At 45.6% G+C, this 70,813-nt stretch overlaps 5 protein-coding genes across 8 annotated transcripts; 2 read left to right on the forward strand and 3 right to left on the reverse strand.

Annotated features, from left to right (window-relative positions):
• Nucleotides 1-21,016: 21,016 nt before the first annotated feature.
• On the reverse strand, nucleotides 21,017-23,648 carry LOC133921788 (protein TAB2 homolog, chloroplastic). The gene is made up of 3 exons (XM_062366815.1): nucleotides 22,718-23,648; nucleotides 22,474-22,617; nucleotides 21,017-21,549 (listed from the first exon to the last, which is right to left on the reverse strand). The coding sequence occupies exons 1-3, from the start codon at nucleotides 23,631-23,633 to the stop codon at nucleotides 21,290-21,292; spliced, it is 1,320 nt and encodes a 439-aa protein (XP_062222799.1). The 5' UTR covers nucleotides 23,634-23,648; the 3' UTR covers nucleotides 21,017-21,289.
• Nucleotides 23,649-23,669: 21 nt separating this feature from the next.
• On the forward strand, nucleotides 23,670-26,185 carry LOC133921793 (uncharacterized). Its single transcript, XM_062366821.1, has 5 exons — nucleotides 23,670-23,856; nucleotides 24,426-24,510; nucleotides 24,846-24,959; nucleotides 25,568-25,669; nucleotides 25,895-26,185. Exons 1-5 carry the CDS (start codon nucleotides 23,738-23,740, stop codon nucleotides 25,937-25,939), a joined length of 465 nt encoding a protein of 154 aa, XP_062222805.1. The 5' UTR covers nucleotides 23,670-23,737; the 3' UTR covers nucleotides 25,940-26,185.
• A 4,099-nt stretch (nucleotides 26,186-30,284) lies between these two features.
• LOC133921792 (serine/arginine-rich splicing factor RSZ23-like) lies at nucleotides 30,285-34,883 on the forward strand. 4 transcript variants are annotated; one of them, XM_062366819.1, is made up of 6 exons: nucleotides 30,285-30,445; nucleotides 30,619-30,717; nucleotides 32,266-32,354; nucleotides 33,378-33,630; nucleotides 34,355-34,470; nucleotides 34,513-34,883. In XM_062366819.1, exons 2-6 carry the CDS (start codon nucleotides 30,629-30,631, stop codon nucleotides 34,659-34,661), a joined length of 696 nt encoding a protein of 231 aa, XP_062222803.1. In that variant the 5' UTR covers nucleotides 30,285-30,445; nucleotides 30,619-30,628; the 3' UTR covers nucleotides 34,662-34,883. The 4 variants fall into 4 exon arrangements, with proteins under 4 accessions (XP_062222803.1, XP_062222802.1, XP_062222800.1 ...); XM_062366818.1 differs by having other exon boundaries at nucleotides 34,355-34,432; nucleotides 34,469-34,883; XM_062366816.1 differs by having other exon boundaries at nucleotides 34,355-34,883.
• Nucleotides 34,884-36,145: 1,262 nt separating this feature from the next.
• LOC133921794 (zinc finger protein CONSTANS-LIKE 4-like) lies at nucleotides 36,146-37,588 on the reverse strand. Its single transcript, XM_062366822.1, has 2 exons — nucleotides 36,811-37,588; nucleotides 36,146-36,671 (listed from the first exon to the last, which is right to left on the reverse strand). Exons 1-2 carry the CDS (start codon nucleotides 37,459-37,461, stop codon nucleotides 36,345-36,347), a joined length of 978 nt encoding a protein of 325 aa, XP_062222806.1. The 5' UTR covers nucleotides 37,462-37,588; the 3' UTR covers nucleotides 36,146-36,344.
• A 7,002-nt stretch (nucleotides 37,589-44,590) lies between these two features.
• LOC133921795 (la protein 1-like) lies at nucleotides 44,591-50,211 on the reverse strand. The gene is made up of 10 exons (XM_062366823.1): nucleotides 50,141-50,211; nucleotides 49,981-50,054; nucleotides 49,724-49,876; nucleotides 49,057-49,199; nucleotides 48,506-48,654; nucleotides 47,482-47,562; nucleotides 46,990-47,392; nucleotides 46,179-46,326; nucleotides 45,600-45,678; nucleotides 44,591-44,917 (listed from the first exon to the last, which is right to left on the reverse strand). Exons 1-10 carry the CDS (start codon nucleotides 50,209-50,211, stop codon nucleotides 44,809-44,811), a joined length of 1,410 nt encoding a protein of 469 aa, XP_062222807.1. The 3' UTR covers nucleotides 44,591-44,808.
• Nucleotides 50,212-70,813: the final 20,602 nt, after the last annotated feature.

Genomic DNA, 70,813 nt, shown 5'->3' on the forward strand with positions numbered 1-70,813 from the left:
TGATATGCCACACTGTGATGAATAATACTAGTAACAATCACCGATTGGAGAAAAACTCAGGATAATCAGCATGAAGCTGATCTTCACACTCCCACGTCAATTCATTCTCGGAGTGATTACTCCATTGAACCTTGAGGAACTTAATCGACCTGCGCTGCGTCTTTCATTCGGCTTCATCAAGAATGTGAATTGGATGTTCGCAATTGAAAAGCTTTGGCTATAATTCCTGATTTACCACTTCAATGGCTTCGATGGGACTCGAAGGCATTTCTTTAAATGTGGGATATGGAAGATGTTATGCACGACAGAAAGAGATAGAAGTAGCTCCAGCTGATAAGCCACCTCGCCACACTAGCCAATAAACATGAAAGGTCCAACATAATAGGGTGCTAACTTTCCCTTTATCTGGAAACACTACATTCCTCTGAGATGAGAGACCTTAAGATAGACAAAATCTCCAATTTTGAACTCCAGCTCACGCCGATGATGATTGGCATAGCTCTTTTGATGAAACTGAGCTTTGAATAGATGCTAGCAAACGGTTAGGACGTGCTCTTCTACCTCTTTGACCAAATCCGGGCTTAGAAAACCTCTTTCACTGGATTCGGACCAATTTAACGGTGCTCGGCATCTTCGACCGTAAAGAGCTTTGAATGGTGACATTTTAATGCTCGACTGATAACTACTATTGTAGGAGAATTCTGCAAATGGAAAGCAAGTCTCCCACTTCTTCCCATACATGAGAACACAAGCCCGCAACATGCCCTCCAGGACTTGATTCACCCTCTCTGTTTGACCGTCGGTTTGAGGATGATATGCGGTGCTATTAAAGATCTAGGTTCCCATGACTTCATGAAGGCTCTTCCAGAAATGAGAAGTGAATTGGGTGCCTCAATCGAAAACAATCTTCCTCAGGATTCCATGAAGGCAACTAATTCTGGTGAGATATAGCTTTGCATACTGCTTGACCTAGTATGTGGACCTGACGGAAAGGAAATGAGCTGACTTAGTTAGCTGGTCCACGATGACCCAAATTGAGCCATACCTGTGAAATGTCTTAGGCAATCCAGTAATGAAGTCTATATCAATCTCCTTCCACTTCGAGGAGGGAATATGTAATGGTTAGAGTGTACTTAGCAAAAAATCAAGTGATTTCACGCTTCATGCAAGTCCACCAAAATATGAACTTGAGGTCTTGGTATATTTTAGTACTCCCCGAGTGAATGGATAACAATGAATCACGAGCTTCATCCAGAATCTTCTTCCTCAGATCTAGAACTTTAGGGACCACTAGCCTCTTCTCGAACCACAAGACACACTCATCATCCAGGGTGAAGCATTTGGCTTGTCCCTCCTTGATCTTGTCATGGATCTTTTCCATGCCTTTGTATGTCTTCTGAGATTCCTTGATTTCATCCAAGAGGGTGGATTTGATCTCCAAACTTACAAGAAATCCCTCAAAACTAATCTCAAGGTTAAGCCTTCAGAAATCCTTACAAAGTGTGGCATTTCTAAGAGAAATTATAAGGCAATTGCACTAAACCTTCCGGCTCAAGGCATCTGCGACAACATTTGCCTTGCCCGGGTGATAGTGAACTTCCATGTCATAGTCCTTGATCAGCTCGAGTCATCTTCTTTGCCTCATGTTTAGATCATCCTGAGTGAAAATGTATTTGAGGCTCTTATGATCTGTATAAATACGGCAATGATTTCCCAGCAGATAATATCGCCAAATCTTCAAGACATGTATAAATGCCACAAGCTCTAAATCATGAATTGGATAATTTTTTGTGACATTTCAATTAGCGTGAGGCATAAGAAACCACACGTCCTTCTTGCATGATAACACAACTGAGTCCAAAGCGAGAGGCATGCAATAGACATCAAAGCTCTTGTGAACATCCGGTTGTGATAGAACTAGCGCCATGGTGAGACGAGACTTCAAAGTCTGGAAAGCCGCTTCACACTCCTCGGGCCATTGAAACTTGACATTCTTCTTCAACAATTCGGTCATGGGCTTGGCAATCTTGGAGAAGTTCTTGATGAACCGGAGGTAATAACCCACAAGTCCGAGAAAACTTTGGATATCGGTGACATTTATGGGCTACACCCAATTGAGCATATCTTGCACCTTGTTCGGGTCAATCGTAACTCCGTTCTTTGACAAGACATAACCTAGAAAGGCAACCTCTAAATCAGAACTCACACTTACTGAACTTGGCGTAAAGTTGATGATCTCGAAGGCATCCAAGAACAACTCAGAGGTGCTCAGAATGTTCTTCTTTGGTCTTGAAGTAGATGAGGATATCATCAATAAAAACCACAATGAACTTGTCGAGTTACTCTATGAAGACTATATTCATCAAATACATAAACGGGTGGAGAATGCCGTCTTTGGAATACCCTTCGATCAGAACTTTATCTGGTGATAGCCCAGCCTCAAGTTAATCTAAGAGAAAACCTAGGCACCAGTCAATTGATCGAACAAAATATCAATCTAATGGAGTGGATACTTGTTCTTGATCGTGACAGTATTGAGCAGATGATAATCAACACATATCCGCAAGGTATCATCCTTCTTCTTTACAAAGAGTGTCGGGCATCCCCAAGGTGAGGAGTTCGGAAGAATGAAGCCCTCTGAGAGTAACTCCTGAATCTGCTTTTTCAATTCTGCCAACTCATTTGAAGGCATACGATACGACCTCTTCGAGATCAAAGTCGTGCCAAGAAATGGCTCAATAGAGAACTCCACTTCTCAATCGGCAGCATTCCTAACAACTTGTTTGGGAAGACATCAGGGAACTCGCACAAGATGGGAATACTTAGGAGGCCTGTAGCGGCGACAACCTTCAGGGCATATAAGTGGGAACCACCCACTCCAAGATGGAGGAAAATCCAGACACTGCTTGGAATTTTGAGAGAAACAATTCTAATTGCACAATCAATACGAGCACCATATTAAGTCAACCAATTCATTCCTAGGATGAATTCAACCCCTCTAATATCAAGCAAGATCAAATTCACCGAGAATGAGACTCCTTCAACGACAACCTTAGCCTTAGGAACAACTCGGTTGGCCCTCAACTTAAAACCGGATGCATCAATGTGATAAGCAGAAGGTAGAGTCTCGGTGACCATATTGTGACTTAAGACATAACTCTCCTTGACAAATGAGTGAGATAAACTAGAATAAAAAGAACAATTGCGGGGTTCGAATTCACGAATAGCGTACCAGTGAGCATGTTGCTGCCCTCTCGAGCTTCCTCGACGGTGACGTAGTTCACTAGGCCATGCTTAGGAAGTTGCACAGCCTTCGATGCTTGATGAGAGGATTGTGCGGGTAGTCATGGCCTTGGAACAGTCACCGTAGCTCCGAGCTTCGGGAAGGAGCATTCTCGTGCGAAATGCCTAACGTGTTCACAATTATAGCAAGGGCCGGCGAGGCCACCTGTTACACTTCCTCGTGATCCAACAGATCGTGGAGGTTGTCCTTGCGATGAGGAGAAAAATGAACGTCACCATGTGAGACGAAGGAGGTTGGATCCCCGTACGCAGACGTTGAGAGCTCCCGCCCATGAAAGTTTATGGAGCCCTCTTGCGCTTCTTCTCTTCTTTGTGGTTCATCTTAAACTCCACCGTGAGGGAGGTGCTCACCAACTTGTTAAAGTTAGTGAACTCATGCGCTGAGATGTGGTCTTGCATCTTGAAAGTGAGGCCGTTCATGAAGCGATACTGTTTCTTCTCATCGGTGCTGACCTCTTCCGGAGCATATTGTACCAAGTGGTTGAACACTTGCACGTACTCCATAACGAATTTGCCCCTTTGCTGGAGGTCCAGGAACTCCCGCCTCTTGATCTCCATTTGCCCCTTGGGAATATGGAAATCACAGAAGGCTTGGTGGAACTCTGCCCATGAGACACGGTGATCGATGGCGTGCATGGCAAAGTAGTTGGTCCACTATGCACCGATCGCGCCTTGGAGTTGATAGGTAGCGGAGAGGGTCTTCTCGTGGTCCTCGCACTGATTGAGAGCGAGCTTTTGCTCGATGGTGCGAAACCAATGATCCACATCGAGCGGGTCCTCAACACGCATGAATATGGGCGACTGAATCTAAAGAAAATTAGCAAAGTCGTCTCGGTGCCTGGCCTCACCTCCTCCGTGAGGAGTCATGTTGCATACGAGGGCCTCGAGGAGAGTTATCTGCGCTTAATAGTTTTGCTCAATCCGCACTAGTACATCCACCATGCTCGACGGTGGAGGTGGCATAGGGTATTTCTCATTCGAACCCTTAGGAAGATCACTAACGTGAGTCCCCACCCTATTGTGATGATAAGATGAAAAGAGGTAAAAGTCAAACTCCAACATCGCAAGACAACATTAGTCATATATCATTCGCAAGTGATGCACACTAAAACATCATATATCAAGGGAAATGCATGTTCAAAGGCATGGTGCAACATAAATGATAGAACACTAAAGTATACTCGATCCTTATCTACACGTTTATTTCTCGAGTGCATCACTCTCCACAAACATCACAATCACATACATCACCTTTTACATAAAAAAACTATCCGTGCAAACGGTGCTTGTGCAACTCACCGCATAAGCGAGGTTTCATATGTGGTTGCCCATGTATTCATTTCTCGTACCATTGTCTTATAAGACACTCTATGTAACTGCCACATAAGTAGACGACCATAAATATTATCATATGATGGATGTTCATACGTTATACCTAACGTATTTACTTTTCGTACCATCACCATAGAGAACATATCATGCCCCTACCTCTCACTGGTTGAGCCCTCAATATTTGCCACTATGGAATACGTCAATGCAACATGATGAACTACTGACATTGAAATAAAATTAACACAATGCAAACACAAATAATTTATTTCTAGCACTCAATGGTGCATTACACTTAAGGGCATAGTATAGCAAGTTTACACATATTAGCAAGACGGAGTTTTAGTGGGTTGCTTAGTAGATTTAACACACTTGCTAACCTAAATCTGAAGCATTTTTAGGTTACTTCATTAAACCAAGCTCTGATACCACACTGTGAGGAACCGTCTAAACAGTATTTTAATAAATTATTAGGATGATCATTTACTTAGTCACATCCACAATGATTATTTGTAAAACCATCCCGGTAGTCCCGACACATGTTTTGTGCTCAAGATCAGAACGTATGCATTTTGAACATATCACAACAAAGCTTAATAAAGGATGAGTAATTAAATTATATTTTAAGTTCTTAAGCGTCTATAATTTCTTACAATTTACAGCAAAAGAGAGCTAGGAAGGAACTAAAACTAACCCAACTCCTAAACAACAAAAAAAACTACAGAGCGGAAGATTAAAGACTATGCAACAAAAGCAGGAATGAGCCATATTCCCTTAAACTCCATCCCAAAAGCATGATATCCGAATAGTTGCCTACTCATGCCTGTCACCACCCTCGACGGGCGTGAAATAGCCACAAACCAACTCCTCCTTGCTATTAGCACCTGAAAGAGCAGCGTAAGTATGAATGTACTCACAAGACTTAATACATAAAGGGTACTTATAGATAACCCAACTCCAAGGATTATGTATTTGAGTATTAGCAAGAATACGACCACATGTTTAAAAAAAATCATATACGAAAGCAAATTTGACATGAACATGTGTGAGCATCTATGCTAGACCAAAGTAACATTCTAGCCCATAAACCACAAGTGAACATATATGTAAAAGGAATCATAGTAATAATATACGTAAAGAACCATCTCAACTTATTAACCATCTTAATCCATATTTGTAACTCTACAACTGCTACAAAAGGACAAAAATATGCTCATGACCAAGAGTACATCATTTCGATGTTTTTACAGCCCGCAAGGGTACAACTTTACCCACACGACTCGAGGATCATATGGCTCGTGCGAACATACAGGTCCACACAAGGGGTACTCATATCAAACTTTCTCATATCCAGAACCACCCACTTGCACATGCCCCTTTGGCACCGGAGTTCCCGTGAGTATGTCCCGAACACCTCCGGCTCCCCGTCAACTTGCTTCTCCTATTCTTTGTCTCTTACGCGTCATAGGGCTGCAGGGCAAGTGTCGGTGTGGTGTAAGATAATCGGCTTGTCTTACCATTAGATCGACATGTGGTTAGTACAAAAAGTGCTAGAAACAACTACAACAACGATCAGTGCTTAAATGACATAAGCGGTCTATGGTATCCGGGTTCCTCTACCGACCTACCTCGGGGAACTCCATATCAAGGTAGGAGAAAACACCCCTAATGCCGCCCATATCTCACCTCATCCTCACTACTCATCCAACCCATATCACAAACACAACATTGTTATCATTGCGAAAGTAATTAAGCCTATAGCTCATGAACAGGGGTTGAACAACCGCTCGACTTCTATCGAAGAACGACATATGTATGGCTAAGAATTTCGATTGACCTTTAATTTAGACAACCACAACTTAAACCCCGGCTACAAGGACATGGATGATCAAAAACTCAAGATTGGGGTGTAATGCATCAACATAGGTTCTATCCATACAAGACCTGACATCGACTCAATAGCATGCATAACATACATAAAGCATATTTTATCACATTAGACACATATGATCTAAATTAATTGGAGAAACATGCTTACATACTTTCCTTGCTTCTCAGGTGGCTGCTGATGCTACCCACATAGAATTCACAGAACCTGTGTGGCTCAGTGTCACCTTCAACCACACCTGCATCACGCTCCGGATCTTCATTCACTAAACAAGAACACGTGCAATGAGGAGTATGAATGAAGTGCAGCAATGTATACTATAATATGCACAACAACAAGCTAAAAGTACAAAACATGCGAAATAATAGTAAATTTTGCGCTTCGGAAAGCTAAGAGGAGTGCGGAGATTCCAGGTTCAACTTGGAACATCCGGGTTCCGGAACCTCCGAGTTGTAGTCCAGACGGGGGTTCTCAGCTAAATCTAAATCGAGTTAACCCAGAACCTTCGAACTATACCCGGTATCTTCGGGTTGGGTGGATTATCCATGTGAGGCTCTGAGTGTGGGTGCTCGCTTAAATCTCTTGATTTAACCCAGAACCTCCATGTGGCACCTGGAACCTCCGGGTTCTTACCTAGTTGAGCTCTAATGTGTTTTCCTTGGCTGATTCAACTTGCATACAAAATCTATCCCACCTAAACATGGATAAGCAATATACAAAGGGTTCTAGACTCAAATTGCACCCTAAACCATTAGTTTTTAAACACAATTCATTGGGGGGTTTCCCTCATGCTACCCGGAACCTCTGGCTGAAATTCGGATTATCCGGGTTGCTACAAAGAGCAATTTTCACGTGAAGAACTTGACCGAATTGCTTTGTGAGCCTTACCAAACAAAAGGGAAACATGTTTGAGATAGTTCATAGAGTCTAAAACTCACTCACCACCCTAGCAACACGATTCCTAAATCAAATCTCACCCAAATCCCTCTAAAACGCTCCCAAGCTCAAGAACTTGAGACATTTTCAACAGTAGCTTCAAATCCAAAATCGACTAACCAATTCACGCATTCTTTCTAAGGGAAGCCTAAGGGACTTACCCACGGTGATTGTGGAAGTTGGTGACCGTTGGGTGACGAAGGAAATGGATGAATCACTCAGGAAGAGGAAGAAATCAGTGGCTTCTTGCGCTTCAACCAAGAACACCAAGAAATGTCAAGAATGACTCGAATCTTCCGGGAAAACGCAAATGAATTGGATTGATGGGAAGCTTACGAGCCTGTGACCCCCGCACCAGCGGTAACCCCCTCACACCTTTCATCACCCAGTTGTAAACCGCTGCTAAATTTGTAGTTATAATGTCGTCCTAGTCCCATTTGTGTTGTAGAGAAGAGCTCACTTCTCCTTCGGCTCATTCTCAATCTACTCGCTATATGACCTGGTAGATGACTCGATCCTCCGCATGATGTTAGCTTCATTATCCTTTGGCAAGGAATTAAGAGGTATTGGTTCGTCCTCTGGTCCTCTCATGGGCCTGCCTGCATTCTCTTGTGTTTGCTTCTTCGTCAGCTCATCCAGTGTCTTCCAAAGAGCATCAAATTTTCGTTGCTGGTTCTGACCGCACAACCACTTGAACATGTTCATGAGATTCTTGTTCTTGAATTGGCGAAAGAAGTTTGCACCCAACTACCTCATGCATCACCTACTCTGCAAATCTGGCCACACAGGTCCAATCAAGCTATCGTCCGTTCCATTTTGCAAATCCAAAATTACCTTGAGAATCCCAGCATGTCGGTCATATATAATGCACATGTTCGACTGAGCACAAAAAATTATCATCCTCACACAGTACAGGAACCAATATCAACTGTTGTTGTTCTCACCCTTCACAAATGCGTAGGCCAACGATAGAACTTGATTGTTGCCATCAACCCCAATAGCATATAGGATCTGTCTCGTGAACTTACCGGTAAAGAAAGTGTCATCGATGCACAAGATAGACCGACAATGCTTGAAAGCTTTGATACATGCCCCTATTGCGAAGAAACAAGGCTTCATAATATACTTGCCAGGTTTGGATAGCAATGAGTACTTATCAATGTCGTAATATGTCCCTGGGTTCCTTTAAGCAATTATCTGCAGCAAATGTGGAAGATTCTCATACGACGCTTCGTAGTTCCCAAACCTCATCTCGATTACCTTCCTCTTCACCCTCCATGCCTTGTTGTAGCTGATAGTGTATTTGTACTTCTCCTCAATTTGCCTAATTATGGACCCTGATTCTTAGTTCAGGTTGTTTAAAATCTGGGCATACATCACATTGGTGACAAAGGATAAGCTTATGTTCATATGGCTAGGCTCAAGTCCGTCCATCATGCAAGTGTGCTCGACCACAATCGACACCTCCTAATAGTCAACTCACTTCCCCTTGAAACCATGCACCCACCACAGACAACCCTCATTCACGCACTTGACATCATATTCCTTCTTGCTTGACTTGACAACATAAAACTGTCATTAAAGCAATGTCGCCCATTGAGTCACAACAACCTTCATAGCACGATTGGAGGATACCTAGCACCTCGAGTCACATCATTCTGCGTATACTCCTAGACCACTTGATTTCCCTCATTCACCATAAAGTTGTTGAAGTTGGGATTGTCCCAGTCCACAGGAACCAGAGCATCGTCCTCATCATCTAAGATATCATACTCAAGGGATTCATTAGACTCACAATCATCCTGTTCCATCTGTTCAATTAGAAAAAGTATTTGTTCCCCCTCGTCTACCTCATCGGTAGGTTCATTCGAATAATCCAGTGAATATACACCATCCAGATTGACATCCTCCTCATATTCTTCCTTAGCACCCTCCTCCTCCATGTGCCCTCCACCTTGCATCTCCCAAACTGTCTTCTTATTCTTCCAATGTACAAGCAGCATAGAAGGCCAACTTCTATGCACAACATCCTGCAGGAAACTCTTCCACACTTCATCTTCCAAGAGCGAAAACACCTCTCAATACACACTTTCTCTATAACGGTTGCCCACAATGCTAATGGTCATCTCTTGAATCTCTGGTCTATTTTGAAACTCCGCATCAACCAGGCATACAATTGTTCGACACTTTTTGTACATAGGTCTGGAGATACCCTTATCCATTGATTGAAATATGGATAAAACTATCCCTTCCATATCATATAATATTTCACTGTCCCCATAAAAAATCCTAAAGATTCACATATCCGATGTATCTGGCAACCATCAATAAAAGCACTAACATTATTGCAACAGAACATGAATAACTATGTAAAACAACATCTATAATAAAAAATTTATTACAAATATAACCCAACATGTAATCTATACTGTAACAGAATATTCTCGAGTCCTACATCAAACACCTCTAAATCTTACATCTACCACACTATTTATGACTACACTATGTCTAAAATCTACATCTAAGTACCTAACATATGTCTAAATATTATATCTAATTGCTAAAATATACGTATAAACAGAATTTAATTGCTAAACTATATCAAACTCTAATTCTAAAACTAGATCTACATTCTAACCTACATCTAGTAACTATCTTACCGAATTTGTAAAAAATAAATTCTAAATCCAACATCTAACCTATATCAAAATCTAACACTATTGATTATCCTACCGGGTTTATATAAAAAACAAAGAAAAATTGTACCTCTTTTCTCCAAGAGCTTTGCCGTGTAATTTTTCCTCCCCTCCCCTCTCCTCTCCTCTTCTCTCATCTCCTCTTGGCATAGTGGGAAACAAATGAGGGCGTGACGTTGGTAGGACCAGTCGCGTCGGTTTAAATACCCAAAAGATCTCACCCCCCTCACGGGCAAACCTTTTGGCCGGGCCCACGCGACGAAGACGCCACGAAGATCTCGTCCGTTCAGCGAACTTGATCGCTGACCGTCGAGACCCACAAGATTTCGCACGTTCAACGGACGAGACCTTGTTCACGCCCGTTGAACGAGTAATGGTAGGTTAAACCTGCGATTTTTTAAAACGACTGTGTTTTCTTGAAAATATTATATATATATATATATATATAGGACACCTATTCTATACTCCTAGGAGTATGTACTCCCACATGCAATATACCACCTAAACAAACACTTTATACTCTTTTATCATTTTTAGTATACTCTAATACTAATTCTAAGATACTCCAATATGAGTTGTATGAAAAAAATTCAATGTTAGCCTTTCATTTTTGCTATATACTCTTTTTTATACATAAAAGAAGTATATACGCAAATTATGATAAAAATCATGGAATTTCATAAAAAATTTCGTGGGATTTGTATTGTAGTATCTTGTAATTACTAATGAAGTATATTTAAAGTGATAAAGAAGTATAACTCATTGAGTTATACTTCTTTATCACTTTAAATATACTTCATTAGTAATTACAAGATACTACAATACAAATCCCACGAAATTTTTTATGAAATTCCATGATTTTTATCATAATTTGCGTATATACTTCTTTTATGTATAAAAAAGAGTATATAGCAAAAATGAAAGGCTAACATTGAATTTTTTTCATACAACTCATATTGGAGTATCTTAGAATTAGTATTAGAGTATACTAAAAATGATAAAAGAGTATAAAGTGTTTGTTTAGGTGGTATATTGCATGTGGGAGTACATACTCCTAAGAGTATAGAATAGGTTTCCTATATATATATATATATATATATATATATATATATATATATATAGAACAGACGTCAATTGCATCAATCCTTGCAAGCCCTTGCTTGCATTGGCAAGACACAGCCCTTAATTTCTCACGCGTATAGCATAAAAGTGGAACAGAAAGGCATGGTAGAATGAAGCAGTAGTGTCTCATTATAAACACGGCAACAAAAGCCTTTGAACCGGCGTCCGGGCCGGACGAACGGCATACATGCATGCCGATGGCAGCCAGAGGAATAACGTGAGCGACCGTGTGACTGTACCGGCACTGCGCGTTCGATTTATGGTGAGTCAAGACTCAAGAGGGGCGCATGCATGCATGCATGCATGCATCAGAGTGAGTCCGGAGACCAGCAGCAAACGGTTCGATTCATGGAGTACTTAAATAAATGTCGTTTGACACTGTCTTGGTGTTCTCAAATTATATCTTTAACTACTATTTTTTTTAATAATAGTTTTATAGAATATAGCAATGATATATCATTATCAAACTATTTTCCAAGATAAATATATATGCACATATATATCATTTTTAAATATTCGAAATAATTATATAAAAAGTAATTTATAGCTAGAATTTGAAAATATTAACTACGCGTAATACAAAACTATCCTTATTTATAACTAGAGGGGGTAATCTTTTTCGAATTCAGAGGAAAATTTAAAGAGTTTCAAAATATACCGGTTTAGAAATTCTCCAAAAGAATACTGGCTTGGTCAAATGGTTTTTTGCGCATTCAGAAAACGGAGCAGATAATGGTGCCTATACATCGATCCCCGAGCGTTATCAGATTTTGGAAGGTTTCTGCATGCGCAACGGTATGCGCAACCACATTTTTCCTTTGGTTGCCACAATGAGATCTTATCAGTTGGGCATCGTGATCTGCGTGCCATTTTCGGTAGGAGAAAAGTCTCGAGCCACTTGCACGCGTGCCATGCCGACCAAAAAGTGTGTCGCTATATAATCCATCGAAACCGCACACGAACGGGGGTTGACGAGTCGGCCATGCCCAACACGGAACTGATCAGGGGACCGCTCGTTATCCGCCAGTACAGCCGTATGTATCTACGTATGGAGTTGATAGTACGTATGGAGTGTGACAGTACGAGTAACAGCACAGGAAGAAAGTGAGCTGATGCAGTATTGTGCGTGATGACGGCTGGCCGGCCGGAGACCTAGTTGTCGGAAGACAGAAGACGGTGTCTAGGTTTCATGCGTGATCTTGTACGTCCAGCTCACGGTGTAGCACGAAATACGCTTCTACTTGCACGTACTAACATATATATGTCAATACGTGTACCTACACGATACGAACTTTGTGTGAAAGAAAAGTATAGTACTACAGAAAGGGTCATTCATATCCTATTTTACTGTCGGTTCGGTAATAAACAGCAGTGATAATATAATATATTTACTACTGGTTCGTAAGTTCAAGACGTACATAAAAAACCGAGCCAACAAGATCTGGTAGTAATAGTGATTATCACTCTTAGTTCTATCGTAGAGTAATACCAGTTCATAAAAAAATGTGTCTTTAATAACTGGTTGTGATATCTCAAAAATCATATGAATTTCTATGCTTACTTGTTCGGCTTCTCTCGGGTATCTTTCAATATTCCACACTCCGAACCTCTCGCTCTCGCTCTCACCCTCTCCCCTTCACCGCCGCGATGGATCCGTGCGCTTTTTCTCCTACTCCGGCCACTCCAATGTCTCCATCTTTTTCCGCCACGGCACCCACACATGCGTTGTCGTTTAACGACGAGATAGGGGCCCTGTTGGAGAGCTCAGACGAGGCATAGACCTTAGACTCCAACGAGTCGGCATGGTCCCCCTCCGAGGATGACAGTGTGTGGGGCTACTTCCTCGACGAGCAAAAGACGAAGAGGCATCGGTCGAGCTCAAGTGAGAAGGAGGAAGAGGAGGAGGAGGAGGCCGGGGAGGACTAGGAGGCCGGCGATGACAACGAGGATGAGAACGACGACGACGATAACAGTGACAACGACAGCGACTAAAAGAGAAGGGGGAAGAGGAGGAGGACTAGGAGGCATGTGATGATAGTGAGGACGAGGGCAAGGACGGCGGCAATGGTGATGATGAGGAGGACGACGACTACGACAATTACTTCTTTGTTGTCGTGGACAACCAGTAGACGCGCATGTTTAGGGTTTTTACGAGCGCAAGTTTAGGGGCTTTTTTTTTTGCACGCGGTTGTGCATGTCTTTTGTTCTTGGTGTACAGTGATGGATTTAATGATTTAATTATATATTAGTGTGATATAAAGATCTAATTCTAAAGATTAGTAATATAAAACTCAGTTAAATTATTGCACACCAGTTTAAATTTTAGGAATAAGTTCAAATTACTCCCGTGAACTGTAACTGGTGTCCGGATAACCCCTAAACTATTAAACTATTTATTTTACTCTCCCAAACTTCAAATACCATATCACATTACCCTCTGGAGTGGTTTGTAATAGTGGTTTTGATGACGTGACGGCCAAATCACTCGTTTTTTGCCACATGCCTACCACGTCATCTCTCTCTCTCTCTCTCTCTCTCTCTCTCTCTCTCTCTCTCTCTCTCTCTCACCGCCTGCCGGCCTCCACCTCGACGCTCCTCGGTGCGAAGGGACAGTGCCCAGCTTGACGGTGGGGTTACATGCACGATGCGGGACGGTGGCACGGTGTAGGTCTCTACCAGCACAGGAGTCCACAATGGCAGAAGGGAGAGCAAAGAGGGGAAGCGGCACTGGAGAGGAAGGAGGCCAGCCAGGTCGGCTCGGTGGCAGTGCAAGTCTTGCCAGCGTGCGAGCATCACTTGCTAGCTGGGCGGCGTGGTGCGTGGGTGACTCGAGGACCACGAGCCTGGTCAAAATCTTTGATTGTGGCAGGCCTCCTGTCGGCGTGCGCATTGCCACAGTGGTGCTCTTCGCCACCGACGAATGACGATGCCAACCAGTTGTGGGAGGGTGGCACCAGCATCAACACCTCATGGGAAACTCATCTGAGCAGGAAATGGCTATCCGACTTGGCCAGAAGATGGTCGACGATGGTGTTCACATTGAGACAGCGCTTGGCACCTGCGGAGATGCAGGCTGGCGTCAGGCTGGAGCAAAACCATTGTGAGAGGAAGGAGTAGCAAGGACTCTCGGTGCTCACTGTATTCATGGACATGAGAGAGGAGCAGCAGATAGACGACGCGATGGTGAGTGGGTGGAGAGATTGGTCGGTGCCGGGGAAGAAGATGTTGCAGGCTCGAATCTGATGCGGAATCAGCGGGGTTCGCGTGGGGAAACATTGGCAAGTCTCTCTGCGCTCTCTCTCTCTCTCTCTCTCTCTCTCTCTCCTCGTGGCTCATGGCTCGTGGATTCGGCAGCGGCACTTCAAATTTGGCGGTGACACGTCGGGATTCGGGGGTCGTAACTTGGCTTACTGCTCTCGGTGTCGGCTGTGAGGGAGAGATGAGAGGGATGGAGGGAGAGACGTTGGGAAATGGCGCTCGCCAAAGAGGCACGCGTGACGGGGAGTGCAGTGCGTGGCGGCGGTGGGGAGGATAGCCCGAGAGAGAAGGGGGATGGCACACACGGTGGACTGTCACGTCAATAAAATCGTCATCATATCATCAAAACTGTTGTTGCAAACAACTCAAGGGGTTAATATTATCAATGTTATTTAATCACCACCGATTCAAAATCTTACACTAATGCAATTTTTGTATCGGTATTGATAACATTTTCGATGGTAATGGGAGGAACGATGGAAGAGCCGGCCATAGAGATCGGTGATGGAAAAGAAAAGAATTGTTGCTGCTGTCGTGACTTATGACTCTTCAGGGTTCAAAACAGTGTTACAGCACCCTGTAAGGCCGGTACTGCCTGCAGCCGTATATGCATGGTCACACATCAGGCCACCACGGAGGAGGATATGTGAGAAAGGTAGCACTCAGCTACTGGCTACTGGCTAGTACTAGCTGGTGCATCACATCGATCTCTTTGCTACAAACTCACGCAACAACAGCGCGCGCGCACACACATACAGAGAGAGGTGTTTGTGATCTCGTGCATTGCATGCATGCATGTCAGTGATACTGCAGTAGTGGCGATGGATGGGAGAGCATCGATCGAACTAATGAAGAGGCCCCCAAGTTTGGGGAGAGGGGTAGATGTGAGTGTGGGTCGCCTGCATTTTGACTTGCACCTTTTTGGCATCATAGGGTTTGCGAAAGTTACACAAAACTGCATACACGCACAGCAAACCAAACCGCAAGTAAATGAGAGCAGTTGCTGCGATCGATGGCCGGCCTGGACGACGTTGGGTAGCTATGATGAGAGCACTGAGCCGGCTTCAATGCCTGCCCCTCTCTGTATGTAACTGCATGCCTCTGTCTCTCTCCCCTCTTTGCCCTGTTGCGTTGCATTTACACACCCACTGGTCTCTCTCATGCACACACAGGGCGGGCGCCATTGCCCGTCTCAACTCTCTATCTTTCTGCTCACACAGACACCCACAGTCACACACTCATACACATGCACCGAGCCATCCAAGTTGCAGCTTAACTCTCGTTGCTGCAGTGCTGCGTTTTCCTGGACTCTGAGAGCTGAGGCTCCATGGGGACTTAGTGATCTCTAGCGGACATGTCGCAGTATTGCAAAGAGCAGACTAGCAAGGTAGCTGCTGTGTATTGAATGCCCAACGCTGAAGAGCAGGCTGCGTGCAGCACATTCATTTGCTCATCTCAGTCTGAGCGGCCACTTACCCGGCAACTCCCTTCGAGACCGTACGGGTACGTGGGCCCGTGGCGTTCAGAGTTTATGACCACGTACGTACGTATCAACCGTGCTGCTGCTGGTCATGCTGCTATGCTAGCTACTATGGTAGTATGGTCGCGAGCCGGGACGTGCTCGATCGCCATGCACGTACATGACAGGCTCCTCTGGACAGAGCTAGCTCAGTTAAGGCCGTCGTTCGAACAAGAGCTTTGAGTTGATTTTGCTCATGCATTATGGACAAATCATGCATGTTTAGGTGAATGCATGCAGAGAAACATTATGTACGAAGCAAAAAAAAATTAGCAAAAGGGGAGGCCACGTGCTTGAGAGAATTCACCGGGCAACACGTACAGACCTTTCTTTCTAATGTTCTAGATCGATCCAGTAGCTTCTGCGCAGGACAACTGAGAACATTAATTGTTCGTACTAGTCAGAACTCAGAAGCTTGATTATGGAGTAGTTTGTGGATTTAAGCTGTTGTAGATTAAGATCAGAATGCAATTGCAGTAGCCAGCAGACGTACTAATAACGACCGGGCCGGGTCCAAATTCTCCTAACGTAGCAGGTGTAAGGCCGCGGTACTCACGTGCAGGTCGGTCCTGATATTTTGATGGTCAGGATGAAACTAAAAAAAACTTATTAAATTAAAATATAAAAAAATAATTATTATATAAATTATAAAGATAATATTCTATATATTAAAAAATATTTTCGATGAACACTTAGAGTATATCCTAAAACAAATGCTCAGATCAGCCACAAATCTGGAGATGATATATAAGAGTCGCTAAAAACAGCTTCAGGAGTCCAGTGATCGCATTGTTACTCATCGCTTGTCTCTGGCCTGCTTGCGGTAGTCTGGACTCGGCGGCGACGTCGTGTTACAGTGGAACGCGCCGGTGAGGATGAGCCTGCTGCAGGAGACGTCCACCAAGACGCCGCCTCCAAAGAGCACGCGCGGCTCGCGGGGGTCGAACGGCCCGCACCGACCGGCGAGAACCGACGACGCGGTCCGCCATGCGACGCATGACTGCCCGAGACCCAAAGGAGGCAAGTGCCACGATCGAGGGTGCGCCGAGGAATGGCGAATGGAGGAAGTCGAGGCAGTGTATGGGGTAGATCAGAACTGCAGAGAGGAAGCTACCCATCGACTTCTATATACACAAATAATACATATGTATATGGTATAACTACGTCATCACTATATGGGAGGGGCCCTGGGATTTAGAGGCCCGGGGCGGCTACCCGCTTGCCCCTCTCCAGGACCGACCCTGCTCACGTACGTAGTAGTTCCATGCAAATATCAAAGTACTAGCATGGTCTGAGAGCTCGATGTGGAGACAGACCGACTTTTGCCGTGCTCCGATCATCCTATGCATGCCACTATCATAAAGCAATAAAAACAGATGGTAGATAGTTTTTTAAACTCGTCACCAAAAAAGTAGTTAGAGATGATTGCTAAAACAGATATGCATATAATATGACCGTTTATCTTGGTGTGTCAGAAGTTACAGACGAACATTAAAAAAATCATATGTGATGTGTTATAAGATATAGATATATATTAAGAAAAATTACATGTGATATGTTATAAGATACAGACGGATATTAAGAAAAATTGTCTATATCTATAGGGTAAATATTTTATGAATTTTCAAATATCATCAAATGAAGAAAAAAAATTATATGAAAATTATAACTCTCTACGCAATCTAAAACTTTACAGTTTATAATATTTTTATTTGAAGTCATTTAGATGCCCAAATAAATATCTAAAGTTTCGAATAACAAGGGTTAAAAGGATAAAATATACCATTGCTATCAGCAATGATGTATATGTGAGATGGTAAGAAAACTACACACGAGACTATAGGTAACATGTTTGATGCTCACAAACTATAATTGCGTGTATTTTAAGTGAAAAAATCAGGTGACTTGCGTGACGACATGGCATGGGTCACGTTACTAGTGACGACGTGGGTTGAGTGCAAAAATATATTTTATATTTTTTCTACATCTAAAATCCTATTTTTTAATATAGTGTCATGCATAGACAGACATTAAAAAAAACTCATATATGATATATCATAAGATACAGACAAACATTAATAAAAACTGCCTATGAAATATAAGACATATATAGACATTAATAAAAATCATATGTGATATGTCATAAGACACAAACTGATATTAAAAAACATCTATATACAGTTATGTTACTCGTCTAAAATAAATTCGATATCACGTACACCTTTACACGAACTAAAATCAAATCCGCATGTGATAAGATTTCACAACCGATACTAAGTTCTCATTTAGTGTACTGCTAGCTACATGCTATCAGAAAGGGCCTATATATAGGCTATATGTAGCCATATATAGGCTCTGTTCTACACAAGCCATGGCTCGCTAAGCGCCGGGCGTAATCATGACGATCGAACAAAATCTGTCCGTGGGGCAAGGGTCATCTGCAGTACTATATGATGTAGTAGCATTCACTTACATGTAAATCCTACATGTTAATGATAGCGTAGTACTGCATAGGATCTCACTCCCTGCCTGTCTGCATGAGAGAATCGATCGACCCTTTCCAGAGACAGCAGAGAAGTATCAACACTAGCTAGTACCACCGTGTGTCTTACGTTTCCTTCTTCTCGGCCTGCTCTCGCTGCCAAGGACAAAACGATCAATCGATCGGCGCGTCTGCATGAGATGCTCCAGATAAGCCCTCCTTGGTTTCCTCTCCTCTCACATCGCCGCTGCATGCACTCTTGACGTATGCGTGCGCTGGTACGCTCGCAGCCCGCCTTTCGGCTCCCATGCAGGCGGAAAAGCTTCCCCCGCGCGCCCGGCCGAGAGGTGACAACACGAGCCATGCATGCATTCACACCAGCGCATGCACGGGTGAATGGAATCGATGCTTCATGCATGGATGGCTGATGGATCGGCGTCGGCCCGCTGGTGGATTCGGCGCATATGGAACGATCGCCCACGCGGCAACCGAGGAGGATTTTTACACCCCAGAGCGCAAAGGTTAGCTAGCTAGCTAGAAAAGTCGTCTGGGCACGTAGCTGTGTGCTATTGGTAGCTCCGACTGGCGAGCCGTGCCATGCATGTTACGATACGCTACTACAGAAGGAGGGCTCCAAGTGTGAGTGGCAGCAGATGCAAATCCAACGCTGCCACGGCTTTTCTAGAGCGGGGGAAAGATCGTGCGTGCGCGCCAAATTTTATTCCGAAGAATTAACGATTCTACGAACTGAGAACACAAAATTATTCATCCTGGAGGCTGCCGTCGGGGGAGTGATCCGGTTCGAGTCCCGACGCTGCCTCCCGGGGCGCTCGTATTGCGACTGTATGAGTGTGAGTCTGAATTCTGAAAATATATATATATATATATATATATATAGAGAGAGAGAGAGTTTATTTTTGACTTCCAATCCATTGAAAAACCTTAGGGATGGACGAGTGGAGCACCGATACATATCTGTAGATTCATATTAGTATAATTTAATTAACTAATTAATTATTTTGATTTAATTAAAATGATTAATTAATTGATTAAGTGGAACTAAAATAGATTTATGATCTATCATCATCCCTAGAAACCCTAGTCAATAGCTAGGAGTTTTTGCTAGGAGTTGCTCCCATTAATATTACGCGTAGCATGCATGTGTGTCGGCCGGTTTGTCTGTTGGACGACTAATTGTCCGTTGGGACAGAGTAATGTTCAGTTATGAGCTACGTACCGCTGTAGCTATTGTGTTTTTATGGCCTGGTCGGGACATATGCTACACCCCGAGCTATAAGTTGGCCTCTTTCGTACCAAAAACATTCGCATTGACGCCGGAAATTCGAGGCACGAACATGCTTCAAGCGTGCCAATTAATACGGCGATCGGTCGAGCTTGCTTCGAGCTCCCAAGCCTCCAATAACCAGCAAACTCGTCAGAACGCACCACCAATTTGCCACAAAGAAAGTACCGTGGCACTGCAGCAGTAGCACTAATAGAGACAGAGCCAATGCATGCGCGTACGCCCCCCCCCCCCCCTGGTTCAGTCTGTGCGGGGTGCGGGAAGGAAGCGAATTGAGTCCGTGAGGAGGAGGCCGCCCCGGGCTGGCTACGACGCTCGGCTCGGTTCGGTCGACGACCCCTCGGCCCTCACACTTATTAGGGCCCATCGACATGGGACTACGGGATCAAGAACACGCTGGGCCAGCGAGCCAATTGTTTTTTCTTCCCACAGCCAAGAAGTGGTTTCTTCCCTTATTTGCCACTCTAGTCTCACAATTATCAACTCAGATGATATCTTATTATATCTCACATTTCATTAACATAAGCGATATCATAATCAAACGATCAATCATCAATTTATTCCTGGGCCATCACGGCGCTGCGTAGGACACGTTGGGCCTGGGATGGTCCCCGACCGGATGGTGTCGTTGGGCCATCAACGGTTCGCCTGGCACTGAGTCACCAAAACAAGCACGAAAGGGCAACCTACGTTGATCCAGAGAAGAAACCCTGATTAGGGATGACAACGGAAACAAAACCTTTGAGTAGGAGCTACACAAATTTATGCCCGCAAGTTAATTCCTAAACCGCATCCGCATTTATTATCGGCCATAGGTAAAATATAACACCTACGCTCATCACTTACAGGCACCATGTACCCACAGGCACACCTGTATACCTGCAAGCAACATAAGAGACACCTCGTAGTGAAAAAAGGGTCATTATGAGCTCGTACATCTCTGGTAGTCGCCTCCTTCATATTGTGCTCGTAAAAACTAGAGCAGTAAAAAATCGAAGGCCAGCTATAAGATAAAAACAAAACAGTGTAGAAGTATTTAGGCACATAAGTATCTGAGCACACATGTCTGGCGCTGAGAATGGGTACATGGGTAAAGCAGGTGCAGGTAAGTTTTTTTTATGCCTACTTTTGTATATCCGTTGAATTTAGATACAAACAAGTAACCTGAACCATAGGCAAATAATACAACTTAAATCTGACTCTTAGGCAAATAATGCAACTTAAATCCGACCCATAGACAAATAATGCAACCTAAATCTGCACGTATTAAGGTTTTTACCCGCAGTTACGTGAGTAATTTGTGCCCATTGCCATCATCACTACCTCTGATTGCGTAAAGGGAAAACACAATCCTGTATACCGAATTACCGATTCCCAAAAAACTTACACTTGCACTACACAAGCTACAGTGATTTCTTGCAAAATTCACAAGACAAACTAGGTTCCGGATCGATCATACAGGCGGCGGGGGCAGGTCCAGCAGGAGCCAGAGCCCGACGCAGCCGTCGGAGTCCAGGTTCTCCTGGATGGCCAGGAAGTGCAGGCCGCCGCAGGCCTTCTTCGCCGCCTCCCAGGCCTCCGCCTCCTGCGTCGCCGCGGGGCTTTTCTGGTAGCCGGAGTAGATGTACCTCGTCGAGATCCCCGCCGAGAGGATCAGGCTCGCCCTGCCGGTGTCCACCTCCATCGCGCATATCTCCAGACCGTTCATCCAGGCTGTAAGGACCAGAAAACCACAATGATGTCTGAGCCATCGGTCATAGTTCTTCAAAAGTTAGTGCATGTGTAATTCGTCGACATTGTTCTAGTAAGTTTACAACAGCCATCTCGAATGTACTTGTCCAAATACAGATACATGGTTTACCACATACCAGTGATACCACTCATTGGTTCATTGTGAGGTGTAATTACTTGTCCAAAAGCAAGTAACATGGCTTTATCTGATTGTCATTTCTTTGCCATAAAAGCTACTCCTGGTACTACAAATATTCTACAAAGATACACATGTGAGATCATGAAATATGTCATACCGAGAGTTACCTAGGACTACTACGATTAGTTCTCATATTGATTCCTGATATCAAGTTACCCCATAGCATAATTCCTCTAGATAGGGCCAAATAACCGACTGATGTATAACTACTTCAGGAGACCGAGCTTTTTTTTAAACAGTGGGACCCATTTCTACGGTCTTCATTGGAGGTAGGGTCGTGCGAGGCCGGGGGCCTCGAACCCCCAACCGGCTTGGTCCCTCCCTGGGACTTTGCCACCGTGAGCCCGTTCGCAGGAGACTGAGCTTCTCATTGAACACAGAGAACATTTTCACTACATAATCTGAAGCCATACCCCTTATGTTTTTGAAATAGTATGGCTCCTATGTATCAGCAATTCAGCATCGATCATGAAGATATTCCATTACCAGAACATAGGCATTTCGAGCGCGTTGCCAGGTTCAGAGTTCAGACAGATCATTAAGTTCAGTACGCCAACCCAACAAATTTGTTTGTCGTCCTCCTAACCAGAATCTAGTATTTGCTTTGCCCAAATATTGTAATGATCAATAAACCTACACAACAATTTTCCATCCTCCTGACCAGAATCAAGCATTGGCACTGGCAAAAAGATTCAGTGGAAACTTACCAGCAAGAGGCTTGGCACGCGAAGATTCCACGGCGACTCCAGGGATTAGCGTGCTGTCGTCAAGCTCAAACCCCAGCAGATCCAAATCGAGCCCCGCGCCGAACGCATACCTCCTCTCCAATGACTCCACCTCCCCCCTCACAGCTGCAGAAGAACAAGAAGCACGCAACGATCAAACCCAATCAGCTTGCTCGATGTTCTCAAGAGCTTAATCTTACTACAGATGCAGAAGCAGGCACTTGACCAGAGAAGGGGAGCTGGACGAACGCCCACTTGTCGCCGAAGAGGTTCTCGGGGAGCGTGGTGGGGAATGGGTTGTCGAGCGCGAGCAGCGGCCTGGTGCCGGGCTGGAACCCCGGGTGGCGGCTGTACACGGCCTCGTACCGCTCTTCCAGCCACAGCAGCAGCGACACGCACCGCCGGCTCGGCACGGCCTTCACGCCCAGCTCGCCGCAGGCGCGGGTGATGATGGTCTGCATCTGGGACCGGAAGAAGCGGACGCGGTCCGGGAGCGGCACGCCGAGCGCGTCGGAGACGGAGGCGAGTGCGTCGCGGAGCGTGACGCTGTTGATGGAGGTGTTGGGGAAGTAGCGCGTGAACTGGAGTGAGAGCGTGGCGTCGCAGACCACGAGCTCCCACACCTTCTTGCCGCGCGCGTCCAGGATGGGCCGCGAGCAGAAGTCCAGCTCCCACTCCCGGATCGCCTCCGGGTCCGCGTCGGGGTCCAGGTAGCACACCTCCGCCTGCGGGTCCACCTCCTCCTCGTCGTCTTCATTACCGGGGTCCACATCTTCGTCGGCGGTTTCCGCGGCGGAGGCGGCGGTGGAGCTCTCGGAGGAGATCGACCGGCACCGGCACGGCCGCGACGATGGGCTGGCCGGAACAATCATGCGGCGTGCGTGTGGGAGTGGTCGCGCGGAGAGATAGACCGAGCTGGGTCTCCCTGGAGGGTTAGGGAGGGGGAGACTCCGGCGCAGGGCCAGGCCGTGGCCGGCGACGATGGCAGTGGCGGTTGTCATGTCGCGCGCGCGCCCACGGCCACACGCAGAAGCTAACGTTGCTGGTGGCGTCGCGGCGTGAGCCAGTTCACCCACCAAGCAGTGTGATCTTTCAGTTCCATCTTCGGCCGTGGGCCGGTCCAAGCCCACGAAGAAGCCCATCAAATTGGGAGAACAGGATAGGAACAAAAACTAGAGGGTGGAAGACGACGGCTTCTGGAGTCCATAGAAAGAGAGGAGAGGGGAGGTGGTGGGCAGCAGCAAGAATGGCGTGCTCCACCAGTCTCTGCTTCTCGGCGTCGTTTGCTCCTCCTGCCGCTTGTTCTTCCTCCTCCTCCCCCTTCCTCGCCATCGGGCTTGTGTCCTCGGCTCCGCCCGTGTCCAGGTGCGCACTGGTTTGTTGGTACCCCCATTGATTCGGTATCGCTCTTCTTGGGTTCTTACCCAATTCATTTCTCCAAAGCCCAAAGTAAGGTGCTCCATGATGTCGCAGGTTCTTTTTTCTTCTAGTAACTTGCGGATGCTGTCTTAGAAAACAGGAGTAACTTGTGGATGCTGTTCCTGTCGCTAGCCACAAAAGAAAATCATTTGGTGTTAGTTTTTTATTCTCTGCAGTTTGATGAATTTACTTTGAACTGTTATACATATTGAAGAATATTTAGTTGGAACTCTACATTTTGATGTATCTGGTTGCCATCTCTACCCTATGTGCTAGAGTAGCTACAAGCTCAAAACCAATTCTTCAGTTATAAATTTTCAATTTTGTACAATGGTTAAACAATTCAAACTCTCCATTTGGGTTAGCAAGCGATCAGGAAACCAGTACCTCTAAATTATACCAGTTGGTTTGGCTTAAAGTACTAACGGCTATATTCTTGATGTGGTTTAGTGTAATATCAATAGTACTTGCATTTACTTATCTGATCTCTCAGTTATATGTCTTTCCTTTCGTAGATGGACAATCCAATACAAGCAATCGGGACATACATCATATCGGAGAAGCCACGTGCAAAGTTTCCTGGCTTTTGCCAGTGCAGATGTATGCATCAGGCTTTTGAGTAGTCCATTTATTTTTGGGGGTTGGAGTGTGCTCAGGGTTGGTAGGTCTATGCGTTACTAGTACAGATAACGTTTACTGAACTTCACTTTATGTAATTTTGATCTTTTTAATTAAGCTCAAGGTTTAGTTTGGCTTAGGCCTACAACCCAAGCAGGATACCATATTGCCTTTGAACTCTAGACTCTATGCATTACTCTAACCTAGATCCTGGAGAAGAGAAAGTTATTCGGCTTTCTTTAGTACATTTTGCTGCGTCCTTATTCTGTGTATATTTTTGCTTGCTCCCTAAAATGTTTTTTATCCAATTGAATCAGGCACCACAAAGCAAAAGAAGTTCAGGTTATAACGTGGTAATGGTTGATCCGCTGGAAGCTAAGCGCCTAGCTGCTAAACAAATGCAAGAAATTCGGGCCACAGAAAAGCTGAAGGTGCATTATTGTTGTATCGGAGTGTATCATTATGTATACTTTCATTAAATAAATCAATCATATCTGCTAAAGGAAGGAATCTTCATGATAATGAAAATATCTCTCTTTTCTTTACACCAATAGTTGGCCATGAAATGTGGAGTAACGTTCTTTCTTATAACTGGAAACACAACTAGGCTCTCCCTGTTGATATTGTCCTGCAATTCCCCAATTCCTGATATACTTCTTTGTGTGGGCCAAAACATGATGGCATGTTGTGCAGTTGAGGCATCTAACCTAATTGCAAAATGATACACAACATGATATACCTAGTGGACTGTCCACTGCAGTACTGTTCACATGGACATGAGTTATAAGAGAGGTGATGAAAATCCTTATGCGATACGAGATATATATGTGTTTATTATTTTCCAAAGATAGTAGTTCCACTTTTTGTAAACAAATAGTCATTTCATCGTATGATACTGTTAATTAGTCTCTGTTTGTCCTGGAAAGCCGGTCTGCTGGGTCACCCTCTTAATCTCACAATCAATTTATATTCCTTTACTAATGTTTTATTGTGTTTTGTTACTCTTCAAATTTTAATCTAATCATTGTGGTTTTTGCAGAGACGCCGTCAAGCAGAAGCCATTAACGGCGCATTGGCAATGATAGGACTGACTGTTGGATTGATAGTGGAAGGTCAGACAGGAAAGGGTATCTTGGGGCAGGTACTTAAGTTGAATGTAGGAGGAATTCAGTTCATAGACAAAAATTCATTATAACCAGCAACTTGATTACTGCTTGAATTATGTTATAATGGATAACTGTGATATCTGATGTTAAACACCTTAATTACTTAGAAACTAGGATGTTAAACAGTTCTACACCACTAATATGTTTTTTTAACGAAATACACTAATAATATCTGATCTTGTGCTTATCCATTCCTGCAGCTAGCTGGATATCTGGTGGCTATTTCTAGTTTATTTGGCCAATAGAGGACCATGATTGGAGATTTCTTTTTCACGTTCCTTGGCCAGGAGAGTTCTTGCCTGAATCTTATTTGCTGCATCCACCCAATTTCTTGGGTTAATCCTAGCTGGCTGTGCAATAACACTCACGATTTGTATGCAATCGTTAGCATGGGCTGAACATTGATACACAGGGTAACAGATTCATTCTATGTACCCACAACAATTTCTGATGATGCTATTTAGCAGCTGCTAAAAAAGCAGTTCTATCCATACTTCATGTAACGCGAAAGATTTAAGTCATCGAGAATTCTTTTTCTTCACCCCCCCCCCCCCCCCGCCCAAACCATGGAGCTTGTAGTGGAGAGATAGCTTGGAATTGAAACGTTCTGTCCATTGTGAAACATCGCTTGTTCAGCACCAAACAAATCTTGCTATTGGACACTGAAGTATTGTTGGATTCATTGTTGCAAGGCATTTGCTAACGTGTTCAATTGATATCTTTAGAAAAAAATCTAAATTACTTCTCTAAACTATTCCTAGTATACGGATAACCTTTCAAACTTTAAAATCATTTATTTAACCTACTCGAATTTTAAATACCAGATCGTATAACTTCTAGAGTGGTTTTTTTTTATGGTCTTGATGATGTGACGGTGGTTTCACTTTGGTGACAACCCACAATATTATTTTCGCTGATATGGTAGTGCACACATAGCAAGCAGTTCCACATGTTAATAATTTTCTTGTTCACCTCTCCATTGTCGGTCTCTCTGCCTTCCCTCGCGCTAGCCTGTCACGCCCCAAAAATGCTAATTTTGTAATTAAACATGTATAATTATTATCGCATGTGCTTACATGTGTCACGGTCTGACCGTCAGCACACAGAGACTTGGGTTGAATAGATCGATCACTTTCTTTTGCTCCCTCTCCCTCATGTGCACACTCTCTCACACCCTCTCCCTCATTCCCCCCACTCCCAACCGGCCAAGAGAGTTGGTGGAGAGGAGGAGCAAGGAGGGGAGTCCAAGGAGGAGGTCTCCGGCAAGCTCCTCCACCGAAGGTGGTTTTCCCTGCCGAGCTCAAGCTCCTTGGCAACGTCTTCTTCCTCCTCAAGCCGTCCACCACCTCCCCGACGGTGATTTCGAGCTCTGACCATTCCCCAACCTCCATGACCAGACCATGGGCTTACTAGGACGTGGTGAGCACCCTAGACCCCCTCCCATTCCTTCCCTATGGCTAAATTGATCGGATTTGAGCTCATCAAACTCAACAATGGCCTCCATCGCCATTAGAGGCAATAGCTGAGTTTCGGTCGTTTTTGGCGTGTGCTTGTTATCCTACGCGGTAGGTCCAAAATCCTCACCCAAAAGCTACCGGAATCATCGCCAGTGATCTCACCAAGTGCTCCAGGCCGAGCAAAGCAGTCTGACTGCATTTTCTAGCAATCTAACCGTCATTCCAAGGGTCGGACCGCCCCCAAGGGCCGGTCTGCATTCCGGTGGTCTGATCCCATTTTCCCACAGTCTGACCACCACTCCTTGCAGTCTGACCGCCCCTATTGGCGGTTTGACCGCAGTCAACTCAGATAGTACCGTTTCAGCGTAGTTCACTGTTTACTAAAACTTGTAAAATTCATAATAAATTATCCGTAGCTCCAAAACTTATGAAACCAATTTTTTGGTTTCATAATACCCTAATATACCTATTAAAAATATCCCCAACCATGAAATAATTAATTAAATTTCTGAGATAAATTAATTAGGTTGAGGCTTTATTAATTTGCCATTAATTCTTTACAAGTCCAAAAATTGTGAAACCAATTTTGCTAGTCTTATTATGACTTGTTCTAGTTTGGAAAAATATTTTCATGCATTATAAATCATATTTTATGGTATGTTGTCACATACATATTGTAGCATGCATTAGTGCACTTCATTCATGCTCATCATTGTATGTGTTCTTCTTTAGTGAACGAAGAACCGGAGCGTGGCACGATCATGATTAAAGGCGACGCCAACCTTTCGGAGTTCTGTGAGTGTTGTGCGGGAGCATCGGGCAACACCAGAGCAGTAAGGCAAGCATCTAAGCATATTGCACCATTTGAATTGAAGTATGGAGTCTAAATTTAATAAGATATGTTCTATGTATGTTTGCATGTGTAGCGAGTCAATGTAGGGTTTATGTATGTAGAATCTATGTTGATTGCATTACCTCTACCTTGAGTTGTTGAATATCCACATCATTGTAGCCTTTGCGATATTGTTGATGTCTAATTTACAAGGTTATTCAAAATACTTAGCGATGCATAAGTCACTGGTAGAAGTCGAATGGTGGAGTGTTTCATCGCTCGCGAGCTATAGATTTCATTATATTTCACTATGATAATATTGATGATGTTGGTTGGGTGAGTTGTGAGGATGAGACGAGATATGGACGGTGTTAGAGGTATCTTCTACCCTGGAGGAGTTCCTCAGGTTAGTTCGAGAGAGGAGCCTAGGCACCATAAACCGCTTTGCGTCATTTAAACACTGTATGTCGGTGCCATTGGCTTTAGCACTTTCTACTTACTACATATCGTATTATAGGAACGACAAGCCGAAGACCTTTGTAGCTATGACCTTTTAGCGTGCGAGTTGATGGTGTGAGCGGGTGGGCCTGTAGGGGTATCCAGTTTGCTCGGGAGTAATTCTGGATGACCCCCGCACTATCAGTGTATGAGTAAATGGTTGGGGTTTATTGGGAAAGGTTGACTACCCATTGCATAGGCCTGTGTGGGCATGTGAGCCGTATGGCCCTCAAGTTGTGTAGGTAAAGGAGTACTCCCTGCAGGGTGTAAAAATAATTCGAATTGTCGCGTTCTCGGTCATGAGCATGCTTCTATCCATCCGCATCGGTCATAGAGTTATGTGTAGGATGATGGTATTGATGGTCTGTTGGGAAATGTTGATGTTGGTTATTGACGTATTCATATGTTTCTATTTACATTTATGTGCAAGTTGTTGGTTACAGGGTATGTTGGTTAAGCGTAGGTGCTCACATATACATGTCTAGGTTGTTTAAGCATATTAATGTACTTAAGCTTGTGGTATTTTTCTTGCTAATGACTCAATACATGATTATTGGAGTCGGGTTATTTATATGTACCCTATATAGATTAAGTATTGCGAGTACCTTCGTACTCATCTGCTCTATATGTTTTGCAAGTGAGCAAGAGGCGGTGTTTGACTACTTCACGTCTGTTGAGGGTGGCGGGTATGAGTAGACAACTGCTCGGTGGTCGCGTTTTTGGGGTGAAGGCTAAGGGCATATGGCTTCACCCACCTTTTGTGGTCTATAACTTTTGCTTCCGTTGCGTAGTTCTCTTTTAGCTAGGAGTTGATCAGTTTTAATTTCCTTCTAAATCTCTTTTGCTGTAAATTGTTGAACTTATTAATGTTTAAGAACTTGTAATATAATTTAATTACTCGATCTTTATTAAGTTTGGTTGTGATTGTTTATGTTGAAAAGGCATGTGCTCTGATCTTAGGTATAAAACACGTACCAAGACTATTGAGATGATATTCTGTTTAATCGTTGAAGTCATAATTATATAAATGATCGACTTAGTGATTAACTAGAATATTATTTGAACGGTTCCTCACGTAGCCTCTCTCTCTCCTACCAGGCAGAATGACTCAGGCCATATGAGATGAGCTCCGTCAGTGTCCAAGCTAACTGGGTTCCAAAACGCGTGCGAGAGAGATAACGTGATAGCCACGTGACAAAAAAAAAAAACAGGTGAGACGTGGTAGCTACGTCATCAAAACCACTGTTGCAAATCACTCTAGGGGTTATACGATCTGTTATTTAAATTTCGGGGGTTAAATAAACATTTAAAGTTTAGGGATTATCTGGACACTAGAAATAGTTTAGATGAGTAATTTAGACTTTTTTTTTTCATATTTTTATATTCAACGGTTTGAATATTTTCTATAAAACACCGTTCTCATGAAAATACTGGATCTTTGAGGAACTTTACCTTTCATGTTTCATCAGCCGATTTAAAAATCTCAAAGAGTACCGATCAGATCTCTCAAGACCCTGAGAAAAACTCTCACGTGCCTTTATTTCACAGTAAATGATATTTACTGTAAGGTTAAAGCACGTAGGATCGTGTTTTTTTTTTTTTTGCTTTTTCACCGGTGTAAGATAACTACATTGATTGCTGCTAAAATATAATGGCACTTCGCTATAATACTCTCCAAATTTTGTTGGCAACTTGGCATTCAAATAAAAATCATTCATCGTACTTAACTACTTATCTTGACTGAGGCAAGTCCAAGTGCAAAAGGGCAACGAGGTCCTCTTTCCCCACCTAACTTAGAATTCCGAAAAAGCCCCTGACTCGTCAACTCTTTAGTCTTTCCGCCTGAAATTACACTTCCCTGCCCTCCGGCCGCGGCTCAAACTTAAAACCCTAGAACCGCTTCTCGCCTCGCTCACGCGGACCAAATCTCGAATCTCCCGAAGCGAACACGCCCGCGAAGGCAGGTACGCTTCAGATTCCCCATTGCTTCTAGTTCGTCGCCCGGCGCTTCTCGATTCCCTTCTCCTATTGAGCCTTAAATCGAGAAAAATTCAGGTTTTTCGTGGAGCTCAGCTTATGGCGCTGAACCGTGGATTCGATTTGTGAGCGTTTTGTTGATTTTTTCCAACTCTTGCAGGGTTGCGTTCATGGCTCGCGTCTACGTGGGGAACCTGGATCCGCGCGTGACGGCGCGGGAGATCGAGGACGAGTTCCGCACGTTCGGGGTTCTGAGGAGGTGAGATGCTGGTACCTTTTGCTCGGAAGTGCTACGCTTTTGTCCTTTTTCTTTTTGATGGCGGAAGTGCTAACATTGCAGTAGTGCGCTTGTCCCCGACTTGCCTATTGAACTATTAATAGGTCTTTGTGCGATTGCTTGTACGTTTGCACGCCTTTTAAACATGTTAATTTACTTGTGGTTTTGGGTGTATCATAGATTTTTAAACATGTTAATTTACTTGTGGTTTTGGGTGTATCATAGATTTGCACTTAGCCAGCAAGTGGTAGAATGGTAGGCAGTAGTCCACTTATTGTTAATGTGATATGATATTGTATAGAAATCAGTAGGGCTATCGTGGTGCAGTGATTCAACACCAATGCATTTGCATATGTGGTGGTTAGTTTGTTGATAGTCAGGTTTTAGTAGAGAGCTGAGACCGTTTCTCGATGAACCTGGGGTTTTTTATGTAATGCAAGTCTGCTGTTTGAGGAATACTGGAATCGAAGTTACTAAGTCCTAGATCGCGCCGGGGGGGGGGGGGGGGGGGGGCTTGGGCTTTTGGGTGATAAGTTGGCAAGCGTAGCTTCAACTTATGAAAACATATGGGCTTGACCTTATCTAGTTAGCCTTGATTATTGCGCTCTTTTGGGTAGTATCAAGCTTAAGTCAACTTCCAGGTCAAGCTTAAAATCTTCGTTTTATGTGCTACCTGCTTTCTCGTCATCAAAACCACTGTTTTTTTGAAAAGGCTTGTCATTTTCCTCTTTTAAGGAACGATAGGACTTCTTTTGAAAGATGTACCTTTTTGCACATTTATGATTTACTCTAGTGCACTTGCATTTGTACAGTTTATTTGTTATGCTGCATGTTAATGGAAGTAATATTGTAGAAGGTACTAGGTGAACATGAAGAGTAAGAAACAAATAGTGAGAGATATAGGGGCAGAATGAAGTTAAGTTATGATAATAATGCAAAAGGTGGAATCATGCCAGTAATTTTTAAGTGCATCTGACATAACAATTATATTCTTAAGTGCATCCAACATATCAATTCTATCTCCTGACCTGGCTTATATGGCTACGAGTTATAACTAGAAGTGTACCACAATTGATTTAAGAATAGATTATACTTTCATACTTAACTCTAAATATCGTTTTCTCAACTTCATTTATTTCTTATCTGTTGGTTGAAAAGATTCTATCTCATTCTTTACTCTGTCAGAGTGTCAATGTAGATATATGTGCTTATATTAGTAGTCAAAGTTTGAAAGTTTGACTGTGCCCTGCCAAACGACACAAATGAATTGCAACATGCGCACTGTATATAGATCTGGTAACTCTGGTTGAATGTATCAGGCTGTGTTTCTTGCATTTGCAAGCCAAATGGCTGTTTGTCTCTTGGTTACTGTTAATTAAGATGACACTAACTTTTTTATAAGAAAATATTATTTTCATTCCTTGATATCAAGTAAAGTATTGACCCTCATATAGTATGGTTTATTAGATGTTTTCTGTACATGTGATGATTTGATGCATTCACTTGGACTGATTTGTTTTTCCGATGCAGTGTATGGGTTGCTAGAAAACCACCAGGATTTGCCTTCATTGACTTTGATGACCGCAGGGATGCACGAGATGCAATTCGTGAATTGGATGGTAATACACGGATGCTTGTTTGTTACTTTCTGTCGTACAGACCTTGCTTATTGCTGATTTGCTGTGTATCTTTCTCACGAGTGGTTTGTTTTAATCCAGATAGTCTCGTTATTAATAATATTTCCCTGTTCAATTATTTTTAATTGAACCGTTTTTATAATTCCTCACTTCTTCCTTGTAGTATACAATAAAACTTAAACTTCAAGATAATAAAGAAGCTGCTTGAGATTAACTTCAATCATCTCTCTGCAAATATGCAATCGTTTGTTGCCACAATAGCTGTGTCTCCAATAAAATGGTAGCTTTAGCTTACACAAGGTCATGGTGTGACAAAAATATTGACAACACCTTATTTCATTGGTTTTCATTGATCCTACACACTCCAACTAGTGCACTTGTCTAGACATTCTTACGGCTAGTAGGTGAACATTTTTTTGCGGATGCCTTGGGCCTTGCTTTGTCTTACAGCTACCAAGTGTTTATGAGTAAATTCGGGCCATATCGTTCAATATACATGTTGGATGGTCTCATATGTATTTCCTGTTTTTACGGCCTTCTGACAAATTAGTTATTGTTCATGACACTGGAAAAAAATGTCTTCGGCAGGAAACCAACAAAAGCGAGTTCCTTGTTTTGATACCTGGCAGTTGCAGTGTTACCAGGTAGTAGGAATTAACCAATGTACAGTGTACAATATGTAATATTGATAACAAGTAACACTTGTAGCATAACTGGGATGGTGAAGATCTTGGCGCTGCTCTACGTTGTTGCTCCATGTATTTACTGACATTGTTGCAAGTGCTGCTCATGTTCATGTCTTGAAAAATACAACTGGAAGACTTTAGTAGAAAACTTTTAAAAAAAAAACTGCTAAGTTCTTTTTAAACTGCTAATCTACTCAGATCTTTTTCATTTCCGTTAGTGATTGAACCGAGTTTTGCACTTTAGCTATTGTGGTATTCATATATTTCAACAATTTGTGTATTTGTGCTTATATTTATCTTGTTGATTTGTGTCTGATAGGTAAGAATGGATGGAGAGTTGAGCTGTCCACCAAAGCTGGCAGTGGCCGTGGCCGAGATCGTAATGGAGGTTCTGATATGAAGTGCTATGAGTGTGGCGAATCTGGTCACTTTGCACGTGAATGTCGCTTACGGATTGGTTCTGGAGGCCTGGGTAGTGGAAGGCGCCGCAGCCGAAGTCCTAGACATCGTAGTCGTAGCCGGAGTCGTAGCCACAGCCCAAGATATCGGAGGAGCCCAAGCTATGGCAGAAGGTAATAGCACCAATCCACCACGCATTCAATGCCAGATCCAATTTTCCAATAGCTTTTAACAAGGGCTATTTAGGAGAACACCAGCTAGAAAACCTAAAACATCTATTTGAGAACAGAACCAAATTTCTAACTCATCAATCTTAAAACGGAGGGAGTTACAAATAATAGCTTCAAATGCGCTTTGTGTAGAGATCGTACAAGGTTTATCTGGACATCTCCAGATTCTTGTTTGATGATCAGCCTAGTTGCTGCCACATTTTCCCTTTTTCCAGTTTGCTTGGTGATTCTACTAGCCCCTTATACCCACTAATATTTTAAAAAGATATATAGTGGGAGAAACCAAAATGGCATTTGAATAAGCATGAAGAATGAAGACTACAAAAGTGTATATGTAGGGATATTATTCGATTTAATATCTAAATGTGCCCGACTGAATTGTTCGCTTAATGGTATATATCAACTTTCATACCCATCAATGCATTCTGATTCAAGTTCTTTATCTTGCGTTGGTACTAGATGATCCAGCCCATCTTTATTTCCCCCAGCATTCTGTTATGAGTTACAACTTCATTAGCATTGTGAAGCTAACATAATATGTGAGAACTTTTGAGAGACTTTTTAGTTAAAATAAAATACTGGCCGATATGTCTTCTTGCCATGCTAGCAGACTTTTCACTGAGCTGTTTGTGTTTATTTCTTCTAAAAGAAACCTTGTCTGTTTCAGGAGCTACAGTCCACGGGATCGTTCTCCAAGGAGGCGAAGTTACAGCAGGTCGCCCCCTCGTGCACGAAGCTACAGCAGGTCGCCACCGCCGCCTCCTGCACGAAACAACAGCAGGTCGCCACCGCCCCCTCGTGCACGAAGCTACAGCAGGTCGCCACCGCCGCCTCCTGCACGAAACAACAGCAGGTCGCCGCCTCCAGCTCGAGACCAAAGCAGGTCACCGCCACCACCTCCTGCCCGGAGTTATAGCAGGTCCCCAGGACAGCAGCCCCAGCGTGAGGAGTCCCCATATGCCAATAACGCCTGAGATTCTTAGTTCACAACGCGGGGAATGTAAGGGGTGCCCAGCATGTTTTTCTTATGCACTTTGGTACAACTTCTGTAATTCTCTAGGATTCAGTTTTTCGTTTGCATTTGCCTGTGTTCCCTGATACAATTGTGGAGGCTGGAGCCTAGCGTTTCCGTTGTGATTTTTGACTGGATGTGACTTCTCCAATCCATGTTGCGCCTCTTGCCAAAGGGTTTGCTACCTCATGTGAGATTTGTACGATTTGATTGCTTCGAATCTGAACAAAGTGCTTACCTCGCCTGATGGTGCGTTATGTACTTATGTTTACAGCTGAAGCTAAGCAGTTGGTTTGTGATTCCAGAGGGTCGCTCCCGTATGATTGCCAAGTAGCGGCCGGGAGAAGCGGTTTGTGGAACATGTTACTGCTTCCGGCACATATAGTGCTAGCTAGCGATGGCTGCACTGGATCATGGACGCGACGCGATTCCCGTGTGGCCGTGTATGAGCTAGGAGCCTAGGAGTAACAAGCAGTTCTTCCAGTCACGGGTGGCGCGCAGGACAGGGCTAGGCCGTAGCCTTCTCCAATCCATGTTGCGCCTCTTGCCAAAGGTTTTGCTGCATTTGGATTTCGGACGTCCTCTCGTGTCGTCCATTCAAAATACACGGATATAGATACCGATAGTCTCAATCATAAATACATATTGATATAGATTAAATATATAACAAGTCAGATACAGTCAATATTAGTCACAAATATTTATTTTGATATTAAGTAAAAGCAACAATCATATATAATGCATATGTATAATTATTCGATCATTCTACATATCCAAAACTTAACTATATTAAAGATCTAATAATCAAATCAGTAATATATTTTTATGGAAAGAAATATGTTATAGTAAAATCAGAGAAGTTATGAGTGTAAATGAAAAAAAATATCAACTAACCTTATAGATCTCACCAAGAACTATAATTTTATATAAAGATTATCTCCATTCAACTCCGTATGAAAAAGTTATAAACTTTGAAAGAAAAACTCGGATAATCTTCGGATATATCCGATTTTATTCTCAGATATACGATATCTGACATATAGGTAGCTTCTAACATCCAAATCCGATACAAGTATCCAAATCCAATCCGATATTCAAGATTTTTTTCCGATATACGAGATACAACTAACATCTAAACCGGTTTGGGTGACAAAGAAAAATCCCACCCGTCTTCACCCCTACTCGCGGCTAAAGCAAGACGGCGAGGTCCCTTCGTCGGAGCAGCTGCTCCGCAGTTCACAGTTTCAGTTCACGTGTTCTGACGTTCAATTCAGTTATGAGCTTCTCTAGTACATCAACAACCGCAGCCAAAACATACTCGGAAGCTGCACTTCTGCTAGTGCATAGTCTCCCTGAGACCCAATGCTGCACCGTGGCACCGATGCATGAACGCCTTAGTGCAAGTTGCAGATGCACTCATAAAGCCAAAAAAAAAAACACCTCTACTTGGTAATGTACAAGGCTGGATTACACAGACAACGATGAGTACATGGGTTCCGTGCGACTGCGGCTGAGTTCGTGCATCGAACTGCTGTACAATTATTATTCATGCTACATGGAGCACGCACCGCCACTGCGTGATTTTGCGTCGCGCTGCAAGCAAGGGAAGGCGCCAAAATTATGGCGGGAGGCGCCGACGTCCCCATCAGAACGACGGCACGACGCCGTCCGACGCTGCGGGCACCGAGGCCGCCGAAGAGTACGCCCCCTCGTGCTCCAGCGCGTCGTCCTCGGCATCTGCGGAGCAGCGCTTGGCGAAACGGCCCTTGATGCGCGGCCGCGCCTCGGCGTACGCCTTGCGGGACGCGTACCGGATGGTCTTATCGAACCGCCGGTTCTTGCGCTTCTCACGGTACCGCATCAGACGCGCCTCCCTCTCCTCCCCCCTGCTCGCCACCATCGGCACCGCCGGCGCGGCCGGACCGCCAGCCGCCAGTGCGTCCGGCACCACCGCCACCTCCGAGGACGACACCTGTAAGCAATGAAAGGTGTCTACATTATCACCACGTCCACCTAAAGAAAGCTATTTTCTTTTTGAGGAATCTCAAAGAAACCATTTCGTTGTTCCCGCTGAGGAGTGAGGATACAGGAAGGATGGCAGTAAGGTTTACACTGTGGTTCATGGAGTGTTCGGGGTAGAAGAAACCGCCGCCGGCGAGGTCCATCTCAGGCAGCGCGACGGGTACCCCGATGGCTTCGATGCCGTCCATGGACCGGGCGAATTCAAGGTCGACGCCGAGATACGCGTCTGAATCCGCAAAGAATGCGTCGGCGGCGGCGGCGCTGTCCTCGTGGCTGTTGTCGGGCTCGGGGAGGAGCCACGAGGCCGCCTCGGCCTCGTTGCTTCCGTCGTCGTCCGCCGCATCCTCCTTAACCCCAGCTGCGGCCGCCGCGGCGAAGGCCGGGGACGGGAAGGGCTGGGGCGCGTCGGCGAGCGCGCCGAAGAAGGGCGCGACGGGGACACGCTCGTGGCGCCGCGCGAGCGGGTTGGCGGAGTGGATGTCGGCGTCGCAGGCCGCGCAGAGCGCGGCGGCGTCGGCGCGGCACGTGACGGCGGCCGGCGCGTGCTCGCAGACCTCGCAGAGCCAGACGCGCGCGTGGCGCGAGCCGGCCCCGTGCGCGCGCGCGTCGCACCCGGGGCACAGGAACGCGCCGTCCGCGCGGCAGTGCAGCCGCGCCGGCTCCGCGGCGCACGCGTCGCAGGGCCGCGCGCCTACCACGCCCCAGTACCCCGGAGCCGGTTTCTGCTCCGCCGTGTCCATGCTTCGGTTGCGGGCTCTCGTCTTTCCTCGCGAGTGAGCGCTGCGGCTGGTCCGCGGGTGTGGTAAATTTTGGGGTGTTCTGCGCCGGAAATGGTTGGTTTTTGGGCGTTCGGTGCTTGCGCGGGAGCCGGGGGTCGTTTTGAGGGGTCGGATGGCACGTGGAGGGGCTCGCGGCCACGAGACGGGCGGCCAGTGGACCGGCGTCCTGTCGCTGTCCCGTGGGGCCACGGCTCGGGTCGCTCCTTTGTTCGTTTGTCCGACGACGCTAGCAACTCGAGTTGCTGCTAATCATCTCTGGAAAAAGACTCTTATGACTGAACGGCAACGTATGATGCATTTCATCGCATCTGATCACGTACAATCTTAGCTTCTTAAAAAAATCTCGAGCGTGATCACACGTTGGGCGCCTTTCATCACCATCGAAGAGCAAGCACAGCGTATGGCATGGAACTCGATGCTTCAAATGTCACGTCAGAACCGATGCTCCATTTCAGATTTCAGCTGCAATGTCTATGCATCACCTGTAGGCCCACGTTGGAAATAAATAAATCGAGAAAATACCCTTCTTTCTTCCGACCCTACACTCCCAATTCCCGTTCCAAATGGTCATGCGATTTTTCTAGTCACCTAGCATCAGGGCAAGAAGACGCATCGATGCAGGGAATCGTTTTTCTGGCATCGTATGCCACAGTGGGGAGCATCGGTGCCAGAGGAGAAGATTGGGTTTCAAGCATCGGTGAAAACCCACGCTGTGGGTGGCCTAAGTTTACCATTTCGCGTTGGGTCGAACAGGATTACTCGTGCTTTCACTCAGGAATTTATGTGGCAGCTACCCCTTTTTTCTCGAACAGTTACTCGTACACACACGAGTGGCAATGGAGTATTTTGACTGTAAAGAGTCGAGTACAGTAGGCTTGAATGAATGGGGGACTCGGTTTTTCCTCCACGGATGGTGACAAGTTCTGTGCGTACACGCTGCCAGGGCACGCGGATACCCTTCACACCTGCGCGCCCCTTTCCGGTTGCGAAAAGGTCAGGATGCGCCGAAAAAGGGGCGGTTGCTGTCGCTTGTCGTTATGCCCCCGCGCGACACGAGATGGGGATGCGAGCGCGACCCGGGCAGCGTCCGGGCCCGATCCGACTGTCCCCTTCACCCGTGGTGGCTTTCCCCGCGCCAGCTGCCGCGGCCCGGTTGGACGCCGGAGCGATCGCGCTTATCCTTGCGGATACGCGCGTGCCAGGTCAGCCGTGGCTCCCGGGCGGGGACGAATCGCAGGCGAGATCTAGATCCTTCGGCTAGGGCCTGGCGCTTACTGTGCTCTTGCAACGCCGTGCAGGCCAGCTGGCACATGCCGTCCATCTCTCACTCTCCCTTTTCCCCTTCTCTATTCTCTCACACAGTCATACATTAGTCTCTGCTAATCTACTATATATATATATATATATATATAAGTTGGTTATCCGTATATTTTTTCTACTTTCTTCTCATCTAATAAATAATCCTAAAATTCAAATAATTTACTCACTTTTATAATCTATTCTCATCTTACAACTCCCCACCTCATATTAGACTAGTTTTACTAATAAAAACAAATGAAAAAATTATGAAGGAAAATAACGGATAATCATCTTATTTTTGGATCTCATCTAAAATCAAACTACGATATCGCTCCTGACGTATTGTTTAGCGACGCTCCTATATCATATACACATCTTTATATCTTGAATTTATACTTGATATTATCGCATCTAATATTTATATTTTTATTATACTATATAGACATTTAGCTAGGTACTAGTAAAAAAATGCTTTCAAAATACTTACACAAGACAAGTGTGCCACTAGAGCAAACACTACAAACATGCTTGGTAGAAAAGTGTTTGCACATGGCACGACTGTACCACTTGCAAGTGTGCTAGTACAAGCATGCTTTGTACTCCGCAACAACTTGGCAAATCTATAAAAATTAAACTCCGAATTTTCGTTGAATATATATTTCACTGTCACCTCAACAAAAGGACGGGTTCAGCATTCCACACTGGATATATAGTGACTGTTGAGAAAGAGTACAGTACGTACGTCAGCAGCGTGCATAGACAAATCTAATCACAACGACAACAAGCAAGATTCAAGGTCGATATTCCGTTCCCTTTCTATTAAGAGAAAAAATGCCGGCCGTACGTTCCCATCAGAAATAATCCAGATAACGGAGATTATAGCGTGCATGCGAGACGTGGGCCCCACGAGATAACAACAGTCCTGCACGTAAGTGGACCGGAGACAGTAGTATCTCTCTATCCAGACTGCAGACACACCAAGATAAGCACGCACGGTGCTGGTGCTCACCTCTTGTTATAGTTGTGGACGCACGAGGATAAGACTCTAGAGGTTCAAATCTTGGTGTCTATTATTTGTATGCACGTACGTATTCAACGGTATTATCTATATGTTATTCACGAGTACGTGCGTATGGTATAGGTAGGTGTACGTTGCCTTGTAATGCCCAAAAAAAAAGAGATAAGCACGCACGGATCGGGCCAGTTTGGCACGTCGACATCGGCGAATGGCGACTGCTTCAGTTCTTCAATGCAGTCACGACTCTTTCTGAAAACATAGTCGGCGAGTGTAACGCTGAATTTTCGTGGAGGCTTGTTGCCGCCCAAGTTCTTTGGAGCTCGGCCCAATAAAGGGCGGGCCATCTGGAAGGTGTATTGCTTGGAGATTTGGGCTAGATCATGGGCTGAGCCGAGCCAGGCTAGATACCTCTCGGTCTCAGGACGGGACTCATGGAGGAATTTCTCTTCTACTTAAAACAATTCATAGTATTTCTGGCACCAAGTACAACGTCATGCTACCTCATCTCCAAGCTCTGACAAGTGGTCCCTCTGTGATTGTGTGTCAGAAAGTTGGTACTATATGGCTGCATGGCACAAAATTAGTTAATTTTATCTACCGATATAATTCACAATAGGTTAATGCATAGTTGTTTCAAGCGGAAACAAGATTTAGTACTCCATAATGTTTCCAGAAAGTTCTTTATTTTTTAGCATTTTAAAAATCCATCCTCAAACCATGACCTCCTGAGTTCTGACAGTAGTAACATGATTTGATTGAAAAGTCCCATGTCACAAACTAATAGTCATTCCTTCCTTATCCTTTTGCAAAGAGATCTAAGGCGTAGGTAGTGAGCAAGATATGCTACTGATTATTGTGGCTCTTTAATTTATTATATTCATACTTATGCTTCTTAATTTAACTTTTATACGATGCTAATCAATATATGTTTTTTTGACTTATTTCTATCAAGATTGATTCATAGTATTTTTTGAGTTCTACACCTAAGATTCTAGCTAGATAGATCAAAAATTTAATTTTGTTAGTGGTGTTATTTATCTTACTCGTCACTTGTTGCAATATTATTGATCTTATTTTATTAGTAATGTATCGATTTGAGGGTTGATTTAGTAGGACTATCAGGTGTGCTCAGGCACACCAAAAAAACGATATTTAAACTTGTCATATATGTAGTTTGGCTAATTCTTTTGATAAAGTATTATGGTGTGAATAGCATCAAGATCAGTCATGCGATATTCTCGTAAAAAGTTTTTTAGTTTGCATTGCAATATTATCGATTTTATTTTGTTAGACACGTGGATTCCACGTACACGCTTACTATCAATATTAACTTTTGACTAAGTGATCTTGGAATTTATGTAGCTTTCATCATTCTGTTTTTTAAAGACATTCAAGGGTGATTTACAATAATTAGGCTATATATATATTGATCTTATTTTATTATATTAGGAAAACTAGTCTGTACTCTCGTAAGTACATACTCCTTACTATAATATACTACATAAATAAATTGAATATACTCCTTTATCACTATGAGTATATTTATTTACTCATTCTAAGATACTTCAATGTGAATTACAAGAAAAAATTGAAAAAAAAGTCCATCAATTTTAATAGATTTTGATAATACCTTTATATTTCTACATAAAATATAATATAATAAAAAATACAAAACCACCAAAAAAATATACATAGCATTTGGATGATTTTATATACTCACATGCTCCATGTACATCATTTATCACATGAGATACTTTCTATATTATAAGATACATATGTGAGAGTACGTACTCCCGAGAGTACCAAATATACTTCATATATATATATATATATAGTCATTGGTCACGATGTCGTGATTTCCTGTCATGATAATTGAAATTATTTCACTGTTATTCTCAAAGAGAAATAGAATGTGATTGAATTTCTACGGGACAAGAACACTGGTTTGAGAATCACTCCTTAGATCTATTGATGTAAGTAATATCTATGTATATATTTAATATAATCTTATATAAATTTTATTTTTTTGCAACGCACAGGCATTTAACTAGTTATTTAAAATATATTTTCTTTTTTATTAATTTAAAAAAATTACACGTTCATTTTAAAATGACAAAACTAGGCATCTAGCCCATTTGTTAGGTGACATGTAAAAATCACCCAATAAAAGAGCGGCACATATTTTTAGTGGACCCTACCTTATCGTCCTTTCATTAGGCAATTTTTTACTTGTCGCCTGTTGGATAGGGCACAGGCGCCTAATTTCATCAATTTTTTAAACGGCCAGTAGAATTAATAAAAAGAATATATATTTTAAATATTTTTTTTGCCTCCACTTGGTGTTGGCCCGCGCCAAGTCCCTGCGTGGCCTGTCTATTGCAGCTTCCTATGGGCTGTGTGTTGGTGGGCCATTACCAGTGCTGTATAATCTGAGAGCTTGCGTTGCTGGGTTGGAAAATATTCTCTTACTCAGCTGCGGGCTCATGCGGGACGAAGCTAGTCACAAGAGCACCATAAAATTGTATGCGCTAAATATTTAGTAAAGCAGTGCACCATCGTCGTTTCGACGCTAGCTTCGTCACTGCTCCTGGGCCGATCTGTGCCGAAGCAAAACTTCGGTCAACCTACGTCCCCCCAACCTGTGCCTCAATTACTCATTTACGCCGCTGTCGTTGCGGTCAAGGCCAAGGTTGGCGGCCTAGCTAGACCACAGTGCAACTGCTTTTTAAACGGCAGCGTCCCGCGTCCCGTCAAGCCGTCACCCGTGCCAGTCGAGCAAAGTGAGCGTCCGAGTTGCAGCAGCATTACAAGGCTTGGCCTCGAGTGGCAAGGCATGCAAAAACCGAGCTGAAAGAGGCTGCTGCATCGTGCGCACTGCGCTCCGGCCGAGCCCAATCGAGCACGACTTCCCTTCCTTGCCGGTTCGCTTGCGATTGGAAGTCGATTCGACTTCCTCAGCCAGGTGCTAATCGAGCACAACTTCCCTTCCCTTGTTGAGAATTCATTTTGCCCATGAGCTGTAGATACTTCTGTGTGTTTCGTTTCGTTTCCTTTCCTGTTTGTGCTGCTATGCTCAATTGCTCATGCTTGGCATTTTGCTGCTATCGTCGAGCTCTTTGTGTGTGCCGAAGCGGAGCCGCTGAGCAGGTGTGAAGTGAGACTCACCATGCTTGCATTGCTAGCACTGTTGCTGCTGTGCCACGGAATCGGCAACATAGACGGCTCAACCGTCCATAGCAGCAACAACAGTGATATGCTCTCGCTGCTCCATTTCAAGAGGGCCATCACCGACGATCCAAACGGAGCCTCGAGCTCCTGGAACACAAGCACTCCTTTCTGCCAGTGGAACGGGGTCTCATGCAGCCTGGAGCACCCAGGGCGTGTCATCAAGTTGGACTTCGGCGAGAAAGGCTTGTCGGGCCCTATTTCCCCTTTCCTAGGGAACCTGACGTGGCTCAAAGAACTCGACCTCTCCTCAACGCTCTCTTTGGCAAGTTACCTCCTCTGAAACATCTCCGCCAACTAAAATCCCTTGATTTGGGCAATAACTGGTTGCATGATAGGATTCCGAATGCACTTGCAAATTGTTCCTACCTAGAAATATTAAACATCTCTCGAAATTAATTTTCTAGTTGGAGAAATTCCTTATCAATTGAGCCTCCTCTCCAATCTCGGGTTCTTAGAGCTTATCATAATGATCTCACAGGAACCATCCCCCCATCCATCTTCAACCTCACTCATTTACTAGTCATTTCCCTGTCATATAATAAGCTCACAGGAAGCATTCCCGACGAGCTGGGAAAACTATCAGAATTGCTATATCTGGGCCTTGATGGAAATAACCTATCAGGTGGTATACCATATACTCTACTTAACATGTCTTCTCTTCAAATACTAGGTTTGGCATCGTATATGCTAGGGCAAGCGTTGCCGCCTATCATTGGCGATGCCCTTCCTATTCTTCGATACCTTATTTTGGGGGGTAACATGTTTGGAGGCCACATCCCAGCTTCCTTGGGCAATGCTTCATACCTAAAGTGGTTAGACTAATCGTCTAACGGTTTCACTGGTACAATTGGAGAATGGATTGGAAAGTTGACGGAACTAGAAATTCTATGGGCCCATTAGTTCATGACTAATTTTGTCATATTTTGCTACCTAAGGTTAGTCTTGCCACACTTTTGTGATAAATTTTTTGACTAATTTTAGGCAAACTTTGACAAAATTTTATGTCTATAACAAGTAGGCCATGAATCTAAAAAGTTAGACAAACTAAAATAGTAACAGTAACCAAACATTATCTTACAAAACTGAGGCTAGCTAAACTTAGATATAGCAAATTTAGTTACAATCCAAATAGACCCTATATATCTCTATGATAACCACCTCATCGGGCCAATCCCGTGACCCCACACTATTAGCTATCTTGCTTGAAAGCATTCTCCAGCGAACAACGATTTTTGAGGTATCACATTCCTCGTTTTTTTTTATTGTAATTCTCCAATAATCCATATGCTTAATTTTTCTTTTCCTTTACGAGGAATACGTGTTATTTGACCTCCAGAACAGTTTCCTGTTTTTCCTTGTTACAAAACGATTCAGGATGCTCTCTGCAGTCTGCACAACCTACTACCCGACCAGCGCGCTGATGTGTAGCTCTAAAAGAAAAAGAACACATGCACCGCAGTCAGCAGACAAAGGTTTCAGCCTTATACGGTATCCCAAGGCAAGTGTAATTCATCATACTGAGCAGGGCCATCAAAACTTGGTGAGCTGAATTTACAAGATATTGGTTGATGTCACGGTAAACTCATTACCGAAGGCTCATAATATGGAAGTAACCATAGGAACAAGGCGCCAAAACGACCAAAACGAAAATAATACAAAAACCGATAAAAAAAACAAGTCAAGTACAAACTGGAGACTGGTGAGGGTAAGCATACCGGCGTAACATGTTACTTCTCAGTCGAGCTAAGGTACCAAAATTAACCTCACGCAGCAGCTTCGACCTTCTGGGCCTTATTAGAATTCTTCTCAGAGTCGGGGTTTCTACCTCGCTTACCGTTGAACTGCTTTCCTCCTCTGTAGTTCTTTCCAGCCCTAGAAAACGTTACCAAAAAAAGAAATGGATAAGCCCCATTATCTTAAGCAGAAAAACGATTATAACTTCCATGTCGACCAGCGCTGATGTGGTGCATGACGCCAGACAAAAAAATGCTTTTCAACATAACTAAATAATTTACTTGTTTATGCAAATACTTCAGACTACTTAATGGGGGCCGCACCAGCTTTAAGAAAAGATTGGAAGCGAACATTGCCAGTTGCACTGTTAAGATGGACCATTCTGTTCATGTGAGAGGCAGGGTTTTGTCCAAACAACAGCATAAGGACACAGCATGACTGGCCAAGGATTGCCTTATTAAACATCCTTCAACCACATCAGAATACGCATGCCAAAAAATCGCCTCTCACGTGGACCGAGTGTGCTAATTCGAAGCTCACCAGAGAACTCCACATATGACGTGCAATGTAGGTGTCCCATGTCCTCCACCCTCCTGAGCAGGATAGTTAAATTTGGTCCAGATGACCAGACCGAACAACTAATCCAGTCTATATTTTGCAGTGCGGAGCTTTTCTTTTTACCTATAAGTGGTTCTGCTAGTTTTAACATAAAACAAAACACATAGTGGGTTGCTATTTGTTAACTTCCAGAGATCATACAGTGCTAAACAGAACAGGGACAGATGAAATCAAACAGTGTCGACCGGGAACACATGAATACCTTCCTTTGTAGCTTCTATTATCCTTGTACTTCTCTTGAATGCTGCGTATTGTGTTCCAATAATCCTTCTCAGCTTCACCTGCAGAAACAGATGAGTAAGATCAGCAAATACGATTCCTATCAGGTGAATTCAGTTAAAACTATCAAACATTAATGAAAATAGATCCCACCAAGTATAGCACCATCGAGCGGTACAACTTCTATAGCAAAGATGCTATTCATTAATTAGCTGAGAACAAAAACCATCAAACAGTACTATAGAAAAACGTTATCTGCACTCAAGTATTCCACCCTCTGGTCAAATACAAGTGTGTTACCAGGATGGCTGCAGCAAAATTATTTTAACTTTGACCAATAATATTTTTACAAATATCAGGATCAGCCATACGAAGATGATTTTGATTTGCCTGGAAAAGTACTTTGATCATATCAAAATCTTATTACGTTCACATTGCATTTTTCAGACTCATTCAATGTCCAAAAAGGACACTCATTTGCGACTAGGGAGTACTTTAACAGTAAAAATCAAATCCAAGCTTCAAGAAATCAAAGTCAATCAAGAAAGACGATAGTTCTTACTGGTCACAGGCTCCAAAGTAACAATGTGGTCCTTTATTATCAAGCCACCTTCATCAGCTAGTACAGCAGACATGCGAGCCTTTTCAGCTGCCTTAGAATCTTCAAAGCGAAGGTATCCCGAACCATCCCCGATGCTGAAGTCCACAAACTGGAGAAAAATATGAGAAGAAGATACACAATAAGTCAATAACAACAAGTGCCAGATAGTAAATAAGCAAAACAGTTCCACAATGCAGAATCCATGCTCGTTACAAAATATTGAATACAAATTTTCATTGAGTAGCTTTGTGGCCAAAAATTGTCTAGTTTGAATTATGAAAATTCAGAAAATTTCCAAGTACAGTCAATTGATCCTAAAGAAGTTACAGCATCTTGAAAAGGCAAGGTATATGGAGAGCATCATAAATGGCATGTAGGGGGATGGCTGTCATTCACATGTTAGAAGGGTGAAATGGTATTTGAAAAATCTTAATGGCAAACTATTGACAATTCGGCTGACAACTATGGCATGGATTGAACAAGTTTTGATAAGGATGGCATGGGCGGAATAATCTACTAGAGGTGGATGATGTAAGGGGGAGTTATTCAGTGGAAAAAGAATTGTTCGCATGTTGTAGTCCATGAACTGAAATTTGGCCATTTAGCTTCATTTGTGGAGCGTATGCGAATTTATAAAAGCGGTGTACTTGCAGATTACATGATAGATTATGTAGAAGTGAAAAGAAACTCATACTATTTCATGTCAAGATAATTGCTACCATCGTTATACCAACAAAAGCAAAAGCCTGGAAGTGGTGTGAATCATCATTACCCGAACGGTTCCAAATTTTTTGAATGCTTCTTTTAGATCCTCCCTCGAGATTCGGTTCTTGGCATTGCCAGAAATGCTTCTGCCATCCATGATCAATGATTCACTATCACCACGCTTTTCACTTTGTATGAAAGCATCGCCAATGCACTTCTCTGCCGATTCTGTAACTTCGCTAGTGTTTACCTCTTTCTCTTCAGTCATGTCATCTGAGGACTTCTCTTCCTTTGTATCACTGCTCTCAGGGACCCTCTCCTCAGACCCCTGGCCTGATGGTTTCTCCATGGAATTGGAAGTTTCTAATTCGGTGGCAGAGTCATTCACTTTGTCAATGTTATTTTGTTGCACCACAGAATTAACTGTGGTTTTCTTCAATTTGAAGGCCACAATTAGGCCTTTTGGATAGCTGCAGTTAAATTTCTAGGACTCTTGGTCATAATTTAAACTCAAAAGAAATGAAATACCAATTTACCAGATAGGCTGTAAGATACTCACCCTTCGTCCTGGCTGTCCTTGCTAGGGTGAGCCTTTTCATATGCTTCTTTTTTAGACTCATGTTCAGCATCAAACTCCTTCCTTCATAATTCAGACAAGGATTTGCGAGTCAAAATATGAAAGACATCGCTTAGTTTACATTATTGCATATCAAAACAGGCAAAGAAGTAGGACAAACAATCTGTGTGAATAAAATGTTTGCTTGAATTTGACATAGTTATAGAAATGGTTGTTTAGAGTCTAGACACTGTGTGAATAAAATGTTTGCTTGAATTTGAGATAGCTATAGAAATGGTTGTCTAGAGTCTAGACACTGTTGGCTTATGTAGCAGAATCCATCCAGCAAATTTCACTTGTCAACTCCTACATGGATAATAGCAATATGGCTGGTGCACCTTAACTTTAGAAAATAAAACTTTTGGGCGCATCACAGGCTACAATTGCCCAAAAGGATTTGTCTGACCTGTGGTCGACTAACACTACTAAAGTTTCCTCTTTCGGCAAACTTAAATTACTCCCAAAATATGTCTTGCAAAGGGTCTTTAACCTTTGACATATTATGGGAACCACCTATTTCCCTTGATCATCAGTAAAATAAGTGATCATCAGTAAAATAAGTAATAACCTGCTTAGCAATGGACCCTGCTGATGAAAGTCATTCTACAACTGTAGGACATATGTAATTATGTACAGCACCAACAGTGTTTAGCACAAACTTTTATGATGAGAAACAACCACAAAACACTTTCCCTGGTACCTTTAGGTACAGCAAAGGTCAAAGTGCCTGATTGCTTATAGCACAAAAAAAATCTACAAGTGAATCAAGCTCGTTTCACATAATACATCGCAATAGCACCCTAAACAAGTTTCCTACGGCAGGACGTTTGATCATTAGCCAACAGCCTCTCATTCACCAGAGGAGACATAAAGTAAAACTTACACTGAATCTGACGAAGGTATTAATAAATACGCATTTTATCTGTACAAATAAAAAACCATCCACAACGATAAGTTAGTAGCTTACTTTGGTCTTATTTCCAGATTTGCCCCTGCAAAAAACAAACTATGCTTCATAACTTGTTTTGCTTCCTCTTCTTCAGAAAACTTGACTAAAGCAGTGCCACAGAAGTGCTTTTTGTTTGCAGTATGACATGGCAGTCGCACACTGTTCACCTACAAGTTTGTACAGAAGTACACAAAAAATGTACTTCAAAAGGCATCATGACTCCTAAAAAATCTCCAGATAACTATTTAACTTCAGAAGATAACTATAGAGCCAAAAAAATCCTAGTAGAACAGAAAATATTCAGTCCCCCTTGCAGACCTGAATACCACATAATACAATGGCACTGCCGACCAGACGATTATACTGTTCTATGCTTAGGCAGTTAACCATGCTGCTAATTTTTTTGGTTATATAAGTAAAAAATCTTGATCTGTCATGTTGAGCAGATTGAATTGAATCTATGCAACTGGTTATTCCATTGATCACATTGTATTTGTATTTCAATCCATTTGCTAACCAACCACTAGCACATTAACTATGGTATTTGAATGAAAAAAGATACAGAACACCTTTCCATATTGTGCGAAGAATGATTGGACATCTTCCAGCTTTACATTGTAAGGCGGCGGTGATGTAGCAATTATCCTATAGTCTACTTGCTCTGTGATATCATCTGGCTTCAAAAGCTCAATAAGTCTACCAATCTTCTTTCCTGATTTTAAAAGTATGACGATGATGTTAAGAGATACTTAAGTCCAGTGAAAGCGAACTGATTCTAGTCCATCAGTTCACACCTTAAAGCAACTATCCATTCTTCAGCATCATGTCCCATGACTTACAAAAGAAAATCATACTAGTTTCCAGTCTAAGTATATGTTTGATGCATGTGCTATTCCCTTACCTTTGAAGAATGAATACAAAAGAAAGAATACAGTTTACCAAACTAAACATCAGATACTAAGTACTAGATAGAACACACACCAAGGGAGATAACAAGAGCAGCCTATATATACGTAGACTTAGCATTGACTCATTAGGAGCTCCAAAGAAAACTAGGAACAACTAGGAGCAAAGATCTTAATCAAGTGCAAGGCAAGGCATCACCTTAACATGTGCTAGTTGCACATTCAACTGCCGACCACAGAAAATTTCTGCTACCTAGAACAGCAGTTTAGCATGTGCTGCAACTAAACCACGCTTTCTTAAATGGAGAGAAAGGGGAATGAATTCGCTTACCATCCTCTGATACGCAGAGCACCGGAGACCGCCGAAGCACCTCAGCAACCGCGAGCACGGTCTCTTCCAGCACAGTCTCAGGCTTCACAGCGGAGTCGAGCCCCAAGTGCGACTTCATCCGCGAGAAGGAGCATATCAAGGCCAAGCTCACCACTGCACAATGCGAACAAAACAAAACGAAAACAAAAAATTTGGCAGCTCGCCCCTACGAAATAATTAGCGGGGAGATGGACCAAGTGGGCGAGAGAGATCGTTACGGCCATCGTCGCTCTGCTCGATCGTCTCCCGCAGGAACTTGTCGCGGGGGAAGTTGCTGTCGCTGAAGTAGAAACTCCACCTGCGCGCAACAAAGCAAAAAAATGATCGGAAAAAGAAAATCATCGAAAAAAGGGGAGAAAATTTGCAGCGGGGGACAACAAGACGGGATCGGGAACCTGGCGGAGAACGCTCTTCGCCTTGGCTTCGTCGAGCGGCGCGGCGGTGGCCATGGGTGGCTCCGATTGCGATTGAGCTGGAGACTGGAGAGGAATCGGCGGTTGGGGTTTAGGCGGTTTTGGGAGGAGCGCGGGTGCTGAAGTGGCTGTTCACTCTTCACGCCTCTCCATGGAGAGTACCTTCCCGAGGAGTTTTTTTTTATATTTTTTCGAGTTTAAATTTAAATAAATAGATTCCCGGCGAAAAGATTTGCAAAAGTAGTCGTCCACCGCCCTCTCAGAGGGCTACAACCCTCTCTACGGGTGCTAACCACCCCTGAGAGGGCGGTAGGCCTAACCGCCCCCTCAGAGGGCGGCAAGAGGGGCTAACCGCCCTCGGCCTTGGGGGGCGGTTAGCCCCTAGCCGCCCTCTGAGAGGGCTTTTTTTCAACGGTCGACCAGTGCTGCTATCAGCGACCGATCGAAATAGAAACGACGGGCCGCAACCTCGGGGTTCTCCGTCGATCGGGCCTCGACCAACCGGCAAAACGGTAGGAGTCCGACCGCTCCCAACCTATAAGTATTGCAGTACATCAATAATATGTAACAACAGAAGCGAAATGATATGTAAGACCATCAGCTTTTCTAAGTACCTGTGGGTCCAGCGCTCGTCTACCGTCAGCAGCTCTCCGGGGCCTCGTGGGCGAAACACTCCTAGCTCCGTCTGGTGCTCGGCGGATAAGAAGCTGCGATGCTTCTTGTCCACGGCAGGGTCCAAAAGCTCCGGGGTCGAAGGCTGAGCCATCTCTGCATGTGAAAGACATGTACATTATTACATTGAGAAATAAATACAAGAACAACATACTTCGAATGCAAATTAACCATACGCGAAATTAACACATATTAAACTGGTACAAAACTAGCTGACCTAGACAACAGGTGCATCACCGCCTGCACTTTTGGGACAATATTTGTAAGTGTGACCTACTTCGTTGCACTGACTGCATCGCTTAATCCTAGGGCCAGCCTCGGATTCATCCATATCGTTACGAATCCGCCGAGATTATCTTTGGCCCGGTGCGTTCTTCATCTTTCCCAAATCAGGCACATATATTCTTGAAGGCCCTGGGTTACTTGTAAAAGTGTCAACAATGCCGTAACCATACAGCTCCTGGTTCCAGGTGTTCAGTACTTGATCTTTCATGAAATATTGTGACACATATTGCCTTGGAAGCATATGGTGCTCCGCGCACGCAGCTATGACGTGTGTACAAGGTTTGTGGAGTAATTGTGGCTTCTGACAACTACATATGCATGTCCCACTCCTTAGCACACACTCTTGAACATGCCGCTCACGTCTACCCCCCTCTGACCCTTATCCCGACACAGGACACTGAACCTGTGCTCTGTTGTGCCCTCTTGATTTGCGCGATGCATGTGGGCCTTCCTATTTGCCTTCTCCATGTACTCACATAGCATCCGGCCATAAAGCATACGATTGTCCTCCATTACAACCTTAGCAGCTGCATACCGATAAATGAAGTACTTGCAGGTGCCATGCAAAATGCCTTCTACAATTCCAACTAGTGATAGGGACCTCATTCCTCGCATGACCCAGTTATAAACCTCTGCAATGTTTGTAGTCATTACTCCATACCTGACACCACCACTGTCGTACAGCAGAGCCCATTTTTCATTCGGCTCATTGCGTATCCACTGTGAAAAGCTCCTAATAGATGAGCCCGATCTCCTTACAATCTGCGGAGTATCGGTTGGGAGCCGACCGAGAGCTATTGGTTCCTCACGGTTAGGTACGGCCTCCGCGGTTTGTTTAAGAGTCAGTTCATCAAGTCTTGCCCATAATGCATTGAACTTACGTTGCTGGTTCTGACTGCACAACTTCTTGAAGAGCTTCATTAACTCTTTGTTTTTAAACTGTCTGTAGAAGTTCGCACCCATATGGCGCATGCACTACCTGCTTTTGAGATCTGGCCACTGTACTGGTACACCCCGTCGCACGCTACCGTGTTGCATATCCAGCAAAGCCTGCAACAATCCTGCATGTCTATCATGAATGAGACACACATCTGGTCGGTCAAGAACAATTGCATGCTTCACCCGCTCTAGGAACCAATACCAACTGTCCCCATTCTCACTCTCCACGAACGCAAACCCTAGTGGCAGGACTTGGTTGTTACCGTCGACCCCTATTGCAGACAATATCTGCCCTTTGTACTTCCCAGTTAGGAATGTTTCATCTAGGCATATGATAGGTCGGCAATATCTAAATGCTTTGATAGTTGCACCGAATGCAAAGAAAGCACGCTGCAACACTCTTTTTCCGTTGTACTCCACATCAGTAGAGGGGTAATGCTTGATATCATAGTAGCTGCCTGGATTTCTTGCACAAATTGTGGCTAATTGACAAGGTACATTGTGATACGAATCTTCATATGTACCGAACCTAATCTCAATAGCCTTTTGTTTCACCCTCCATGCCTTCGCATAATTTATTTTGTACTGGAACCTTTGCTCAATAGCACGGATTATTGATCGTGGCTCGTACCTTAGGTTGTCCACAATCTCTCCGTACATAACATTTGCAATGAAAGCAGAAGACAGGTTCCGATGGGCGAACTCTATTTCCTCAATATGACAATTATGTTCCTTAACTATTGAGCATTGCCAGTAGTCTGCCCATTTTCCTCTAAATGCGTGCACCCGCCAAGGGCACTGAGGAACCAAGCACTTCACATCGTACTCTCTTTTACTTGATTTAACAACCTTGAATTGCCTACGAAGAGACAACGACTAGAATTTTACAGCATCAATAACTGCCTCTTTTGTAGGGTACATAGCACCCTATGACACCTCATTCTCATGGTATGGCCACGGTGTCTGGTCAGCCTCGCTAACCACCAACTTCAAAAATTCTTGATCCCGCCACTCTGCAGGAATTGCAGCATTACCCTCCTCATCAGAAGAATCCCCACCGGCAAGGCCTTCCTCCAACTCTTCATCCTCCAAATCCATATCTTCAATGATGCTAGGGATGTGCTCCCCTTCATCAGCTACACCCATCGGCTGCAGGTCTGGAACATCACCAACCTCCTCTCTGGACCCTACATTAGCCGCCTCTGACTCATCTTCCACTGCCTCACTTGGTCCTGCTACTGCTTCTTCAGAGTTCACCTCATTTTGATCTTTCAGATACGCCGCAGCTAATAAAACAAGCGGCATGCCACGTTCACAGCATATATCTACATACTGCCTCCAAGTTGAACATATATCTACATACTGCCTCCAAGTTGATGTGGCTTCGATGGGAACAAGCTCACCAAAGTATCCATGACTAGCACGGCTCAGAACACCTTTCAACTTCAGCTCATATTGCTGCGGATCCAGTTGGAAAAACCGCATTAGCCATTTACACACCCCCACAATAGTCCTCTCATTAGCCTTACTAAGCCCCTTCATAACATGGCGAAATCCAGAGAGATCTACACTGTTGGGACCGTACATAATTTCACCCTCACCATAATATATCTGAAAAATTAATTTATCTCCCATTCCTGGAAACACCCGCAAACATAACACATGTTAAGACAACAAACTATATTTCTGATTATCGGATAAAATAGTTTTTAAATGCTACCCTAGGTTCGTAAATTATCATCTACTGTTGACTCATACGTCCGCATGTACAAGTAATATACTATAAACTATATACTACAAACAACATACTGAAAATAATATACTACAAATAATATACTACAGGTAACAAATTGAAAATAATATACTAAAAATAATATTCTATATTCAACTATTATCGTGCAATTTTCTAACTAAATTTTACAATTTACAATTTTCTAAACCCTAGATCTAAATATCTAAAATCTATGTCATATACTACTACTACACTAATTAACAACAATAAAAAGATAAAAAGATTGATCTGAATTTTTTTTCCAAATCCGCAGCCCAAATGCAGCAGGGCTTCACCGATCTCTCTTCCTCCCCTCTCCTCTCCTCTCTTCTCCTCTCTCTTCTCAACTTTTCTTTTTTTCCGAATTTTATGGTTTTTTCTCCAATTTTTGGGGTTTTTATAGACTCAGGGCGCAGGGGGCCGGCGCGGGGCGGCGGGCGGGAGGAGCTGTGGGGTCCGGGCTGGAAGGCCTACCGCCCTCTCAGGGGGCGGTTAGCACCCGTACCCGCCCTCTGAGAGGGCTGCAGCCCTCTGAGAGGGCGGTGAGCGCCTACTTTCGTAAATCTTTTCGCCGGGAATCTATTTATTTAAATTTAAACTCGAAAAAATATATAAATAAAAAAAACTCCCTTCCCGAGACCAAGAGGTATCTAGCCCGGCCCAGCCCGTCTCAGCCCATAATCTAGCCCAAATCTCCAAGCAATACACCTTCTAATGGCCCGCCCTTTATTGGGCCGAGCTCAAGGAACTTGGGCTGTAAGAGGCCTCCACGCAAATTCAGCGGTACACTCGCTGGCGAGCTTTTTATTTTTAATATTTAGAAAATAAAAAATTGTAAATCTAGACACATGTTTGAAAAAATTGCTAAATTAAGCTACTACTTTTTAACAAATAAAGATCTCGCCATTCTAACTGTTGATAGGTTAAAAAACATCATGTTTTATTGCTCTCAAAATTCAAAACACTATCAAAATAATCATAATTTTTTTGAAAAAAAAGTATGATGTAGATGATGCTATAATCTATCCCTCTAAAAAAATTTGACTCACACAATTACTTTTACAAGGTCAGATTAGGTACAATAAAATTTATCTTTTTTTCTCATTGTATAAATCATATTTTTATCTAATTTTTTTTCAGGGCTAGATTATAGTATACTCTACAACATATATTTTTAGATTTTTTCATAACTATTTCGGTAGTATTTTGAATTTTAAAAGTAAAAAATGCAATGTTTTTTTTATTCTTTAACCTATCACCCAGTAGAACGGCGACCATAGTTATTTTTTTAAATGTTGTCAGTTGAAAATATCACATCTTGTTGTCGCATTTCAAGAGCGACATTAATCTATTTTGTAGTTTTTTTTCAAAAGGCATCTAGTTTTATAATTTTTTTATTTTCGAAATCTAAAAATAAAAAATTTCAGTCGCTGGCTATGTTTTCAGACAACCGTGACTGCATTGATGTGAAGCAGTCGCCATTCGCCGACGTCGACGTGCCAAAATGGCCCCATCCGAGAGTGCTTTTTTTTATTATAAGGTCATACACGTGCGCACATTATAAGGTCATACACGTGCACACATTACTATACACGCATATCACATTCATGTACTTACAAATTCGGTACTAATACTGTTATATTAAGCATAAGAATTTAAACTTTGTAGGTAAATTCTTACTTCCACACCTCCGCCACTTCACTAAGAGGTGAGCACCAGCATGTGTATGCAGTGTGCTTATCTTGGTGTGTCCGCGGTCCGGATAAAGATGCTACTGTCTCCAGTCCACTTACGTGCAGGATTGTTGTTATCTCATCGGGGATCTCGCATGCACGCTCTAATCTACCGTCTAGTCTTATCTGAATTATTTATTTGTGATAGGAACGTACGGCCGGCATCCTTTCTCTTAATATAAAGCAAACGGAAAATCGACCATTCCAGATAAGCATGCCTGTTCCAACTTCCAACCCTATGCAGTGGTTCTTCATTCTTCAACTGCTATCCGTTTCTGTTCGGATCTCAAGTTTTGATGGTTCTGCTCAGTACGATGAATCTAGGAAAAATCGGTTCTGTTCCCGGCAACTCGTTTTGCCGGCATCTTGTCCGCCCGTGTTGCATAGAGATCGTACAAAGTACTGGCTAAAGCAGTGTACTTGGAATGTATTTTATTTTTTTCTCCATATGTTCACTGTTTGCGTCACATACGATTTCCTGGCGCCTCGTGCAAGACCTGGCAGGCCTGCAGTACATCCAACCCATTAGAAAAATGTATTCATGTTATAACTTTTAAATTTTAAACTTACAATCATGATGACAGATTCTGTCCCTCGTGCCTTTATTAATTTTTTTCCACTAGTACTATCTAACCTATTATATATGTGCGATGTACTTTTTTCCATACATATTATATTATCTTTTGACATTTGAATTCTTTTCTGTCAATAAGAGCTTTTTATATATATAGTCATACAAATGAAAATGTTCAGATCATACAAATGAAAATGTCAGGTGCTACATGGATAATCTGTCTTTTTCGTATGTGATTGATTAATTTATAAAATTATTCCTAATCCTATGTTATATTATGAAAAAAATAAATTCATTTATAATTCTCTATTTATATACATGATTTGATCTAAATTAGTATAGACTGATCTAAAACCTAGTCTAAACTCATTCTTATAAACTGGTCTAGACTCATTACTAGAACAATCTAGACCAGTTTAGGCCAAGCTTAAACTGATCTAAACTTATCCTTAGGCCACTGGTCTAGGAATAAGTTTAGATCAGGTCCCAGACTAGTCTAGATCAGTTTAGATCAGATCTGCATATAAATGGAGCATTACAAAAGAGCTCATTAGAAAAATGTATTCATGTTATAACTTTTAAATTTAAACTTTTAATCATGATACAGATTCTGTCCCTCGTGTCTTTATTAAATTTTTAGGGCTTAACGCTGGGGGTTGTGGTGGCTTGCGCGAGCCACCGGCGGAGCCGCTCCTCTTCTGTGCATGCGTACTCCTCGAACTTGCACATGAGGGCCTCTACGGATCGCACCGGGTGCCGGTTCAGCCGATCGTAGAGGGGGCCATCGGCTAGACTCTGAGTTGCCGCGTCGATGACCGATGAGTCTGAGATACCCTTAATCTGGGACTTGATTCAGAAAAACTTCTGAAAATAATCCTAGAGGGTCTCGCCTGGTTATTGTTTAACATTTAATAGGCTTCCGGAGGTCAGCGGCTCGACGAAGTTACCCTGGAAGTTGTTACAAAAGAGGTCTCAGAGCTGGGCCCAGGTGAAAACAGTCCCGAGCTCCAACGTCTAGAACCATAGAAGGGCTACCCCTTCCAAAGTGAGGGGGAAGTACTTCGAAGAGGCTGCCCAGACTTCAGAATGCAAGGGCTCCAGAGAAAAGGGCTCCAGAGGGTAAGGGCTTTGGAGTTCGAGGCTTCGGAAGGCCAGGGCTTCAGAGGCTGGGGCTTTGGAGGATGGGGCTCTAGAAGGCCAGGGCTCCAGAGGGTCCTGGAGCCTAGTGATCCTCATGGCCTCTAGGGACCCATTTTGTTTGCAAGTGCGGTCCATTGGGGCCAGGAGCAGCAGGGGTCCTAAATGATAAGCCCAACAATATGTTGCACGTTTAGGCCATCAAGAGCTAGAGTTGAAAGCGGAATAGTGATCCGCATGGCCTCCAGGGACTCGTTTTGTCCGCAAGTGCGGTCCGCTGGGGCCAGGAGCGGCAGGGGTCCTATATGATAACCCCAACAATATGTTGCACGTTTAGGCCATCAAGAGCTAGAGTTGAAAGCGGAATAGATAGTTTCTGATCCAATCAGTGCGGATATGTATGCAGGTACAATAAGCCTTTTTAAAAATCTATACAGATGCGAATGCGGATATAGATACAAATACGAGTATGATATTGCAAAAATCTGGCGGGTACGGATTATCCGATTTTTAGATCATGTTATGCACATTTTACTAGGTTCATTGCCTCCGGCCCAGACCAATACTATCTATAGAATAGAATATGGATTGTATCTGTCTATGCAACGTAATATTTTAAATTATGCTACTAGCTATTGCCTACTATATTATGCTCATTTGATGAAATTTGTAGTATTTCTATGTGCTAATGTGTATGCCCCTCGCTTGTGTGGAAGAAATAGAAATAGCTCACAATTTCTTTTGCTCGTAACCGAATCCTGTGATATCTTGTTTTATATCTACTCGCTAGATGCTAGATGTGCTTGGATTCCTTTAAGCTTTCATCACTTTCTGAAAAAACGACATTGACTGTTAACAATACTCTGAGCAAGATTTTAGTTATGCATGCGAGTCTGCATACTCAAGAAAGTTTATCCGAGTGAAGATGATTGATGACTTTGGATTAGAGACAAAAACCCACACAATTTTAACACTGATATGAATGATTGCTATTATGCTATATGTTGCTTCATGATTGTGCGTGAGTAATATCCGATTATTTTAGTATGTTTATGGTTCGACTCCGACTCTAAAGCAATCCATATTCGAATTTGTATCTGCAGTATCCACTCCTGACTCTAAATCCAACAAAAAAAATAGATGTGAATATGGTAAGAGCATTATCCATCTAAATCCGATCAATTTCACCCTTCCAAGAACTAATTAGACTTTGATATGGCGGAGTGCGGTAGTGAGAAAAGAGCCAAATGAATATGCATGGTCTGTTAAGTCGAAATACATCACATAATTATCAATTTTTAACAACTATCGATATTAACATCTATTATATATAATATATACTCAACATTTTACAATTTTTTTTTGAATGTACACTTGTACACATATGTCCTAGTGTGTCTGTCACTGGGTTGTACCCGAGACTTCTAGCGGTCTTAGGACATATTTAGATTGTTGCTAATGCTAGACTGACCAAAGTATTAGTCATGCCAAATTTTTTAACATGTGTTTGGATGAAGACCAAAAGTTGGTTCATCCAACTCAGGTTTGGCATGCCCAGCTCATTTTTCGTGGGCGCCTAAATCGTTTGTCAGGGCGCTGTTGGGTTAGGGTCAAAAGGAGCTAAGTTAAATTTTAGCTGTGTCTAAAAAATTTGGCATCTGTTTGGTTTGAAATCAAAATTTGATCATGCTTAAAAAAATTTGGTCGGCCAAGATTTTTATATAGTGTTTTTAGATAAATCTCGAGCGACCAAATCGTCCATCAAAATTTTTAACCGATCAAATTTTAGTTTGACCTCAAACCAAACACCATTTTGACAGTGAAATTTGGCACCACCATGATTTAATTTCTGATCAAATTTTAACTTGGCCAAGTGGAGACAGCTAACATGGAAGACCGTGCTGCATGGATTCCAAAAATATATATTAATAAGTTTTAAACCACTATATCTACTAAACAATATATTCAAATTACATCCGGTTACACTATTATATCCTTTATAATTAAATCTATAAAATAAGATCTTATTTAGGTACGTTTTATTAGAAAAAAATTAATATACAGGTCCCACATGTCATGGTACTACTTTGGCAAATTCAAAATATTTTTTCTTTCCCGTTTTGTCATTGCCCGTGAATTGGCAAGACCACAATCCAATTGGTAAAACCACACCAAAATTTTAATAGGACTAGTTGAACTCAAACCAAGTAAGCCCTTAAATCCTCTATCTCCAAACTGGTCCCTAATTTGTACGCGCAGCAACTTATCGTGGCGAAGTAACTAAAATGAATGTTTACTTAATGAGTTATGGGCACTCTAAGATGTAAACATGTCTCTTTTGAAATCCCATACAACTTAATAAAAAGGCCTGTTTTGATTCTAATATATATCAAATAGAGGAAAAATGAAGGGACAACTTGTAACAAGTCTGTAAACCCAAGATTGCAGTGTGAGCCACTATCCTCATGATTTAAGCCATTTTTCGTAATAGATACACACAAGGCTCTAAAACTAGGTAATAGGTACTCGCTAGGCCATCTCACCTTGTAACAAGTATACAGTAATCGGCCGAGTACTAGGCCTTGTAACAAGTTTTTCTTTTTCTATTTATATTTTCTATTTATACATGTACATTCATATAACAATTAAAAAACATATTACATCTCTTTTGACGGATAGGTGTATAAAAATCATTATTATTTTTAACAAACAAGTAATTATAAATAAAAAATGCAATTCACCATTCAAATAATAGCAAGTAATTATAAATCATTGGTTCAACATTCAACAAGTGAAAGACTATTTTTGCAATAAAGTAAAGCTCATAATTCATATGCTAGTATTGTTTTAACTTTCAATCACATTTTCATCATAGGACTGTGACTAAGACTGTATTTAGACTGCTATGACGTTACCGGTGTGAACTAGGATATGCCATACTAGACTTTGCACTAGGACTATTTACTAATTTACCTAATAATCGGCCTATAAGGCCTAGTAAACCTAGTTTTAGAACTAAGGAGATGTCCTAAGTTAACATAGAGTGAAATGTAATGTTTCATATAAAATTTAAAATTTATACGTTCGAGCTAACACGTTTAGGGTATGATTGTTTGCTCATATAAAAGCAACCTGGCTCAATAAGCGCGGATAATTTTAGGAAGAAACGTGTTTGCTTACACGCATATGTTGTTCCAGTCTAGCCTGGCGAATGTAAATGCACGCACATAACCTAGCTTGGCGGATGCAGGCTCCTGTAGGCAGGCACACGTGTCAGTGTTACAAAATCACCTCTATACAAACAATCAATCATAATCTCTACTCTTGCATATGCTCATATGGCCTTATATTCGATCAACCAAACAGAAACTTAGTCCAGCCTATCCAAACATATACATCCAACCAAACACTCTTTTCTTCAACAAATATAACTCCGCTCGATCTGCTTCCACTCAGCTTACATATACGATCTATACGGGCAACCAATCATACCCTTACAAAATCATATATACTCAGCTCCATCGACATGGAATCACTGATCCGATCCATAGAAACATGGCTCACATGTTGTCTCCATCGCATACTCAAATTCACGTGCCTTCAAGAGGAACCATGGTTGTGTTTGGTTGCCCGAATTTGTCTTATCTGATTCGGTGGATATATATAACTTTAGAGAGAAGAGTGTTTGATTACATGCATTCATTGTTACAGTCTGATCGGGTGGATGCAAATATACACTGTCAGAGGAATCCTGAGGGACCCCTCTTTAGAGATTCGGTCGGGGGGATGATTCTGAATATGTTTGCTGGAGAAATAAATGGATGTAAATGCGATGGCAGGTGGGATGGAATGATCTAATGCAGAAAAGAGTAAATGCGCTGGAGGGATTTTTAGACAGGTTCGGGCCGCGCTGCGTGTAACACCCTACTCCTGTGTGGATGCTATAAATGCCCTAAGAATGTTTCTCAGGAATGTGCTGGTTACAAGAATATTTGTCTATCCTAGAGCCTTGGGCTCCTTGTTCTTCGGTGGTCACAGCTGCTACGCCTGTACGAAGGTGTTCTTCGATCTCTGAGCAAGCGCCAGAGAGTTCGAGCGCTCCTCTGTACCAACTCAGACTCAATCTCGATCTCAGCTTCTGCCCCCCTTCTGTCCGCGCCTGTCGGCTCCTTAAATATCCGCCGACGGTGGCGTGCCCCGAATGGGAGGGCATGAGTTCCAAGGCACCATAAATGGAAAAGACAGTCATCATGGCCTCTACGCGAAGTGACGGGGGTTGAAAACGCGCCCCGCGCCCGGTCTTCAGTCGTCATGATGGCGCTGGCAACGTGCGCCGTGGAGAGGGCCCATCGGGCAGCCGCAGAGCGGCCCGGCGTGCCCGCCCGGTCATGTTCGTCTGCCACAGCAGCGCGGCAGACGGAATGCCTCGGGCCTCACGATGCTATCCCGAGGCGCGCCGGATGGCGCGGGATGGGACCCGGGCATTAAATGTCCCCACGCCCTTCTTCCAGAGTATGGCAGGGACTGACACCGAGCGTGGCGGGAGCAGTTGGAGGTGACAGGCCACGCGCGCCCTTAAATGCGGTATCGGGCCTTTCACTGGCTGACACCTCATCGCTGGACCCCTCTGGGGCCACTGACGGGGGGCTTCCTGGGCCGTCGGGGAACCGAATGCTCGGGGGTCACTGTTCACCTCCCTGGGCACTCTCTCCTGAAAACGCCCTCTCTTGGTCCACGGGGAACCGAGTGCTCGGGGGTCACTGTTCACCTCTCCGAGCACTCTCTCCCAGATTTAACTGTTCGGGTCCTCGGGGAATTGAGTGCTCGGGGGCCACTGTTTACCTCCCCGAGTACTCTCTTCCCGGTACTCAGCTTTCCTGGTCGTCGGGGGACTCAGGTGCTCGGGGGTCACTGTTCACCTCCCCGAGCACCCCCTTCCTGGTTACTTGGTCTTCGCAGATCATCGGGGAACCTGGGTACTCGGGGACCACTGTTTGTGGCCCCGAGCGCCCTCTCCCGGAACTTAGTCCTTTTTACCTTGCGGAGATGACCCCCGCGGGAGGGCGCCACGTGGAGGATTGCTGACCTGGCCTCGAGATTCGGGGACCCCTGGTTCCTGATTCACCGACAGAAGCCCCCAGGCCCATTGGCAGGAGATGGCCCAGAGACTGCGGATGGGGCCTTCGTCGTCATCGAGACCGAACCCAGCACCGACGCCACACGGCGCGCTTTTAGGCGCTGGCCTCTCCGGCCCAGGCTTCTGGTACAGCCCAACGGGGAGCCGAACGGATGTGCGTCCAGTCGACTCCCGAGGCGCGTGATAACGAGGTAGGCGGCGCGCGTGGCAACCGCGCTGATCGAGGATAGTGCGCCTGGCAACCGCTCATAACCGCGCGGCCCGAGGGAGATTCGCCTGGCCGCTGCGCCGGCCGAGGAAGTTGTCTCACCGAGCGCGCAGCGGCAGGCAGAGTTTGAATTTCCTGAGGTATATAAAAGGGGGAGGGGAGCGAACCGCCCCCCTCTTTACGCTGTCTTTGCGATCAAGTCTTCTCCTTCTTCCTTGCGCTCCTGAGCTCTCTCCCTACCTTAGGCGATCAGCGCACCTTTCTTCCCCCACCGTTCCAACCCATCCCCCACCCTGACAAAATGCTGAGAGCGGGAGGTAGCCGCCGCGACAAGACACCCGACAGCGTGCTGCCGGAGTCCCGGTTCGTCAACGAGGATGCGGCAGATAAAGTGCGGAAGATGATGGTGCCCGAAGGCCAGCGGGAGGCTTCGGTGGTGAGGCCGGCGAGCTTCCCGCCGGTGACGGACCGGCCGGGGCGCATCGTCCTCTTCGGCTCCTTCGTGACGGCCGGGCTGGTGCTGCCGTTCTCGACTTTGTTCCTCTAGATCCTTGACACGTTCGGGATTCAACTGGCGCACCTCAGCCCGAACTCGGTTGTCGCCTTGGCGATCTTCGCCCACTTCTGCGAGATGTTCGTTGGGGTGCCGCCGTCGGTGTCGCTCTTCCGACACTTCTTCGTGCTGCGGCCGGCTGGGAAGAAGAGGGGCTTCTCCACCGCTGACGTCGCCGGCTGCTACAACTTCCGGCTGCGGGATGGCCTGGCGGAGCAGTACATTCCCCGAGCATGCTTCGCCCGGAGTGAGTTAGGAGACTAACCTTCGTTCGCTTTCAGGCCGCCCAAGGACGCCGCCGGAGATCAGGGACGGCCAGAAGGGCCGAGGCCGGCTCCAGCCCCCGAGCCGAGCGTGCCTGAGCCGAGCGCGCCGGTCGAGCCGGAGCCGCAGGCGCCGCCCTGCCCCGAGCCGAGGGCAGAGATCGCGCCCGAGCAAATGGCCCCAGCGAGGGCGGTGCCGACGTGGCGGCAATCGGGAACCCCGAGCACCTCGACAGAGAGGGCTCGCAGGGGACCCAGTGCCCGGCCGTCATCCAGTCGGGCTGCAGAGCCCCTCCCGGATGTGCTAGGAAGCGCCCGGGAGGTGATCGAGCGGCTGGAGGCGGCCGTGGCGGGGGAGAGGATGCAACTTGAGCCGGACCGCGCCGCCCTTGTTGAGGAGAGGGAGCAGCTGGCGGAGGTCGGCCGTCTTTTGGAGGCCCACATCGCCGCGGCCCGCGCCGCCAATTAGAGGGAGCGGCGCGCGATAGACGCGGAGCGGGAGACCTTGGAGGAAGTACGCGAGGAGTCCGTCGCTGCGCAAGAAGAAGCCACCCGCCTGGGTGAGATATCACGGCGGCAGACCACCGAGGTGCTCGCTAGGGAGAGATTGGTGCGGGCTCGGGGGGACGCCATCCTGCCACGCGAGAGGGCGGTGGAGGCCTCCTAGGCGGACTTAGCCCGCCAAAAGGACGAGGTCGAGCAGAGCCGCGCCGAGCTCCACCGTTGGGAGGAGGACGTCGTGATCCGCGAGATTGACGTCGGCATTACGTCGACGGCTCTGGACGACCGGGAGGAGCAGCTGACTCGCCGGGAGGCGGAGGTTGCCGCGGCGTCGGCGGCTTTAACTGCTCGGGAGGAGCAGACCGCCAAGTGGGAGTAGGAGCTGACTGCTCGGGAGCAGGCTCTCTCTACCCTCGCCGAGCAGGTGAAGCAGAAGCAAGCCAAAGTCTCGGCGCCCGTCGTTGTCCCGACCAGCACGGCTGAGGGACTGAGCTTTGAAGAGCGGTTGCAGATCTTGAAGGACGAGCTTGAGACCGCCAACGCTGAGCGGACCAACGTGAAGTTGATGATGCGAGACATCCTTCGGCAAGCACAGAGGTCCGTGAGGGTGGCCGGGCTCGGGCGAGTCCACGTGGGCGAGAAGGGGATGGAGCGAGCAACCATCGGCCACATCACCCTCGACTGCGAGGAGATCAGCCAGCGACTCAAGGCGCTTCCCCAGGCCATGCAGGAGTTAGCCGCCTGGGAAGGGCGTGGTCTGGCCCAAGCGGTGGCCGAGCACGTCCTGGCCTGCTACCGGAGCCGGGACCCAAACTTCTCGCTGGAGCAAGCTCGTGAAGGGGTGGTCGAGGCCGAGGAGGAGGCCGCCCGGGAGGCTGTCCGGGGTGTCGCCGCCGAGGTGGCGGCTTGCTTCATGCGGGAGCCGCCACCGCCGGATGCTGGCAGCAGCGGCGAGGACTCCTCTTCGCCTCCCGAGCCCACCGACTCAGACTTAGATTAGGCTTTTCTAGTTTTCTTTTTCTTTGACTTGATGTAAACATGGGAGTGATCCCTCATAGGATGGACCGAACCGAGCACCGACAGCCCGCCCCCAGGGCCTAGGCTCCCAACCGCTCTTTGCTCGAGCGGTGGGATTACCCGAGAACCCCAGAGGCTCGGTAGTGCTCGGGGTACTTTTAAGCGGACCGAGCACCACGACCACCATGAAGGACTTCGGTCAGACAATGCTGTTCGTACGGTACACCTTTCTACTGTCCGTTCTGTCATTCCAGGAAAAGCGGACATGTGGGCAGGGTTTTGTGCGCGAGGAGACCATCTCGCCGAACAGATTAAAATGCGAGGGCTCCGAGGATAACTCGGGAACAGTAGATTGCTGAATGTAAATTCGTATGACTTTAACCACTCACCGGACAGCTATCAGCTTTTCGGCCGACCGATCCAGGAGAGGTATGCGCTCTGAGCTCGGGGTGCCCGGGAACTTTGTTTCTTCGGTTAGAGCGCCCGAGCACTAGGGAGCGTGATGGGGAGCCCGGGGCTAGGCGATCCCGACCACTCGTACCCAAGCGATAGGATCACCCGAGGACCCCTAGGCCCGAGCAGCGACCTGGGCACTGAGGCCCTCGCGATCGAGCTACTTTTGCTCTTGGTTGTTGATCTGTGATTTGAGAAGATAGAAAGACTCTTTATTTGGTACACTCTGTTAGTGCGGTACTCATTATAGACTGCTCTCGTTTTTGACCTAAGACCTCTCGAATACCCGGACCGGCGTACTATACAGGCAGAGGCATAACCCAGAGGTCCTATGGTTCGGTGGCACCCGGGAATGACAGATCAGACCGAGCACCGACAGTCCGCCCTGGGGCCTAGGCTCCGGACTACTCTTTGCTCGAGTGATAGGATTACCCGAGAACCCCAGGGACTCGGTGATGCCCGGGGTACTGCCACGACACCGAACACCACAGCCTACCACGACAGACATAGGTCAGCGGTAACTGCCCGCGCGCATACCGATCGGGATTCTTTTATCAACAGGAAAAATGAGAGGGCAAGTTTTTCTCGCACAATCGAGCATCTCACCAGACATATTAAACATATAGATTCCAGAAAAAAAAATTGACATAAGAACTGGACATTGATAACAAATATATATATATTGATAATTTTTACAAGACTGGGTGACTTACTCGGTTAGTGGTAGTCCTCGGTCAACTTGGGCGGGGGGAGCCCCCGGCCTGGTTGGTCTGAGCACATACATGCCATCTACGGAAAGAACTTGCGCAGATGCTCGATGTTCCACGCATTGGGGAGCGGCTGCTCGTCCTCTGCAGCCAGCCGAAAGGAGCCTTCTCGCGGGACACCGATCACGGTAAAGGAGCCTTCCCACATAGGGGACAGTTTATTCCTTCCTTCACGCGATTGGACGCGTTGGAGAACTAGATCCCCCACCTCGAGAGACCGGGCCCGGATGTGACGCTGATGATAGCGCCGCAGGCTTTGCTGGTAGCGGGCTGCTCGGACGGTGGCACGCCGCCGGCGCTCTTCCAAGTAGTTGACGTCGTTGCGCCTTCGCTGTTCCTATTCACCTTCGGAGTAGGCATGAACCCGAGGGGAACCAAGAGTGAGCTCGGAGGGGAGGACCGCCTCAGCGCCGTACACAAGGAAGAAAGGAGTCTCCCCGGTAGCGCGACTTGGAGTGGTCCGATTGGCCCATAGCACAGCAGGCAGCTCGTCGATCCACCCTTTCCCGTGCTTTGCGAGCACGTTGTAGGTCCGGGTTTTGAGCCCCTTCAGTATCTCTGCATTGGCGCGCTCAACCTGCCCATTGCTCCGAGGATGAGCGACAGAGGCGAAGCGGAGCTTGATGCCGAGGTCCTCGCAGTAGTCCCCGAACAGGGCACTTGTGAACTGAGTGCCGTTGTTGGTGATGATCCGATTCGGGACGCCGAAGCGACTGGTGATACCGCGGATGAACTGAAGTGCCGTGTTCTTGGTCACCTTGACAACTGGAACCGCCTCCGGCCACTTGGTAAACTTATCGATGGCGACATAGAGGTACTCATAGCCCCCGATTGCTCGGGGGAATGGACCCAGAATGTTCAGCCCCTAGACCGCGAAGGGCCATGACAGGGGGATGGTTTGAAGAGCCTGAGCTAGCTGGTGAATCTGCTTTGCGTGGAACTGGCATGCCCTGCAGCGCCGAACCAACTCGGAAGCATCCTGGAGAGCTGTAGGCCAGTAAAAACCTTACCGGAAGGCCTTCCCGACCAACGTGCGGAACGATGCATGGCCACCACACTCGCCCTCGTGGACCTCAGCGAGAAGCTCGCCGCCTTCTGCCCGGGTGATACATTTCAGGAGGACGCCGCCTGCGCCGTGCCGGTAGAGATCCCCATCTACTATGGCATAGCGTTTGGACTCCCGAGCAATTCTTTCAGCAGAGGCATCATCCCTGGGGAGGAACTTTTCTTTCAAGTACCCTCGGATCTCGTCTATCCACGAGGCATCTTGAGAACAGCCAGCAAGCGCAGCGCACTCGCCGGGCGGCGGCACCCTGTCGGGGCTTCCCATTGAGGGCACCGCCGGGGTCCCCTGAACTAAGCTCGAGGTTTCCCCTTCGTCCTGTTCGGCAGGCAGGATGGAAGGCCGTGTGAGCCTTTCTTCAAAGTCTCCGACAGGGACGCGCACACAGGAAGAGGCCAGGCGAGAAAGGTCATCGGCCAGAGCGTTGTCGCGGCAAGAGATGTATCGCAGCTCCAAGCCGTCGAAGTGCCTCTCCAGCTTCCTAACTTCCGCCATGTACGACGTCATTTGAGGATCCGTGCACTGGTATTCTTTCGACACCTGGTTGACCACCAGCTGGGAGTCTCCCTTGACCAGGAGGCGACGAATCCCAAGGCCCACCACGGTCCGAAGGCCAGTGATGAGGCCCTCATATTCCGCCATATTGTTGGTTGCTCGGAACTGCAGCTGCACAACGTTCCGGAGTTCTTCACCCGTTGGGGAGGTGAGAACCACTCCGGCCCCTGCGCCTTTCAGCGTGAGGGAACCATCGAAGTGCATAATCCAGTACCTGGGCGCATCGTGCCTGGGATATGCGAAAATCTCTTCTTGGTCGATCTCGGGAACAGGCGTCTACTCTGCCACGAAGTCAGAGAGCGCCTGGCTTTTGATCGCCGAGCGGCTAACAAACTGCATGTCGAACTCCGCCAGCTCCACCGCCCACTTGACAACGCGCCCTGTGCCTTCTCGGTTCTGGAGAATGGGCCCCAGTGGGTACGTGGTAACCACCGAGATCTTGTGCACCTGGAAGTAGTGGCGTAGCTTCCGGGAAGCAACGAGCACAGCGTAGAGCAGCTTCTGGGCTTGGGGGTATCTTGTCTTAGCTTCTCGAAGGACTTCACTGACGAAGTACACCAGTCACTATACACGGCGGGCCCGGACTGCGGCTTCGCCTGGGGGCCTGTCAAAGCCCCCGAGCTCGGCGGCGCGGTCGGGGCTGGCCGAGTGCTCGGGATCCTCTCCCTGGTCGGGAGGAACCAAGTGCTCGGGCTCGACCCCCTTCTCGGGGGAGTCGCGAGGACTGGGGAGTGCCCGGGGGTGGCCGGGAGCTGGGACCCAGCACCTTGCCCGGAGCACTCATCACGCTCTACCACCAGTACCATGCTCACGATCTGAGGAGTGGCCGAGACGTAGAGCAGTAGTGGCTCGCCCCTGGAGGGGGCCACCAGTACGGGCGGCGAGGTGAGATATTTCTTCAGATCACGGAAGGCCTGCTCGGCCTCTGGCGTCCAGTCGAAGTGACCAGTCTTCTTCAGGAGTTTAAAGAGGGGGAGTCCTCGCTTCCCGAGTTTGGAGATGAAGCGCCCGAGGGCCGCCATGCAGCCGGCGAGACGCTGATCTTCCTTGAGTCGAGCCGGGGGTCGCATCTGCTCGATGGCCCGGATCTTCTCGGGGTTGACCTCGATTCCTCGGCTGGAGACCAAGAAACCGAGGAGCTTGCCCGCAGGTACACCGAAGACGCACTTTTCGGGATTGAGCTTCAAGCGGGTAGTGCAGAGACTATTGAAAGTCTCGGCCAGATCTTCAAGCAGGGTGGCGCGGTCTCGGGATTCGACCACGAGATCATCGATGTAAGCCTCGACGTTGCGGCAAACCTGCGAGTCAAGGGTAATGCGCACAGCACACTGGAAAGATGACCCAGCGTTGCGCAAACCAAATGGCATCGATACATAGCAATAAGTCCCCACCGGAGTGGTAAAAGAAGTTTTTTCTTCATCCTCTATGGCCATGCGAATTTGGTGATAACCAGAGTTTGCATCTAGACAACATAAAAAATCACATCCCGCGGTTGCATTTACAATCTGGTCTATACGGGGTAAAGGAAAATAATCTTTTGGGCAAGCTTTAGGTCGGTGTAGTCCACGCACATGCGCAGCTTGCCGTTGGCCTTCGGAACGATGACTGGGTTCGCCAGCCACTCGGGGTGGAGGACTTCTCGGATGAATCCGGCGTCAAGGAGCTTACTGACTTGCTCTCGGATGAACTCCTGGCGCTCGGACGCCTGCCGCCGGACTTTCTGCTTCACCGGCCGTGCGTCCGGGCGCACAGCCAGGTGGTGCTCGATCACCTCCCTAGGGATCCTGGGCATATCGGACGGTTGCCATGCAAACACGTCGACGTTAGCCCGGAGGAAGGCGACGAGCGTGTTTTCCTATTTACCGCCCAGGTCACCGCCGATTCGGACGACCTGGGAAGCGTCTTCGCCCACCACGACCTCCTTCGTAGGAATGGAGGCGTCGGCAACGAGTCGGGGTTTGGATGAGGAGGGTCCCGGGCCCCCTGGATGACCTTCGACCTCGGCCCGAGCTGAGACCAAGGCCGAGTATAACTGCTCGGCGCAGGAGACGGCGCTGCTGGTCTCGGCGGACACGGAGATGGGGCTCGCAGGGCCCGGCATCTTAACCGTGAGGTACGCGTAGTGGGTGGCCACCATGAACCGAGCGAGAACCGGGCGCCCGAGGATGGCGTTGTAGGGGAGGGGAAGCTCCACGACGTCGAAGATGACGTTCTCCGTCCGGAAGTTATCCCGGCTTCCGAATGTCACGGGCAGCTCGACCTGCCCGAGGGGCAGGGAGTGCTCGGGTGTCACCCCGTAAAAGGGGAGCGACGGCTTTAGGTGCCTGGAGGGCACATGCAGCTTCTCAAAAGCCTTCTTGGAGAGGAGGTTCAGGCCTGCGCCCTTGTCGATCAGCACCCTGCTGACCTTCACGTTGCATATGGTGGGGGACACTACCAGGGGTAGTCGCCCCATGCCCGCAGTACTGGAGGGGTGGTCAGCCAGGCTGAACGTGATCGGGGCGTCCAACCACTTCAGGGGCCTTGTGGCCTCTTCGCTCGGGGTCACCGAGCACACCTCGCGCCGCATGGTCTTGACGCTGCGGCGGGAGGAGGGCATGTGCGCGCCTCCGTCGATGAAGGCGACGGTGTGCTCGGGCTCCTGGAAGCCAAGCTCTTGGTTGTCGGGGGCGTCTCTGTCGTCGCCACCCCTGCGGGGCTCCTCGCGGTCCCTCTGGCGCTGCTCGATGAGGCCTTTGACCATGCGGCACTCCGTGAGGTCATGCCACTTGGTCTGGTGGATCTGGCACCACTTCCCCGCCTCGGGTCTCGCGGGAGCGGGGGGCCTTGCAGGAGCGGGAGCCCTAGCGGGAGCCGGAGCCCTAGGAGGGGCTCAGGCCGGAGCCCTCGCGGGCGCGGGCCGTCTGTCGGTGGCCGCCCGGCGTGCTTGCCGGCGGTCGGGTTCCTGGACCGGCCCATAGGCGGGGCCCTGTGCTGGCTCGACGGGGACAGCCTCGCGCCTCCTTCTTTT

The sequence above is a fragment of the Phragmites australis genome, chromosome 6 (genome assembly GCF_958298935.1).
Source record: "Phragmites australis chromosome 6, lpPhrAust1.1, whole genome shotgun sequence".
Lineage (NCBI taxonomy): Eukaryota > Viridiplantae > Streptophyta > Magnoliopsida > Poales > Poaceae > Phragmites > Phragmites australis.

Coding starts and splice junctions, on each gene's coding strand:
- LOC133921793 (XM_062366821.1), top strand. CDS start 23,738: ATGGCGTGCTCCACCAGTCTCTGCTTCTCGGCGTCGTTTGCTCCTCCT. Junction 24,511..24,845: donor TGGCTTTTGCCAGTGCAGAT/GTATGCATCAGG, acceptor CAATTGAATCAG/GCACCACAAAGCAAAAGAAG. Junction 24,960..25,567: donor GGGCCACAGAAAAGCTGAAG/GTGCATTATTGT, acceptor TGGTTTTTGCAG/AGACGCCGTCAAGCAGAAGC.
- LOC133921794 (XM_062366822.1), bottom strand. CDS start 37,461: ATGGACACGGCGGAGCAGAAACCGGCTCCGGGGTACTGGGGCGTGGTA. Junction 36,672..36,810: donor AACACTCCATGAACCACAGT/GTAAACCTTACT, acceptor CATTGCTTACAG/GTGTCGTCCTCGGAGGTGGC.
- LOC133921788 (XM_062366815.1), bottom strand. CDS start 23,633: ATGGGCTTCTTCGTGGGCTTGGACCGGCCCACGGCCGAAGATGGAACT. Junction 22,618..22,717: donor CGTCCAGCTCCCCTTCTCTG/GTCAAGTGCCTG, acceptor GTTCTTCTGCAG/CTGTGAGGGGGGAGGTGGAG. Junction 21,550..22,473: donor GCGTGCCAAGCCTCTTGCTG/GTAAGTTTCCAC, acceptor TGGTCCTTACAG/CCTGGATGAACGGTCTGGAG.
- LOC133921792 (XM_062366816.1), top strand. CDS start 30,629: ATGGCTCGCGTCTACGTGGGGAACCTGGATCCGCGCGTGACGGCGCGG. Junction 30,718..32,265: donor ACGTTCGGGGTTCTGAGGAG/GTGAGATGCTGG, acceptor TTTCCGATGCAG/TGTATGGGTTGCTAGAAAAC. Junction 33,631..34,354: donor AGCCCAAGCTATGGCAGAAG/GTAATAGCACCA, acceptor TGTCTGTTTCAG/GAGCTACAGTCCACGGGATC.
- LOC133921795 (XM_062366823.1), bottom strand. CDS start 50,211: ATGGCCACCGCCGCGCCGCTCGACGAAGCCAAGGCGAAGAGCGTTCTC. Junction 50,055..50,140: donor CAGGTTCCCGATCCCGTCTT/GTTGTCCCCCGC, acceptor GCGCAGGTGGAG/TTTCTACTTCAGCGACAGCA. Junction 49,877..49,980: donor CGAGCAGAGCGACGATGGCC/GTAACGATCTCT, acceptor CGCATTGTGCAG/TGGTGAGCTTGGCCTTGATA.